Raw genomic sequence first — 72,089 nt, 5'->3', positions numbered from 1 at the left:
TATAAATTCAAAGTAGTGTTACCACATTACCCTGTGCTCATAGAACTACAGTTAACATCCTCATGACTAGGGTATCACCTAGGAGGGCATCAAAAACAACAGACTGCCATATTTGGCCAATAAACAATCCCCCATCAGGTGGACAGCACTACAGCAAGGTGTATGAAATTGCTCAACTATAGACAAAGCAGTGCAGGAGAAAAAAATCCTAAAGGCCGGTATTTGGTTTGGAATATCATTCCATGAATATCAGATCAGCTCCAACACTCTATAACTATACATAAGACCAATCTTTTCACTGAGTATTACCGCACACCTAGTAGATTTATTTGCACCAGCCTGGTTGTATCCAAATTGTAAACCGGGCTGTTGCCCACTGTTCAATTCTCATTTGCTTCAAATTTATGTTTGAGCTATACAATTGCCACTGGATACATGCATACATGCATTTAGGAGCTATGGTTATTCGGACCTACTGAGGTAAGGCAAGATATGGAAGATTCTGTGGAATATTCACAAACAATTGAATGGCTTCTTGCAAATTGTTGATTTTAAGTCTCCAGATAATGTCAGAGGAATAGATGGCCTTCGAAGATGGTACCTAGTCCAATAGCCTAGAATGTATCAATGAAGTCATGACATATTTTTCTAGCATTTTGGTTCAGGTGGTTTCTGGCAATGCAGTCTTTGCTCGGTGCAAGGTAGGAGCTGAGAGCAGGTCACTGGGCATCTGTATTTGATTCCACTCTGAGTAGGATATTTAACTGTAGGAAGTAAGGTTGAAGGATTTAAGATGGTTTCAAATGTCCCTATGTAGATGTATATAAGTGTCCATGGTATGTAAACTACTTGCAGTATGTCAGATTTTAGTGGAAATGAAGTGGAGGCAAAGGGTCAACAAGTATATAAGAACATCAGCCAAGACTATCTTTGCATTTAAATCTCTATTAAGTTTAGTGAATGCTGCTTTTTCAATCAAATCTTCCTCAGGAGTGGCATGCTGTCAGAATCTTTCTTGGAATCCTCAAAGATTGTTTCTTGAGAGGGGGTGTCACAGATTATTTCTTCTGCCGAATTTGCTAAAAGACTTAATAGAAGTTTCTTGAAAACAGGTGCTGGATATGGGTTCGATAACCCCGCTTCAGGTCTGTAGGCTGCGAGCATGGAGAAGCAAGAAAAATGTTAGAAAGTGCTGAATGCAATGGAGGAGGGAGGGAGGCAGAACAGGGACATGTTATGGCAAGCTTAGACACAAGATCAATTACAACCTTCAAACACCACACTTCTCAATCTTCCTGCCTTTGTTTTAACAGTGAATCCCACCCTAATTGGTACAATGTGTATAATGGGGGTGCTTTTTCACCTCTAAATTCTGAGTTACATTCCCGTTTTCCACTGTAAACCATCTGTAACGGATATGAAATATATGCAGACATTATTGAAGTTGACATATCGTGTGCTCTTGGTGTTTTTATTGTAGACTATGTAGAAATTAGGACTAGATATTATCATTAAACACGACATTCAGAAATATCAAAATGAAAAGTTTTACTTGCAGACAGTTCCAAATGTAATATCCTTCCTTAAATTATTTATCCTGCAGAATGTACAAATATATTCACTGTAAATACTTATGTTAGGCTTGTTGCCTTGATAGTGCTGACAAGTAGGCACAGTCCTTTCTGTTTGTATAAATTGTAAATGAATATTTGTTGACTATTCCCATGCTATACCTATTTTAGACGTTGTGGGGCCATTTCACAAACAGTCACAAAATGCTGTATTGATTATTTTTATGCAGGAAGGAGCCCGTTCCTGCACAAAAACAATCTCCCCAGGAAGTCCCGCATCCTTGCATCATGGTGCAAGTGTGCCTGCGCAACAATATGTTGCATTCCTGTTCTTCGGAAGTGCCGCAGAGTGGCGCAGCCAAAGGACTGGAGTTGCCGCGCTGCAGCAATTCCTTGTAGAACTGCCCCAGCATGTGTAAACGATATATTGTTTTTCACTGTATGTGCAATTATAGCAGTCTGTCTTTGGGTACACTGAATGAGTCCTCTCATGTTCATACTGCGCTGACAATTGGATCCAACAAGATTTTTTTTTACTGCTTTTGTTTTCATTTTGCTCCATATGATTTTGCTCACATTTTTCACCAGTATTTTCAATGATGTGATTATAATGTTAACATTACCTGAATTATGTGTAAAACATCGTAGATGCTTGAATACAGTTAAATGACTTGTGAAAATCTGTGTATCAAAGTGACACTTTACATGGGGATCCATTTATCATTCCCACTCCAGTTTAAGCAACAGTGGGAAAAGCCTCAGGAGTTCAGGTTTACTAATCCCACTACAATCAAAGCAACAGTACAGAAAGCAGTGGACACCAGAAGTGTATGATTTCTTTATCCCATTCAGTATAGGCAACATTAGGAGAAGCTTTGAACATCGGATAGTTTAGATTTTCTTATCCCAATCCAGACTTGGCAACAGTAGGGGAAGCATTGGACATCAGAGGGGGTACATTTACTCCAGTCTAAGCAAGAGTAGGTAAAGCATTGTAGGTAAAGCGTTGGGATTCAGAGTGGTTAGAGTTTCTAGTCCTACTCCAGTTTAAGCAACAGTAGTAAAATTGGTGGAAATCAGTGGTGTAAGATTTACCAATCCCATCTAGTGTAAGCAAGAGTAGGGACAGAGCTACACTCTAAGCAACAATAGGGAAAGTGTTGAATTTAGAAGGGGTTTGGAATGGTTAGATTTACTATTCCCACTCTCATCTAAACAACAGTAGGGAAAGCATTGGACTTCAGAGTGGCAAGATTTACTAATGCCACTTTAATCTAAGCAACAGTAGGGAACGCATTGGACTTTGTATAGGTTAGATTTACTATTCCAACTCCAGTTTAAGTAACAGTAGGGAAAGTGTTGGATATCGAAGGCGTTAGAGTAAATATTCCCTCCCCAATCTAAGCAAGAGTAGAGAATGCATTGTCTCTCAATGTAACACTGTATGCGGAAGTTACTGATACAGAACTAGATGTGTCTTTCAATGAAACACCAGCCAGTGAGGCTACAGATATGGACTGTGGGTTGTCTTTAAACATTACACTGCCATGTGAAGTCACAGATACAGAACAAGATATCTCTCTCAATGTGAAACTGTTTGTGTGAAGTTACAGATAAACAGTGTGTTGTGTCTGTCAATGTAGCATTGCCTGGTGAAGTCACAGATATGGAACAAGGTGCAGCTGTCAATGTTACACTTGCGGGTGACGTTATTGTTGCAGAATGGAGTGTTTCTGTCAATGAAGCACCATCCAGTGAAGCTACAGGTATAGACTGAGGCATGTCTGCCATTACTCTGCCTGGTGTCCCAGATATTGAACAAGGTGTCTATGTCAATGTGAAACAGTCCATGAGAGGTTAACGATATACAGTGCGCTGTATGTGTTAATGATTCATTGCCTGGTGATGGATATAAAGTATGTGTATCAATGTTGTAGTGGCAAGTGAATTTACTGGTACACGACTAGGTGTGTCTTTCATAGAAAATCTAGCCAGTGAAGCTACAGATATTGACTGAGATCTGAGGCTCAACATTAGACTGTCATAGATATGGAACAAGGCATCTCTGTCAATGTAAAACTGTCCAGTGATGTGTGTCTGTCGATGGTACTCTGTCTGGTGGAGTCACAGATATGGAGCAAGGTGTCTGCCAATGTAAAACTGTCCAGGAAATGCAAAAAGAAGTGTCCAGAATGCAAAAAAGGCAAGGAAAATCAATACTTAATCTAAGACTGCTCCGGTCACTCTGGGGATCCCACAAGGCTCATTTCTTTCACCCACTATCTTCAACCTATTCATGGAGCCATTAACAGAAATGCTACGGTCATCTAACATTCACTATCATCTTTATGCTGATGATATCCAACTGAATTTGAAAATCTCATCCCTCGCAGATATATGATCCCTTAATCAAAATACCCAAAATTGGTTGTCACTCAACTACCTCAAACTGAACACTCAAAAAAGGAATTCCTCCTAATCGCCCCACCCAATCAGATACACAGTACTAATGACTGGAAGAAGCAACTAACAGCATTCAATTGCACCCCACAAATCATCGAGTCAGCAAGAATGCTAGGAATAATCCTTGACAAAAACCTTTATATGAAGGCGCATATCAGTGCATCCCCTAAACTGACTTGAAAGCTCTTAACTGGCTGCCCTATGAAGCAATAATTCAATTTAAAATTGCATTCTTGATGCATAAAGCTCTGCACTTCAACACCCCGATACATTGCACCAATAAGCTTGTGCTCTCCAGAGGCTCTAGATCCCGTAGAACCTCCAGCACCTTACTGCTAAAGCCACGGTGTTTCATCAGGAAGAAACCCAACAGCAGAGCTTTCTTTGGCATCACCAACGGAATCTGGAACTATTTTCCTCCTGAAATAAGAATAACCCCCTCCCCTACCTCCTTTAATAAAAAAGTTAAACTTTTATTTATAATCATATTTATTGTATAGATCATCAGAATTCTGCTTCTTGAGCTTCGTGTTCTCTTATCCTCTATGTACATTTAATATGCTTAAGGATTTGCATGTTTTTACCTCATTTACTTCTAAAGTCCTCTGATACCCACAAGGGTCACAATTAAACTATATAAGACTTTTCAAATAAGTAAAATCAGTGAAGCTACAGATATACAGGGTGCTGTATCTATTAATTTAACACTGACTGCTGAAGTCACATATATAGCACAAGGTGTATCTGTGAATGTTATGCTGGCACATTAATTTACTGATTCAGAGAAGGATGTGACTGTTATAGACGTACAAGACGCAAACCTACAGGTATAGACTGAGGTGTGTCTGTCAATGTAACACTGTCTGGTGAAGTCACAGATGTAGAGCAAGTTGTGTCTGTCAATGTTACACTGGCAGTTGAAGGTACTGATACAGAACAAGGTGTGTCTGTCAATAAAACACTAGTGTGAGAAGCTACAGGTATAAACCAAGGTGTGCCTGCCAAAGTTACTCTGGCATGTGAACTCACAGATATTGAATGAGGTGTGTCTGTCGATGAAACACTAGCGAGTGAGGCTACAGGTATAGACTGAGCTGTGTCTGTCAAGGCTACACTGTCTCGTGAAATCACAGGTTTGGAACAAGATGTGTCTGTCAATTTAAAACTGTCTACTAAAGTTAGAGTTATAGAGTGACTGTATCTGTCAGCATAACATTGTCTGGTGAACGTCCAGATATGGAATAAGGTGTATCAGTCAACGTTACACTGGCAGTTAAAGTTACTGATACAGATTGAGCTGTGATGCAGAGGCCAGGGCAATATGTTGCATTCCTGTGCTCCGGAAGTGCCGCAGAGTGGCGCAGCCAAAGTACTGGAGTTGCCGCGCTGCAGCAATTCCTTGTAGAACTGCCCCAGCATGTGTAAACTATATATTGTTTTTCACTGTATGTGCAATTATAGCAGTCTGTCTTTGGGTACACTGAATGAGTCCTCTCATGTTCATATTGCGCTGGCAATTGGATCCAACAAGATTTTTTTTTACTGCTTTTGTTTTCATTTTGCTCCATATGATTTTGCTCACATTTTTCACCAGTATTTTCAATGATGTTATTATAATGTTAACATTACCTGAATTATGTGTAAAACATCGTAGATGCTTGAATACAGTTAAATGACTTGTGAAAATCTGTGTATCAAAGTGACACTTTACATGGGGATCCATTTATCATTCCCACTCCAGTTTAAGCAACAGTGGGAAAAGCCTCAGGAGTTCAGGTTTACTAATCCAACTACAATCTAAGCAACAGTACAGAAAGCAGTGGACACCAGAAGTGTATGATTTCTTTATCCCATTCAGTATAGGCAACAATAGGAGAAGCTTTGAACATCGGATAGTTTAGATTTTCTTATCCCAATCCAGACTTGGCAACAGTAGGGGAAGCATTGGACATCAGAGGGGGTACATTTACTCCAGTCTAAGCAAGAGTAGGTAAAGCATTGTAGGTAAAGCGTTGGGATTCAGAGTGGTTAGAGTTTCTAGTCCTACTCCAGTTTAAGCAACAGTAGTAAAATTGGTGGAAATCAGTGGTGTAAGATTTACCAATCCCATCTAGTCTAAGCAAGAGTAGGGAAAGAGCTAGACTCTAAGCAACAATAGGGAAAGTGTTGCACTTAGAAGGGGTTTGGAATGGTTAGATTTACTATTCCCACTCTCATCTAAACAACAGAAGGGAAAGCATTGGACTTCAGAGTGGCAAGATTTACTAATGCCACTTTAATCTAAGCAACAGTAGGGAACGCATTGGACTTTGTATAGGTTAGATTTACTATTCCAACTCCAGTCTAAGTAACAGTAGGGAAAGTGTTGGATATCGAAGGGGTTAGAGTAACTATTCCCACCCCAGTCTAAGCAACAGTAGAGAATGCATTGTCTCTCAATGTAACACTGTATGCGGAAGTTACTGATACAGAACTAGATGTGTCTTTCAATGAAACACCAGCCAGTGAGGCCACAGATATGGACTGTGGGTTGTCTTTAAACATTACACTGCCATGTGAAGTCACAGATACGGAACAAGATATCTCTCTCAATGTGAAACTGTTTGTGTGAAGTTACAGATAAACAGTGTGTTGTGTATGTCAATGTAGCATTGTCTGGTGAAGTCACAGATATGGAACAAGGTGCAGCTGTCAATGTTACACTGGCAGGGGACGTTATTGTTGCAGAATGGAGTGTTTCTGTCAATGAAGCACCATCCAGTGAAGCTACAGGTATAGACTGAGGCATGTCTGTCATTACTCTGTCTGGTGTCCCAGATATTGAACAAGGTGTCTATGTCTATGTGAAGCTGTCCATGAGAGGTTAAAGATATACAGTGCGCTGTATGTGTTAATGATTCATTGCCTGGTGATGGATATAAAGTGTGTGTATCAATGTTGCAGTGGCAAGTGAATTTACTGGTACACGACGAGGTGTGTCTGTCATAGAAAATCTAGCCAGTGAAGCTACAGATATTGACTGAGATCTGTTTCTCAACATTAGACTGTCATAGATATGGAACAAGGCATCTCTGTCAATGTAAAACTGTCCAGTGATGTGTGTCTGTCGATGGTACTCTGTCTGTTGGAGTCACAGATATGGAGCAAGGTGTCTGCCAATGTAAAACTGTCCAGGAAATGCAAAAAGAAGTGTCCAGAAGGCAAAAAGGCAAGGAAAATCAATACTTAATCTAAGACTGCTCCGGTCACTCTGGGGATCCCACAAGGCTCATCTCTTTCACCCACTATCTTCAACCTATTCATGGAGCCATTAACAGAAATGCTACGGTCATCTAGCATTCACTATCATCTTTATGCTGATGATATCCAACTGAACATGAAAATCTCATCCATCGAAGATATATGATCCCTCAATACTATTTTCAAAATACCCAAAATTGGTTGTCACTCAACTACCTCAAACTGAACACTCAAAAAACGGAATTCCTCCTAATCGCCCCACGCAATAAGATACACAGTACTAATGACTGGAAGAAGCAACTAACAGCATTCAATTGCACCCCACAAATCATCGAGTCAGCAAGAATGCTAGGAATAATCAACAGTCAACGTTACACTGGCAGTTAAATGTACTGATACAGATTGAGCTGTGATGCAGAGGCCAGGGCTCCTGACTCCGGAACAGGGTTGCTCGTGGTTTGATCCCCGGTGGAAAGTCAGCCCAGCACCATGTGACTCTGGGCAATAGCTTGCTTAATCTTCCCTTCCACCCCCAGCATCTTGACACCCTCTGGTAATTGCTGTGCTTTACAAATGCTGGATTTACATTTTTACTGTCATTCAAGCACTAGCTGGCGAAGCTAGCTGATGAAGCTTCGATTTAGACTGAGGTGTGATATTGTACTTTTTATGTAATGTATCAATCAGTTACAGACATCCTTTTACTGATAATTAAGTAGATGTTAACTCCTGTACAGCCACAATTTCTGGGCTTTCCTAAAACTCCTCAATTCAGAAGAGAGCCTTGATGTTCTTTCCAAAGTTTAGCTGCTGCTATTGAGAAAGGCCATTCTATCCCAGCTTACCCATTTAAAACATGAGATGGAGAGCTGCAGTAGTCTTTATATCATAATAGATGGGAAGAGGTGTAACTCTTCAATTTAGTTCTCAAATATATAGGGACTAGTCCATGTTTTCTGGGAGGAAGCCCGTGAAGTTGATTTAGAGCCAAGGTGGAAGAGGCAAAACAGGGTATACCAAAAGCCAATTTGGCAGCCACAATTTGGATCCTTTTTAACTTCTAAATAGACCTTACTGGGAGGCCTAATAAAAGAGAAATTCAATAGCCAATCCAACTGAAGATAGTGTCCTCAATAACCATTTGATGTGTCTATTTAGGCAGCAGTAGTAGTATTTTTTCAAAGACTTTAGCAAAAGTAAGCATGTAAGGGCAAGATGATTGATGTCACATCTATGAGAATGACCAGATAGGTTTTGTCTGCATAGTACATGCATCTGATATCAAAGTATCACACTAATTGCACCACTGGTCTTATCAACAGTAAAGCATGTAGGTTAAACTGTTGACCCTTAAGATACACCTTGTTTTATAACCCTGATATCTGACAAATACGGGGATAAATAGCTCAAGCTATTTCTTTCAAATAAGACTGCCACCACTGCACTGCCTTCCAGTTTATCCTAATTTTCTCCATTTTTATGATCAGAATGCCATGTGTCACTATATCGAATGCAGCATCCATGTCTAGCAACAGGACTGCTGTTTGGGTAGCTTTCTACGCTGATAGGCGCAAATCATCCAATACTGCCAATTATGCAGTCTCTGTGCTAAGAGGTGATCAATACCCTAACTGGATGGGATTAAGAACTTAATTTTGTTCAGAAAGGTCGAGAATATTTCATGGGTCAAGTGGTACCCCCCATAAAAAAACAGACAGAGAATCCCGCAGACCCTAACAATTTTTGGCTGTTATCCAACATTCCCCTATTAGCTAAAGTGATAGAAAAGTTTGTCCATCAACAACTGAGCCAACACATCTCTAACTTTAAACTGCTAGACGATTGCCATTCGGGGTCTAGACAAAATCATAGCTCTGAAACAGCAATAATCCACATAGTGTACAAGTCTTACCTGTACTGGATCAGGACAAAACCTGACCTATAATCCTTCTTGATTCATCATAAGCGTTCAACACAGTTAACCACAATATATTGCTAGAATGTTTGGAAAACAGGATGCGTTTTTCAAGGACCGTTTTAGAATGGTTTAAGTCCTTCTTGAGGAACAGAATACAAATATTTCTGATGAATCAAAACCTGTCAGCACCTTCCCACATTCAGATTGGAGTTCCACAAGGCTCGACCCTCTCCCCTTCACTATTCAACCTATCAGTGGAACCTCCAACAGATATACCCTGCCTCTCCAACATCTCTTTCCACATGTACGCTGATGTCACACATATTTACATTAAGATTTCCTGTTTCGTGGAGATCAGAACAATGAACGGGGCAATAAAGGTGATGATGCGGTGGTTTACAAGCAACCAGCATAAACTAAACAAGCAAAAAACAGAATTCCTCCTAACATCCCCCGTTAAAATTTTGTGCGTTATACAAGAATGGAGCAAGATGCTCAAAAAACTTAACTGCACCCTGAGTATGCAGGACTCAACCAAATTACTATCACGTATGCTAGATAAGAGCCTGAATAAGCAGTCCCACATAAACTCATTGGCTAGAAATGCGCTATTTAACTTGAGCTATTTTAGGAAAATGAAACCATTCATTGAAACACCAGACCTCAAAATGGCAGTCGAAGCATTAGTCATCTCAAGGATTGAATACAGATGCACAACACTTTCAGGTCTACCCAAGATCGCAACAGCTCCTCTAAAAAGCCTGCCTCAATGCAGGAACTAGGCTTATAACAGGTTCAAAAAAGTTTGACCACATCTCCCTCCTGAAGGCGCTGAATTGGCTACCATATGAACCCAGAACTCAACTCAAAATGCGTGTATCCCACACAAAGTGATACACTTCAATACCGAGGTATCTAGACCAGTAAATGGAGATTTCCGGTGGACCTTCCAGGAGCCCAAGAGATCTAGTGCTGAAGCCACCGATCTTAACGGCTAACGGCTAGGGCGCTCGATCTCTGACCTGGGGATCTAGGTTCGAGTCTCGGTAACGACGCCAAAACATCCTGTGATTCTGGGCAAATCACGTAATCATCCCGTGCCTAAAATGAATGTGTGTCCTCTTGTAACGTAACTGGTGATATGTAAAGCGCTCTGATACCTGATTCGGTTCGGGTCTAGTTCGCGCTATATAAAAGTCTGCAAAAAAATAAATAAATAAAAATAAACCTATGACAGAGCATTCTCTGGAGCGGCACTGAGAATCTGCAACTCGCTGCCTCCAAGCATCAGAAACATACCAAACTCCTCAAGGTTCAAGAAAGAAGCCATGATCTTTCTGATGTGCAAATTCCTACCTTAACCATAACCGAACAATCTCCTGAGATTCACCTCTTGCTTACCTACTCATGAGAATCTCTTGCGAAGGTCCCATTACACCTGTTAAGTATACTTTCTCATAATTCTGTGCGCAAATGTTCTAATGTACAATATGGTTCTTCTAGATTCACATATTGTGAATTTGCAAACGTGTTTGCTGCTATGAGAAGTTATTCTATGTTTTTCAATGTGTTGAATGCATACTTAAATGTACTAGAGAAATAAGCGTTTAAGTTTTTACTGTGAAACGCTGTGATACTCCATTGGGTCAAGTTCGCGTTATATAAAACGCTGAATAAATTAATAAATAAGCACACCTTCTCCAATATCTTTAATGGATAAGTCATAATTGAGATTGCCCTAAATTAGACAGGACCTCATGATGAGTGTTGGTTCTTTAAGAAAAGCAAAAATGTATGTATTTCTCCAGTCCGCTGGGACACAGCCCTTTGCAAGAGACCCATTACATATCTCCAGCAACAGAAGAACAAGGACATCTAGGATTTCCTTCCAAGGATCTTGAGCAAGATCTGTTGTGTAACAACCAGTGTTAAATTTACTTCATCCAACTCACAGCACTACAAGGAAATGTTTCTACTCTCTAAGTACCAAAGCTGATCCTGTCTGACTCTAAATAAAGAGTTTTGCTAATTTAACATTTTTCTAAATCATTCTACTTGGGAGCATCTCTGAATAACCATTAAAAATGTTAATGTAAAATTTTACATGTGAACAAGTTCCAAAATATTTATTTAATGGGGTGACTATTTAACAATATAATCATCCGTACATGATTTACCTCAAAGATACAAAAGGTAGTCCTGGGCTGTCCTCCGAGGGTCCGAATGGAAAAGCTCAGCCTTTTAAACAATTCAGGGGAGTCTCGTGAGACTTTACCAGGCACTAATGAGACCAGGAATCAGGGATAGCAAACAAGGAGTCAAACAAGCAATTATGTACTCTCTATTTTTATTTGTACCAAAATATGTGTTACAGTTTCGTGTTTGGTTTTCAAAGATGAACTTCAGATTACATGTTTATTATTTGACCTTGCTGTGTCAGGTCCTGCTAATACTTATCTTCTTAGTGAAATATGAAACAAAATGCTGTATACAAGAGTGTGAAACATTATTACTGTCTGACCTTCAATGCAGTGGTGTGGCATGTTACAGTCACACAATTTGTACACATTTCTTTAAAAGCATATTTTACATGTTTTTGTAAGAGTTTTATCCCCAACCGACAAGAAATATTATGCAGCTGGTGACATTACTTTCATAAGCATTTATGGGAAGAAGTAAGCTGAATTTAGTGACTGAAATAGGATAAGTCAAATGGCCCCACAACGAGATGTCATAAGCCAAACACTGGTCACACCAAGGTGGCATGAGGCAGTAAACATTTGTACTATATCAGGGCTTTCTCTGTGACGTAGTTCACTGTGCAGGAAGTAAACAGATACTTAGAGTTGTTGAATGAGGAGCCAAGCAGGTGGTAAGCTTGGCATCAAAGCATGCCCGGTGGTCAATATGGATCCTGCAACAACAATTGGGAATACTGTCTCATTGGAAACTTTCAGGTTATAGATGATAGAGCTAGAATAAGTGAAAGAATATCATTGACTTACATTCAATGTAGTAGTGTGGTATGTTACAGTGAGAAAGGGGCTGATTTATAGCCGACATACTGGTCCACTCACATGATTTAAATGATGTAAATGTAAATGTATGTCTTGTAAAGCACACTGCTGCCCTGAGGCGTCGTGGCGCTGTAGACCGCTGGTGAACCCGTCCTGGCTATCCCTGTGAGATGGTCCCGATTGGGTATCTCCAAGGTGAAACCAGCCATCCCCGGCGAAAGTGGGGGGCTGTTGTAGAGATGAGGCAAGCTAATGCCCAGAGTTGCCGAGTGTGATCCCTGGTTAGAGTAGGCACCGAGGCGAGAATTATCGAGTCCGCTGACCCTGGTCCACGACCCTGCCGTGTCGGGAATTGAACCCTGGAGCCCTGGTCCCAGGCCGTTCTCTGCTTCTGGGTCTGCCGCCTCTAACCAGTGAGCCACACCACTCCTCTAGATGCTGGCAGGTTTAGCTATGGTGTTGACTACTCCATCACCACCCTAGCCAAACCTCTCAGACAGCACGAAAGAGTAAGGGCCATCAGTGAAATGGCTAAATGTCCGCCCACCCAATCAGGATGGGCAGACATATAATCATTTTCTTTTTACTGTCTTTCACTCTCAGGCAAACCCTGGTGGCAAGAGATGGTAAAATGCTTATAATGCTCCCTCTGCCACGGGCGATGTCTCCCATAGTGAGGGGAGCATTACATTTTTTATTTTCAAATAGAAAATCCAATTTCAGAGTTTTCTTTTCGAAAATAAAAAAGGAGGACTGTTTGCTTTAGAGCTGCATCATGCTGATGCTGCCCTGCACCAAACAATGAAATGCATTGGCAGAAACTGCCATGATGGCAGGACTTGACAATGTAATATAAATGACGGTCTGCTTGATGGTCATTTATAAATTTGACGGGTGGTCCCTCAGCCAGCGTAAAAGAGTATTTTACCATAACGATGGGATTCCAGCAACATGTAAAGGAGGCCCAAAATGCTTTAATGTTTCTTAAATGCACATGTATGATTTTCATGAGGCTATTATTTCGAACCATCAAGAAATAATGTATTAAATGTGGCATAACCTTCATAAGCATTTATGGAAATTAATGCAACAAAATCAGTGATAAGAAATACATTTAAGAAGCAACCTGAATTTACTGATTGAAATAAGACAAGACAAAGTTCAGGCAAAGATATGAACTTCTGCCTACAGTATGTGCCGTTTGTGAGAGGAATTTGGTGTGCAAGAAGATGACATTTGCCAAGCACTGGTATCACCAAGGAGGCATGATGCATTAATTGGACGGACCACAGCTGCGTTCACTTCAACTACAAAAAAACTACAACACACAACCACCCACAACCAATTCCCCGGAGAAACTGGAATAAAATCACCACCGACCAGCTCTTCACATCGCTTCACCAAAACGTACCTGCAAAATCATCGGACCCTAACCAAGCAGCCACCAACCTCACACAATGGATCACCCATATCGCCGATGAATTAGCACCCTTGAAAAACCATCAAATCAAGCAAGGCAGCAAAAAAGCCCCCTGGTTTAACGATGACCTTAAGAAATCCAAGAAGATCTGTCACACCCTCGAGAAAGCCTGGCGAAAAAACCCAACCTCCGACAACCTGACCACCTTCAAGAACGCCACCCGCAAACACCACCAACTGATTCGATCCACCAAGAAATCAGCATTCAAGGATCGACTCGACAACAACGCCCACAACAGCAAAGAACTATTCAACATCGTCAAAGAGTTTACCAACCCCACCGCCGGCACCAACGACATCACTCCATCCGAAGACCTCTGCGACTCTCTAGCCTCGTTTTTCCACAACAAAATCGCTGACATACATAACAGCTTTGAAGACCAGCCCACCCCACCTACCTCCGAACTAAAACCCCCCTCCAACAACCTTTACGCCTGGAACCCAATCACCACCGAAGACACCATCCACCTGATGAACACCATTCACTCAGGATCGCCAACCGACCCATGTCCCCACCACATTTTCAACAAAGCAAACTCCATTATCGCACCCCATCTCCGAGACGTCATCAACTGCTCCCTCAACTCCGCCACCTTCCCGGAAAACTGAAAACACGCCGAACTCAGCGCCCTCTTGAAGAAACCTACAGCAGACCCCACCGAACTTAAGAACTACCGCCCCATTTCTCTCCTCACATTCCCTGCCAAAGTCATTGAGAAAGCGGTCAACAGCCAACTCGCCGCCTTCCTCGAATCCAACAAATCCCTCGACCCTTCACAGTCCGGCTTCCGAGCCAAACACGGCACCGAGACCGCCCTCATCACAGCAACAGACAACATTCGAACTCTTCTGGACAACGGAGAAACAGCTGCCCTCATCCTACTCGACCTCTCCGCAGCCTTCAACACAGTCTGTCATAACACCCTTATACAATGCCTCAGCAACGTCGGAATACAAGGAAAAGCATTGGACTGGATAATCTCGTTTCTCGCCGGAAGAACCCAGAGAGTCCGCTTCCCTCCTTTTAGATCAGAGGCCACCGAAGTCATCTGCGGAGTACCCCACCCTCTTCAACGTATACATGATTCCCCTCGCATCCATTGCGCGCCAACACAACCTCAACATTATCTCCTACGCAGACGACACTCAGCTGATCCTATCCCTCACCAAAGACCCAAACACCACCAAAACCAACCTACACAAAGGGATGAAAGAAGTAGCCGAGTGGATGAAAAACAGCCGTCTAAAACTCAACTCGGACAAAACGGAAGTCCTCATCTTAGGATCATCCCCCTCTGCCTGGGACGACTCATGGTGGCCAGCGGCCCTAGGAACCGCACCCATACCAAGGGACCACGCACGTAACCTGGGCTTCATCCTGGACTCCTCCCTCTCGATGACCAGATGCTTCAACATCCTACGTATGCTCAACAAAATCTTCCGTCGGATCCCCACCGAAACAAGAAAGACGGTCACCCATGCACTAGTCACAAGCCGACTAGACTACGGAAATACCCATTACGCCGGAACCACAGCCAAACTACAGAAAAAACTCCAACGCATCCAAAACGCTTCAGCCAGACTCATCCTAGACATCCCCCGACAAGCTCACATCTCCAGTCACCTGAAAGACCTCCACTGGCTCCCCTTCAACAAGAGAATAACGTTCCGCCTCCTCACCCACGCACACAAAGCCCTCTACGACCTAGGACCCGAATACCTCAACACGCACCTGTCCTTCTACACCCTCACCCGCCAACTTTGATCGTCCAATCAAGCCCTCGCCGAAATTCCACGCATACAAAGATCCACTATGGGAGGTAGATCCTTCTCCTACTTAGCGGCCAACACCTGGAATTCCCTCCCCACCCACCTCCGCCTCACACAGATCCACCTCTCCTTCAGAAAACAACTAAAAACTTGGAGATTTGATAAGTAATACTCCCCCCTCCCTCAAGCGCCTTGAGACCCTCTGGATGAGTAGTGCGCTATACAAATTTAAACTTGACTTGACTTGATTAATCATGCGTATTGTATTAGGGCTTCCTCTGTGGTTTGTGTGTATGTTCATACAGCACCGAAAATGAGCAGAGACATAGAGGTGTGCAATGAGGAGCAAGACAGGTGGCAAAGTTGGAATCATAGACTTTTCTGTGTACAACAAGGATCAAACTTTTACAGAAAAATCTTTTCTCTTCTGTCACACTCAATGCAATGCCAAATCTGGCTAGAATGTGGGCTTTGCAATTTTGTCATAGTAAAGAAATTTCTCTTTGTCAAATTAATGCTCAAAATAATATCATCAAATCAAAACTCATTAAGCTACTATGTTTGGAACGAGACTACAACTAGTCACCAGATGGAGGTTAATCAATAGTTGTAGCTCCTCAAGTATTCAATATCTCAGCTTGAGCTCCAGGATTGTTGGGAAGCACAGATGTTGCACAGTCTCTTCAAAAAGGTTGCTAACTCCCTGGCACAGAAAGTCTCTTAGCTTGAGGATGAAAATGACTGCAGCTCCCAGCCACATTTGTGGTTTGTGATAACGACTTACAAACTATTACTCCCTCAGCTATAACTCAGTCAAGCTTTTAAAAAAAGAGGCTATTGCTTTACAGATTTCGCTGTTTGTCCCCAAAATATTGTGATCGGCCTTGAGAGTGTTCTCAACAACTAGATAATGCCTGTTTAGTACTTATCATCATGGATCATCTGAGGATATTCTATGCACCTATCCAGGATTTAAAAAGGAGAGGGTTTATCTTCTAAAACTATTGCTTAACTCACTCTTCATTAGAACATGTAGACAGGCCGTGATTAAATGTATAGAATAGGTAAGTATTCTACTTACATGCCGGTACAACAAGTTTTTTTATGATGATTGAAAAGCAGGAAAAACTAGTTTGAAGATTTTAACTGTGAGCCCTGATACCTCATTTTATACCGCCATCTTGAAGACAATGTGATATTTCTCTTCTACTGGTTTATGAGCAAGTTATTGTTTTCAGTTTACTGGGTCATAACGATACGATTTTTCTAAATAAACTTGCATATGAATGAACTGCTTCATATTATTGTCTCTTTTCAGTGTGTTGGTGAAATGTGATTAAGCCGTGTATTTGCACTAGGGGTATTATAGGAACTATGCTTGACACTTATCAGGAGAAAGAGGTTTATACTGTCATTAACTGTCCTCCTTCCAGCTCAACTGCCCCCAACGTTCCACAATCTATAGCCCCACATAACAACAGTAACCCAGATAACCACACATTTTCCCCCCTAACACAGCTATATTTCACATGAATATTACATTCTTAATTATAATGTAGCATTTCGTACCCTCACAATATGGAAGGTAATATGGCGACACTCCAAAACATAAATAACAATATACTTAATTACGTGAGTTCAAATCTTTCTAGAAAAAAAATAATTAATAATTTTCAAGCTACAGGAATAACAAAACAGCATCCCACCACATAATCTTTGTGTTTGGCGGGAAGTACAGCTGTTCTACGTGAATGGATAGAAGTACCTGACTTCCCAGGCTGAACTACTGTCCCACCTGACAACATTGTAGGCTCCACCTGAACACATTTATTAGTTTCTAATACTTTATCCAGATATATTCCATTATCAGAAATGTCTTCCTTACCACCCAGGTACTTTTACATAAATCAATCCCTTATTTCATTACACTCACTCTATTTCCCTTAAAGGCAAACAAGATGAGCTAAGAAATTTTAAAAAATAAACTTTGAAGTTTCATTTTTTAAGTGTAGGGACCACTCCCTGCTCCTAAAAACAATTTTGTCACAAACATTCTCAAAGGGGAAGGGGTCCTCTGGGGATCCCATCCTATTTTTTAAAGGGTTTACCATCAACTGGCAGTAAATTGCAAATGTTTTGTGACCACATTTCGGTCGCAAAGCATTCATACATACCGTCCCAATTCGACATTAGGAATGGATGCCTACAACACGGCCCTTCCAAATACCGAATTTCATAACCCAAATTGCAAATCTGTTGCAGGATATCGAAATGCAATTTGGCATTTTACATTACAATAGACTTTTTTCCAATCTCAAATGGCCCAATTCTCAGAATTGGACCGTTTGCAAACACAAAATGCTGTGTAAAGCTAACCCTCACTAACTCAATTATTTTAGTGTGGGTAAATTTACAAGCAGATGTGGAAAGTGGTCTTGGAGTGAGTGTCTGCTAGTTTGTAAACATGAACAAATGTACTCTTTTTGAGTATTCCAAAACATGTCAATGGTGCTTTCCAACCTAGGAAAAGGTGAGGGGTTAATTTCCGTGAATACCAGGGTTCATTCCTTTAGAAAGTGGGATAGAGAAAACAAATTGAAATTGAAGAAGAAAATTTTTTTTGTTTGTAAAATGTAACCTTGCCAGGAGTGCACCTGGACATCTGTGGATGCTGAAGGCTACTATGCTTACTGGCAATCGTATATATGTACGAATGGGAAGTCCTATACCTGCTGTGCAGATTTACGGCTTTCTTACAAAACCAGACCCCATGTATCTTCTCTAATAGTGCTTTTCGGAATATGTGTGGTTTACAACTATATTATATTTATCAGAGCATTGCAAGATGAGCCATTTTGGGTGCATGTTTGTCCTGGAACTTAATAAACGAATGAAAAGTATTACCTTGTTGCCAATCTGAAGAGATCCATCAGAGTGCATGTGCAGGCAGGAAGATCAAACATTTTCAAAGCAAAGGGGAACCTTTAGATCTAGCGGCCACACAGCCCCGGCAGATGTGCCCCCACCGTATTGATTTTTCAACAAAGCTCTCCCATCAGCTGTCCTAGTGCGCATTTTGCAAAAATGTTGAATGTTTGCCACCCAAACTTTTTTGAAGGTTTGCTGGGATAATATCCATTTTTGCATCTTTTCAAGACAAATAGGTAAGCTGAGTTTTCTTTTTGAGAAGCAAAAGATCGATATTCCTGACACACTAGGAGTTTTCTCCAAGCATATGTGAGAACTTTGATGCTCTTTCCTTGGAAATGATTGTGAAGAGATGCTTGACTGATGTGCATGAAAAGCAGAATTGAAGCCTTGTGCTGAGCATGGTGGCCTTTCACTGCCATAGGCCCAGTAGTGCAGAAGCTGTTGGCCAATCACAAAGGAGTTTCTGGCAGTTAAGTTAGCTGTGGCTCTATAGTTAGAAATAAAGAAGTTCTCTTGCCTCTAAATAAGTAGACTCCAGTGACAGTCTGAATCCCATGGTCAAACCGTTACTGAATTGAATAGAGTGGTCCTGTTGCAAAGTATACAGAACGCTGAAGGATGATGAGCCATTGTTGAGGGTCTTCCCGTTGCCCCACTTAATCCTCAAGACGGGCGCGATTTTGGCTTCAGTGGTTGATCTACCTAGGAGTCCAAGTGAAGTCCTGCACAAGGCCAGTTGCCACTGGTCTTCTAGTTTTCATGAGCAGCACAACCTGAGGTTTTCTCTGGTTGCTGACAGTTTCCTTGCTGGGCTACCAAGCGGTGCACTGATGAATCTCCCTGGTCCAGCTGACTTGGTTGCAATTTATGAGAGTTAGAACTTGGTCTCCCCGGCTGCCCCTTGGCGTCCAGCAGTGATCAGGTTTCTTGGTGCCAAAATATCAAGGGCGGAGGCTCCTCAGTTCTTATGGTCTACTGGTTGTAACAGGGAGTCAGCCAATTGACTTGCGGAGTCACCTTCTCTGTTTAACACTCCTGAGCGACTTCTACACAAGTGGGGGACAGCAGGCAGGCAGCAGGTGCACTCTAGTCTTTGGCGTAGCCTTTTTATTATTAAGTCCAGGGAGAATAGGGGCAGTCCATCTTCAGTCCTCCCTCCAGTACAGAAGTGGTCTGAGGTCTGGAAGCCAGGGGTACCACTTTTATACTTGTTACAAGCCCACAGGGATATGGCAAATCACTAATCAATGGGCTACTAGGCACAGTCCCACCTGATGACTTCCTGCAAAGTGTTGCATCCAGCTATCCCAGGTTGACTTTTCTTCCCACTCCCAAAATATCAGAATCCTCTCTTGGTGTGTGGAACTACCTAGCCCAAAATAGAGGTGTGGCTACCTGTGGATCACACTCCCCTGAAAAAAATAGTTTGGCCACAGTTTCTCCTTCGCTGCTCAAAATGCCAGCTAGTCTGCTAAAACAAATGAGCACGCCTTTCAATGTGTGACTACCATTTGGCCTTCAAAGTGGCTTCCCTTTTGAAATGTGCCTTTTAGACTCGAACACACTCTGGCCATCCTTCCAGAAGGAGGTCAAACCACTTCCCTTAGCAGACACATTGTTGATGTTACTGAGAGACATTCTCACTTTTCCCCAGAAGGGACGCAGGCTGTCTGAAGGACAGAATGGAAAGGGGCGACCGCTAGGTCCCCCCGAACGTATGGATGGGGGCCCGAACCTCCCGGGAAGCCATTTTGGGCGGGGGTGGGCGTGGCCCGGCTGGTATGCCCAAAGCGGCGTAGCCGGAGCTCGCCTTCCCCCCGCCCGAGAGGGGTTGTCCTAGACACCTTGAAGGAAGACCACGCCCAGTAGGCGTATCGGTGACGGGTGCACGCCCTCCCGCAGAAGGATAAAGGAGCGGGAACCCCGAAGATCGTCCTCTTGTTCCTCGGATCGGAAGGCTGCACCCACTCGTTGCTCGTGAGCCCTCGACGGAACAAGCAGCAATTTTGATCGTGGTAATCTTGTTTTTTATCTTTCAGTTTCGACACTTGATTTCAGGACCTCGTGGATCGACCAAAGGCGGAGGACTCGAAACCATGCCTAGCAAGCAAGCAGGAAAGGGTTCCGAAACGGAGAAGATGTTACGCCTATTGTCGAACCGGATGGCCTGTATGGATCGAAAGCTCGGTCAAGTCCAATCGCTCGGTAGAGGTTTGGCGGAGGTAAAGAAGCAATTGGCGGCAATGAACGACCCAGGTCAGCCGAAAAAGGTAATAGGCCCGGCCTTGCCGGGAGTGGTTCCCGCGTTAAGAGGGAAGCGGGTCAAAGAGAGGGCAGTCTGGGGGGGGGGTCCCGGCACCGGAGGTGCCACCCATCGTCCCCCTAGTACCGGCTGGTATCCCAGTTCTGGAACCAGTGTTAGGCCAGCCTATCCCAGTGGTGATCACCTCGACAGAGGATGATGAAATGCCCCCAGAATTGGCCGCACAGTTGACGGCATGGTTTAAGACAAAGGTGGGGGGCACAGTGGCCCTGGGTGATCCGGCCGCAGAGGCCAGAGTGTTAATAAAGCAGTTGCGGCATTCGAGAGATGTCGCAAGGGCGAGTGTTCCTCTTGTTCCCCCACAGGTGGCGCCAGGAGTACCAGCAGCTGGTCAAGAGAAGGCGGCGGCAACAATAGCCGATCCGGGTAAGCTCGCATTGCCAATGGTGGGGGAGGGCTCGATACCCTCAAGGCGGGAAAAAGTTGCACAGCACGTTCCCTTGGCCACAAAGGAGTTAATATGGGGAGACAAGTATGTCAACATGTTTGCATTGTTAACAGACCATCGTGAGATGGAATATGCTAAAACCCAGAAAGATTTGTGGCACCCTAGTGTATGGCACGCCAAGATGGCCGAGGTCAGGGTGGAAGAGACAGTGACGAACTGGGTGAAGGCCTTCTCTATATTTACCGCAGTTTTGGTGGAACGTAAACCTGATGTTATGACTGAGTTGGTTTGCTATCAGAATCGCATTATGGATTTTTATTCAATGTATGAGGGGGAGGAATGGAAAGGCTATGACATGAAGTTCCGTAAAGCAAAAGAATTTGATTCTTCTCTGTCCTGGGATTGTTTGGACTCGGTGTCATGGCACAAGCAACTCCTGCCAGGGGCTACAGGTACGTCCTCGCCAGGCGGGAGCGGGTCCGGAGTTGTCCGCCAAAAGCCTGGGGTGCCCTTTTGAGCAGGCACAGGTGGGGGCTATCAGCCTAGAGTTGGCGGGAAGGGCGGACAAGGAGGGGTCTGTTGGGGCTTCAATCGAGGCAATTGTAACAGACCGCAGGGGACATGCAAGTTTAAGCATGTGTGTGCCGGGTGTGGGAATTCCTCGCACCCGGAAAGTACTTGTAGATCAAAGAATGTCGGGCGGGTGGAAAAGGAGGACCTAAGCAGGAGTAAGGTGGACCTTTGTGACCGTATGCCTACACCCGTTGATCTAATGGTTATGATTCCGTGGTTAAACAAATACCCTGATCATGTGTCCGCTGGGATGTTGAGGAAGGGATTCTTACATGGCTTCCACATCCCAGTGGGGGAAGTTCGGGGGAACTCCTTTTGTAGAAATCAGTTATCGGTACGGCACAACCCAGGCGTGGCAGAGAGGAAAATAGCTAAAGAAGTCAGTTTAGGACGAGTGGCTGGCCCCTTTCCCTGCCCGCCGGTGGCCGATTTCATATGTTCCCCGTTAGGGGTGGTCCCGAAGAAAGATCCGGGGGAGTTTAGACTCATACATAACCTTTCTGCTCCCAGGGGTTCCTCGGTGAACGAGGCCATAGACCCAGAGGTTTGTTCGGTACGATACGCATCGTTCGATGATGCCATGGCCATTTTGAACCACCTAGGCCCCGGGGCGCTGATGGCGAAATGTGATATCGAATCAGCATTCCGGTTGCTTCCGGTGCACCCGCAGGATCAGCGCCTGCTAGGTTTTGCATTTCAGGGAAAGTATTACATGGATAAATGCATGCCCATGGGTTGTTCCATTTCATGTGCATATTTTGAGATGTTTAGCTGTTTTATGGAATGGGCATTTACAGAGGCCACGGGGCATAGACATGTTATGCATTATTTGGATGATTTCCTGTTTTTGGGGGCAGCCGATGATATGAATTGCGCACAGGCGCTGTATGATTTCGGCATCCTCATGAAAGAATTCGGTGTCCCATTGGCACCAGGTAAGACGGTTGGACCATCTACTTCACTGGAGTTTCTGGGTATTGAGCTCGATTCTGTGGAGGGGTGTTTCCGACTGCCAGTAGACAAAGTGACGAGGTTCCAGGCTTCCTTCATGCAATGCCTGAGTGGGGAGAAAGTGACCCTGCACCAGTTACAACGAACAGTGGGTCAGCTTAATTTTGCCCTGAGGGTGATTCCTATGGCCCGCCCGTTTTCGCGCTCTATCGCGCAAGCTATGGGTGGTCTCAAAGAGGCTCACCACCGTACGAGACTGTCTGGAGAGGTTCGCCAGGATATGCGTATTTGGTTGGCATTTCTGGCGGACTTCAACGGTCGAGTCGTCTGGAGTTCCCCGCCAGAGTCTTCAGTGGAATTAGGTCTATGGACCGACTCGGCGGGGAGTGTGGGTTTTGGCGCCATCTTAGGTGATCGATGGTCGGCACAAACATGGCCAACATGGTGGCACTCTGACGGCATCACAGGTAACATTGGGTTCCTGGAGTTATTCCCCATTTGGGTGGCTCTGATGACATGGGCAGATGATTTCAGGGACCGCTCAGTGGTGTTTTGGTCCGACAATATGACTGTCGTAGATTGCATTAACCAACAGGCAGCACGCTGCAAAATGATTTTGAGATTGTTGAAAGAGATTGTGCTGCTGTGCATGAGGTTGAATGTACTGTTCAGGGCAAAACATGTGCCAGGTGTACTGAACCATGCGACTGATGCACTCTCTCGTTCACATATACAGGCATTCAGGGGTTATCTGCCCACAGCAGACTTAGAGGCAGCACCATTCCAGGAAGCAATGTGGCTGATCGGTGCCTCGGATTACAAGACCTCGTGGCAGCGAGTCTAGCCCCCAGGACGAGGAAAGCATACGAAGGAGCGTTTCGTTCCTATTGCACATATTTGGGTCCTGCAGGGAGTCAGAATTGGGGTCAGGAGGAATACTTCCTGGGGTACCTGGTTGCACTACACAGAGAGGGCCGATCAGCAGCAACGGCCGGTAGGCATAGGGCGGCCATTTCCTTCATGGCCCAGGTACACGGCATAAAAGATCCTACAGGTTCTTTTTTGGTGAAGAAAGCCCTTCGCGGCTGGCAGCGCCTTGAGGGTTGCAAAAGAGATACGAGGCACCCGATTGGCTTAGACAGACTGTCTCTGCTTTTAGCAAAGCTGGATGAGACGTGTTCCTCCCATTATGAAGCAGTTCTGTTCCGGGCAGCGTTCACATTGGCATTCCATGGGGCAATGAGGGAGAGCGAGCTTGTCGCAAGGAACAAGAGAGAGATGGAGGGAGGTTTGTGCAGGGATCACATCCAGATAAGGGGTGATTCGATGATAATCATAATAGCCAGGTCCAAGACCGACCAGGGGGCTATGGGAGATAGTGTGGTCGTACAGCGCAAGCATGGGTCCCCCGTCTGTCCATTGAAGTGTGTGGAAGACTATTTGGCGCTAAGAGTGGCCGCCTGGGGGGGGAGCTTGCTCCGACACAAGGATGGCACCCCACTGACGAGATTTCAGTTTCAGAGGGTGCTGGCACTGGCAATCACTGACGCGGGCATGGACCCGTGCGATTTTGGGACCCACTCCTTTAGGATAGGGGCTGCTACTGAGGCTACAGCCAGGGGTCAGAGTGCCGAGGAAGTGAAACAGTTGGGCCGTTGGTCCTCGAATTGCTTTAAGAGGTATGTGCGATTGCACATGTTGTAAGTGATCAATTGACATGCACTCACGTTTTGTATCTTTTGTTTACTTTGCAGTTTCACGGGCCTGCCATGCAGGGCGGAATTGGAGGTCGACCCTACATCAAGTGACCAGCGGTCAGAGATCACCGACTGGGGAGAGGATGGTATGGGTCGTGGGCCACTCATACGTGAGGCGCGCCGGTGACGTATTCAAAGAAGGTGACGCGATTCACGCACCTGGGGAATACGGGTTCAGAATTACTTTCCATGGGAAAGGTGGGCTTGTTTTTGACCAATTTGAGTCATTTTTCGAGGGACTTTTAGGGCGGCATAGGTCACCGCCATCTATAGTCATAGTACACCTGGGTGGCAATGATTTGGTGACTCTGGGTAGACGAGTGTTACTTGAACGTATCTTGTCAACTGTTAGCTGGTTGGCTAAAAGAGTCCCGGGGTGCACGATTGCCTGGTCCCACATGATTCCTAGAAGGAGGTGTCAGGGGGGCCTTTCTGTGTCAGCTCTGAACCATTCAGTCAAACGGGTTAATAATAAGAGTGGTAGATTGTTCCGTTCTGCACAGTTGCATGTTATTCCACATGGATGTATCTGGGGTGACACTGACCAGATGTATCTGAACGATGGGGTTCACCTGTCCAGGGAGGGGAATGATTTACTCATAGGAGACTTGGTTGCTTGGCTGAGAAAGTTGAAGAAGCATGACCTATAGGAGGAGTTTGGGGGGACCGGATGGTCGGTCAACCATCCGGTCTGTGGCGGTAAGGTCATGATCAGTGAGCAGGAATTTAAAGGTCCCTAGAGTGGGGCGCCACCCACAATGGATGGGAGCGCCCGGGGGAAGACGGCCATTGGCCCCTTCCATGGGGAGGCGACACCCACTAAGGATGGGGCGCCTAGGGGGAGATGGCCATGGGCCCCTCCCAGGTGGGGAGCCGGTTAAATGCCCCTCCTGACGAATTTCCCGGGGGCCGGATATCCGCGACGGCGGATAGAGAGTATGGGGTGGGGGGGAGAGTCCACGCTGTCCTTCCTACAGAGACCTCATACGGGAACTCGGACGATCCTTAAGATGGCGTCGAGTGGAAAGGGGGCCCCCACCACGATAAGGGAAGTTACAGTTGGCAATGAGGGTAGAGCCCTCTGCGCATGCGCCGCTCACACGGTGAGGGCGAGAGTTTGGAAGTAGGGATCTGACACCGGTTAAGACCTTGCCGTTGGCCGTTAATGCTAGGATGTACAATTTGAATTAGAGTGTATGCATTTTCAGGATGTTAGCCAAAGTACATGACTGCATCGAAATGTAATAAATGTCAAATTGTACATAATGCATAATGATGAAACTTTTAATTTAATGTTTTAAATTTTGTTTCATATTTTAATAAATACGGCCGGGAGGGTGACTCCCTCCCGTCTTCCAAAAAAGTCAACTATTGTCCGACTTCCCATCCTTGGGGATGTGTGTTGGGAGGGGGTGGCGGGCATCCCGGCCATATGGAAAGGGGCGACCGCTAGGTCCCCCCGAACGTATGGATGGGGGCCCGAACCTCCCGGGAAGCCATTTTGGGTGGGGGTGGGCGTGGCCCGGCTGGTATGCCCAAAGCGGCGTAGCCGGAGCGCGCCTTCCCCCCGCCCGAGAGGGGTTGTCCTAGACACCTTGAAGGAAGACCACGCCCAGTAGGCGTATCGGTGACGGGTACACGCCCTCCCGCAGAAGGATAAAGGAGCGGGAACCCCGAAGATCGTCCTCTTGTTCCTCGGATCGGAAGGCTGCACCCACTCGTTGCTCGTGAGCCCTCGACGGAACAAGCAGCAATTTTGACCCACCCACCAGCCCCTGATAGCAAATGTGTGGAGAAAATAAAGTTTTCTGAGTGATGAAAGTATAGGCCTTTCTTTTCCTTAGTAGAGTGAATAAAGGAATGTTGAAAGGGTAAATATGGTTTGCATTGGAGAAAGTTCTTCTTGCAGGAATGATCAGTAGAACAGTAAGATGAAGTGGAATTTTCTTTTTAGTAGGTAAAACAACTGTCGTATTTATTTGTCGGGCGGTAAGGTCATGATCGGTGAGCAGGAATTTAAAGGTCCCTAGAGTGGGGCGCCACCCACAATGGATGGGAGCGCCCGGGGGAAGACGGCCATTGGCCCCTTCCATGGGGAGGCGACACCCACTAAGGATGGGGCGCCTAGGGGGAGATGGCCATGGGCCCCTCCCAGGTGGGGAGGCGGTTAAATGCCCCTCCTGACGAATTTCCCGGTGGCCGGATATCCGCGATGGCGGATAGAGAGTATGGGGTGGGGGGGGAGAGTCCACGCTGTCCTTCCTACAGAGACCTCATACGGGAACTCGGACGATCCTTAAGATGGCGTCGAGTGGAAAGGGGGCCCCCACCACGATAAGGGAAGTTACAGTTGGCAATGAGGGTAGAGCCCTCTGCGCATGCGCCGCTCACACGGTGAGGGCGAGAGTTTGGAAGTAGGGATCTGACACCGGTTCAGACCTTGCCGTTGGCCGTTAATGCTAGGATGTACAATTTGAATTAGAGTGTATGCATTTTCAGGATGTTAGCCAAAGTACATGACTGCATCGAAATGTAATAAATGTCAAATTGAACATAATGCATAATGATGAAACTTTTAATTTAAGGTTTTAAATTTTGTTTCATATTTTAATAAATACGGCCGGGAGGGTGACTCCCTCCCGTCTTCCAAAAAAGTCAACTATTGTCCGACTTCCCATCCTTGGGGATGTGTGTTGGGAGGGGGTGGCGGGCATCCCGGCCATATGGAAAGGGGCGACCGCTAGGTCCCCCCGAACGTATGGATGGGGGCCCGAACCTCCCGGGAAGCCATTTTGGGCGGGGGTGGGCGTGGCCCGGCTGGTATGCCCAAAGCGGCGTAGCCGGAGCGCGCCTTCCCCCCGCCCGAGAGGGGTTGTCCTAGACACCTTGAAGGAAGACCACGCCCAGTAGGCGTATCGGTGACGGGTACACACCCTCCCGCAGAAGGATAAAGGAGCGGGAACCCCGAAGATCGTCCTCTTGTTCCTCGGATCGGAAGGCTGCACCCACTCGTTGCTCGTGAGCCCTCGACGGAACAAGCAGCAATTTTGACCCACCCACCAGCCCCTGATAGCAAATGTTTGGAGAAAATAAAGTTTTCTGAGTGATGAAAGTATAGGCCTTTCTTTTCCTTAGTAGAGTGAATAAAGGAATGTTGAAAGGGTAAATATGGTTTGCATTGGAGAAAGTTCTTCTTGCAGGAATGATCAGTAGAACAGTAAGATGAAGTGGAATTTTCTTTTTAGTAGGAAAAACAACTGTCGTATTTATTTGTCGGGCGGTAAGGTCATGATCGGTGAGCAGGAATTTAAAGGTCCCTAGAGTGGGGCACCACCCACAATGGATGGGAGCGCCCGGGGGAAGACGGCCATTGGCCCCTTCCATGGGGAGGCGACACCCACTAAGGATGGGGCGCCTAGAGGGAGATGGCCATGGGCCCCTCCCAGGTGGGGAGGCGGTTAAATGCCCCTCCTGACGAATTTCCCGGTGGCCGGATATCCGCGACGGTGGATAGAGAGTATGGGGTGGGGGGGAGAGTCCACGCTGTCCTTCCTACAGAGACCTCATACGGGAACTCGGACGATCCTTAAGATGGCGTCGAGTGGAAAGGGGGCCCCCACCACGATAAGGGAAGTTACAGTTGGCAATGAGGGTAGAGCCCTCTGCGCATGCGCCGCTCACACGGTGAGGGCGAGAGTTTGGAAGTAGGGATCTGACACCGGTTAAGACCTTGCCGTTGGCCGTTAATGCTAGGATGTACAATTTGAATTAGAGTGTATGCATTTTCAGGATGTTAGCCAAAGTACATGACTGCATCGAAATGTAATAAATGTCAAATTGCACATAATGCATAATGATGAAACTTTTAATTTAAGGTTTTAAATTTTGTTTCATATTTTAATAAATACGGCCGGGAGGGTGACTCCCTCCCGTCTTCCAAAAAAGTCAACTATTGTCCGACTTCCCATCCTTGGGGATGTGTGTTGGGAGGGGGTGGCGGGCATTCCGGCCATAGCTGCGTGTAGCCTACCACAGCTACTGGACAACTATGGGCAACAAAGTGGCAACCTTATAAAGTTGCCACTTGTAAAATAGTTACATTAATTTAACTTGAGCAATAATATTTGATGCTAAAATGTGCTTAATAACTTGAAGTACCATAGTAAGTAGTTCACTTTAAAAGTTAGCACTACTGAGTTGTTAGCATGTATCTCCACACACGCCAATGGGGCTACTAGCCTTTCGCCAGTAAAAGCAACAAGCATTTGCAATTCAATAGGTCCCGCATTAGGAAAGTTTGAGGAGAGTTTTGAAAATAGCAAAATTAATAGCTTTGTCATTTACAATGCCAATTCTTTTAACTTTCGCAATGTGACACCTATAGCATTTGTAATGCAATATGTGTTGTATTTACGTGACTTAGATGTATTGATATTACAAATAACAATTGCTTCTATTTAATTTTAATAATTAATACCTAAATAAAAGTGATTGTAATTTATAATGGCAATAGCTAAAACTTTTGTAAATAACTTTTGTGAAGATGATGTTCAGTGTATTTTATTGTGAAGAAAATCCAAGAACAGACATCCAAGCAGCGCTTGGATGCCTGGCTTCACCTTGGGGGTGCCCAGGAGTGGACATCTCACATGGAAAAGCCAGGAAGGGTTCCACAGCGGTATGAGTGCCGCGCCGGGACGCCCCGTCGCGTGGGCAGCCAAGCGCTTTACAAATACAACACATTTACATTTACATTTACATTTTGTGACATTTGTAATAAAGCTTGAAACATTGCGAGAACATATTTGAACCAGTTGTTGTTGAATGGTTGCACAGATTGATGCTGTGGTGGTGCTGAGTAATGTTGTGGTGGCGACGAGTGATGCTGTGGCGTTCAGTGATGCTGTGGTAGCGCATAGGGATGTTGTGGTGCCCCTGAGTGATGCTCTTGTGGTGCTGAGTGATGCTGTGGTGATGCGATAGATAGATAGATAGAGTGTAATTATGTGGCGTGTAAGTATGTGGCACTGAGAGGTATTTGAAGTGTATGTTGCTTTGAGTGCAACTTAATTATGTGTCGTGTAATTATGTGTCACTGAGTGGTATGAAATGAAATGAAATTGGGTTCATAAAGCGCATGGCTGCCCAAGAGCGTCCCAGCGCTGGTAAACTAATAACAGAACACAAAAGGGAAAAGAAATAAGGAGGCCTTGGGGAAAAGAAAAGTTTTAAGTGCTTTTCTAAATTTCAGGTAGGAGGGTTCCATCCGTAGGTCCCTGGGAAGTGCGTTCCACTTTTTTGCCGCATTCAACGAGAACCGACGGCCTCCGGTGCGGGCTTTCCTCACTCTGGGTGTGATGGCCAGGTTTTCTCCGTCGGACCGAAGGGCCCGAGCCGGTTTGTATGGGCGAATGAAACCTCTCAAGGCTGGTGGACCGTTACCTTGCAGTGATTTGTGGGCAATGCAGAGTGACTTAAAGGTAATTCGCTCCTGAATTGGGAGCCAATGAAGGGCTCTCAGCAATTGTTTGGCTGAGGCCCGTCTGGGGGCCCCCATAAGTAACCTGGCTGCAGCGTTCTGTACTGGCTGCAAGATATTAATCGAAGCCTGAGGCGCGGCCAGGAGGAGGGCGTTGCCATAATCCAGTCTGGACAAAATTAGGCCCTGGATTAGCAGTTTTCTCGATTGAAAAGGCAAAACGGGGAGGACCTTCCGTACAACCCGCAGCAATCCAAAGCACCCTCCTGCCACTTTCTGCGCGTGGGTCTTGAATGTTAATTGGGGTTCAAACCAGACCCCGAGGCTTTTAACTTTCTCCTTGGGCGGGAGTAATTCACCCATGCAGGGAGGCCAATGCTCGGAAGACAGGGATGTAAATTGGTGGCCCATGACCATGATCCCGGTCTTAGCTCCATTAAGTTTGAGTTTTGAGTCAGTCATCCAAGAAGAAATAGCGGTTAGGCATCTTGAGAGGTCGGATGGGCATCCCCCTTGTTGCGACAGTGAGACGATAAGTTGTGTGTCGTCTGCGTAGCTGATGGATTTGATCCCGAAGGGGGCTACTACCTCCTCTAGCGGGGCCATGTAAACATTGAACAATGTGGGGCTCAGGGAAGAGCCCTGAGGGACCCCACGCTGAAGGGGAGTGGATTTGGACATCGATCCATTTTCCCAAATCCTAAAGGATCGTTTATTGAGGAAAGATTCCAGCCATCTTAGGCTGACCCTGTGATGCCCAATTTGGCGAGACGTTGGACCAAGGTTGCATGGTCAACGGTATCGAATGCGGCGCTTAGATCCAGGAGGATCAAGGCCGCTGATCCCCCGAGTCTAAGATGCATCTTGCCTCTTCCGTAGCCACTATAAGGGCGGTGTCTGTGCTCTGGCCTGGGCGAAAGCCCGTTTGGGAATCGCTCAGTAGGCCATTACTCTCCAAGAACTCTGAGAGCTGCCTATTCACCACCTTCTCGGCCACTTTGCCCATTCCCGGTAGCAAGGAGATCGGGCGGAAATTGGCCAGATCAGAATCAGAAGAGTCTAGCCCCGGTTTCTTTAGGAGCGTTTTAATTTTGGCTTGTTTCCAGCTCGGGGGCACTGTGCCCGTGGTAAATGAGGTGTTTAGCAGCTCTGTGGCCGTTGATGAAATAGTGCTCAAAATTTGTTTGAGGATGTGCATAGGGGCTGGGTCAGAAGGAGAGCCACTTTTTATGTTGGCTAGCGTGTTGCAAAAGTATTCCCTGGTGATGCATCTGAATGCCTCGAGTTGGGGGCTAGTGGAAACGGGGAGGGGGGCTTCAATAAATAGTGTTGCGGGCGTTTGAGGAAGGCTATCGAGAATTTCTGTATTTTTCCGTCGAAGAACTCTGCTAGCTGGTCGCATCTTAATTCGGGGTCCTTATGTAAAGTTTTTGGGGCTGGGATTTTGAGCAGCTGCTTGACGATTTTAAACGTTTCCCTGGAGGAGTTGGCTGACATTGTAATTTACTCCTCAAAGAAGTCTGCCTTGGATTTCTGCCGTGCGGCTTTATAGAGTCTCATTTGGAGTGTATGTTGCGTTGAGCACAGTGTTAATATGTAGCATATACTTATGTGGCACTGAGTGTTATTTTGAGTGTATGTTGCATTGAGCGCAGTGTAATTATGAGGCATATATTTATGTGGCACTGAGTGGTATTGTGTGGAGTGTATGTTATATTCAGTAGAGTGTAATTATGTGGCGTGTAACTATGTGGCACTAAATGTTATTTGGAGTGTATGTTACGTTAAGCGCAGTGTAAATATATAGAATATACTTATGTGGCACTGAGTGGTATTTGGAGTGTATGTTGCATTAAGTGCAGTGTAATTATGTGGCATGTAATTATGTGGCACTGAGTGTTATTATGAGTGTATGTTGCGTTGAGCGCAGTGTAATTATGTAGCATATAAATATGTGGCACTGGGTGGTATTGTGTGGAGTGTATTTTGTATTCAGTAGAGTGTATTTGTGTGGCATGTAAATATGTGGCACTGAGGGGTATTGTTTGGAGGGTATGTTGCATTAAGTGCATTGTAATTATGTAGCATATAATTATGTGGCACTGAGTGGTATTGTGTGGAGTGTGTGTTGCATTCAGTAGAGTGTAATTATGTGGCATGTAATTATGTGACACTGAGTTGTTTTTGTAGTGTATGTTGCATTGAGTGCAGTGTAATTATGTGGGGTGTGACTATGTGGCACTGAGTGGTATTTGGAGTGCATTTTGCATTGAAGGCAGTGTAATTATGTGGCGTGTAACTATGTGGCACTGAGTGGTATTTGGAGTGTATGTTGCATTGAGTGCAGTTTAATTATGTGGCGTGTAATTATGTGGCACTGAGTGGTATTTGGAGTGTATGTTGCATTGAGTGCAGTGTTATTATGTGGCGTGCAACTATGTGGTACTGAGAGGTTTTTTGAGTGCATGTTGCATTGTGTGCAGTGTAATTATGTGGAGTGTAATTATGTGGCACTGTGTGGTATTTGGAGTGTATGTTGCATTGAGTTGAGTGTAATTATGTACCATATCATTTTGTGTTACTGAGTGGTATTTGGAGTGTATGTTGCGTTGAGAAAAGTGTAATTTTGTAGCATATAATTATGTGGCACTGAGTGGTATTATGAGGAGTGTATCTTGTATTCAGTAGAGTGTAATTGTGTGGCGTGTAATTATGTGGCACTGAGTGGTATTGTTTGCAGAATATTTTGCATGTTATTATGTAGCATATAATTATGTGGCTCTGAGTGGTATGGTGAGGAGTGTGTGTTGCATTCAGTAGAGTGTGATTATATGGTGTGTAATTATGTGGCACAGAGTGGTATTTGGAGTGTATGTTGCGTTGAGTGTAGTGTAATTATGTAGCATATAATTATGTGGCACTGAGTGGCATTGTGTGGAGTGTATGTTGTATTTAGTAGAATGTAATTGTGTGGCGTGTAATTATGTGGCACTGAGTGGTATTGCTTGTAGCGTATATTGCATTGAGTGCAGTGTAATTATGCAGCATATAAAAATGTGGCACTGAGTGGTATTGTGTGGAGTGCATGTTGTATTCAGTACAATGTAATTGTGTGGCGTGTAATTATGTGGCACTGAGTGGTATTGTTTGTAGCGTATGTTGCATTGAGTGCAGTGTAATTATGTAGCATATAATTATGGGGCGCTGAGTGGTATGTTGTGGAGTGTGTGTTGCTTTCAGTAGAGTGTAAATATATGGCGTGTAAATATCTTGCACATAGTGGTATTTGGAGTGTATGTTGCATAGAGTGCAGTGTAATAATGTGGCATGTAATTATGTGGCACTGAGTGACATTTGGAGTGAATGTTGCATGGAGTGCAGTGTAATTATGTGGCGTGTAATTATAAGGCACTGAGTGGTATTTGGATTGTATGGTGCTTTGAGTGCAGTGTAATTATGTGGAGTGTAATTATGTGACAATGAGTGGTATTTGGAGTGTATGTTGCATTGAGTGCAGTGTAATTATGTGGAGTGGAACTACGTGACACTGAGTGGTATTTGGAGTGTATGTTGCATTGAGTGCAGTGTAATTATGTGGCGTTTAACTATGTGACACTGAGTGGTTTTTGGAGTGTATGTTGCATTGAGTGCAGTGTAATTATGTCACGTGTAATTTTGTGGCACTGAGTTGTAATTAGAGTGTATGTTGTATTTAGTGCAGTGTAATTATGTGGCGTGTAATTACGTGGCACTGAATGGTATTTGGAGTGCATGTTGCGTGGAGCGCAGTGTAAATATGTTGCATATAATTATGTGGCACTGAGTGGTATTGACTGGAGTGTATGTTGCATTGAGTGCAGTGTAATTATGTATCATATGAATATGTGGCACTGAGTGGTATTGTGTGGAGTGTGTTGCATTCAGTAGAGTGCAATTATGTGGCGTGTAATTATGTGGCACTGAGTGGTATTTGGAGTGTATGTTGAATAGAGTGCAGTGTAATTATGTGGAGTGTAAATATGTGGCACTGAGTTGTATTTGGAGTGTATGTTGCGTTGAGCGCAGTGTAAAAATGAAGCATATACTTATTTGGCACTGAGTGGTATTATGTGGAGTGTATGTTGTATTCAGTAGAGTGTAATTATGTGGTGTGTAACTATGTGGCACTGAGTGGTATTTGGAGTGTATGCTTCATTGTAATTATGTAGCATATAATTATGTGGCATTGAGTGGTATTGTGTGGAGTGGGTGTTGCATTCAGTAGAGTGTAATTATGTGGTATGTAATTATGTGGTACCGAATGGTATTTGGAGTGTCTGTTGCGTTGAGTGCAGTGTAATTATGTAGCATATAATTATGTGGCACTGAGTGGCATTGTGTGGAGTGTATGTTGTAATCAGTACAATGTAAATGTGTGGCGTGTAATTATGTGGCACTGAGTGGTATTGTTTGTAGCATATGTTGCATTGAGTGCAATGTAATTATGTAGCATATCATTATTTGGCCCTGAGTGGTATTGTGTGGAGTGTGTTGCATTCAGAAGAGTGTAATTATGTGGCGTGTAATTATGTGGTACTGAGTGGTATTTGGAGTATATGTTGAATTGAGTGCAGTGTAATTATGTGGCGTGTAATTATGTGGCACTGACTGGTATTTGGAGGGTATGTCTCAAGGAGTGCAGTGTAATTTTGTGGCATGTTATTATGTGGCACTGAGTGGTATTTGGAGTGTATGTTGAATTGAGTGCAGTGTAATTATGTGGCACTGAGTTGTATTTGGAGTGTATGTTGTATTGAGTGCAGTGTAATTATCTGTTGTGTAACTATGTAGCACTGAGTGGTATTGTGAGTGTATGTGTTATAGATTGCAGTTTAATTATGTTGCACGTAATTATGTGGCAATGAGTGGTATTTGGAGTGTATGTTGCATTGAGTGCAATGTAATTATGTGGCATGTAATTTTGTGGCACTGAGTGGTATTTGGAGTGTATGTCGCATTTAGTGCAGTGTAATTATGTGGCGTGTAATTACGTGGCACTGAGTGGTATTTAGAGTGCATGTTGCGTGGAGCGCAGCGTAAATATGTTGCATATAATTATGTTGCACTGAGTGGTACTGTGTGGAGTGTATGTTATATTCAGTAGAGTGTAATTATGTGGCGTGTAACTATGTGGCACTGAGTGGTATTTGGAGTGTATGTTGCACTGAGTGCAGTGTAATTATGTAGTGTGTAATTATGGGGTACAGAGTGGTATTTGGAGTGTATGTTGAATTGAGTGCAGTGTAATTATATGTCGTGTAATTATGTGGCACTGAGTTGTATTTGGAGTGTATGTTGCATTGAGTGTGATGTAATTATGTGGCGTGTAACTATGTAGCACTGAGTGGTATTTGGAGTGTATGTTGCATGGAATGCAGTGTAATTATGTGGCATGTAATTATGTGGCAGTGAGTGGTATTTGGAGTGTTTGTTGAATTGAGTGCAGTGTAATAATGTGGCGTGTAATTATGTGGCACTGAGTTGTATTTGGAGTGTATGTTGCATTGAGTGCAGTGTAATTATGTGGCGTGCAACTATGTAGCACTGAGTGGTATTTGGAGTGTATGTTTTATTGAGTGCAATTTAATTATGTGGCATGTAATTATGTGGCACTGAGTGGTATTTGGGGTGTATATTGCATTGAGTGCAGTGTAATTATGTGGCGTGTAACTATATGGCATGTAATTATGTGGCAATGAGTGGTATTTGGAGTGTATATTGCATTGAGTGCAGTGTAATTATGTGGCGTGTAAATATGTTGCTCTGACTGGTATTTGGAGTGTAAGTTGCATTGAGTGCAGTGTAATTATGTGGTGTGTAACTATGTGGCACTGACTGGTATGTGGAGTACATGTTGAATTGAGTGCAGTGGAATTATGTGACGGGTAAATATGTGGCACTGAGTGGTTTTTTGGAGATGTATGTTACATTGAATGCATTGTAATTATGCGGCATGTAATTATGTGATACAGAGTGGTATTTGGAGTGTATGTTGCATTGAGTGCAGTTTAATTATATGGTGTGTAACTATTTGCCACTGAGAGGTATTGTTTGGAGTGTATGTTTCATTGTAATTATGTAGCATATAATTATGTGGCACTGAGTGCTATTGTGTGGAGTGTGTGTTGCATTCAGTAGAGTGTAATTATGTGGTGTGTAAATATGTGGCACCGAGTGGTATTTGGAGTGTCTGTTGTGTTGAGCGCAGTGTAATTATGTAGCATATAATTAAGTGGCACTGAGTGGCATTGTGTGGAGTGTATGTTGTATTCAGTACAATTAAGTATGGGCGGATCTAGCGGATCTCGCGTATGCGAACTTGCGGATTTACGGATTCGCAATCCGCGAAGATCCGCGAACTCTAGCGGATTTGCGGATTTTTCCGTTTTTTGTGTTGGCGCGTGTTGGCGCCGATTTTGGGACAAGTTCGCAATTGCGAACTTACTTTTCGGCTCGCAACGGCCGCGACTATGTTGTTTCTACGTCTGGTTTATCATCACAGGTTCACAACACCCTCTGTTTCACCACTGCCACCCTCTGGGACACCCATGCCACCCTCTGGTACATCCTCACTGGCACCTATTAGGTTTATTTATCACTATAGATTATGGTGGTTGAAAAAAGCAAGCACACCTGCCCTTCTTCAACTGCCATCAATTAATTTGTGTTTCATTAATGTGTCAGTAATTTTGAAAGTTCCAGTCTGGCTGGCACCTGCTTCCTTCCTTATCTGTAATTTGCTTTTTGTTGCAGTGAAATTTTTTTTTCACAGGACCTTTATGGTCTACTTGTAGCTATTCTATGAGCCTGCTGTTTGGGTCATAGCAGGGTCATAGAATAGTTGCAAACTCTGGAGGGGCCCATCAGGAAGCACTACCTTGAATGTTACTAATGTTAAGTTTGAACTTTTGCACCTGCTCATTGCTTTCAGTTTAGCTAAAATTGTTTTTTCTGCAATTTCGCGCTTTTTTTGGGGCGCGAATCCGTGCGAGATCGATTTCGGAAGCCGCGAATACGTGCGAATACAAAATTGTTTTTTTTGCGACGTGTATGTTCGCGTGATCTTGCGCGTGTTCGCGAGGCGCTTCTAGCTATACGTTTGCCAAGTTACCCTATCGGTCGTACACGGGCGCGGCCATCTTGTTGGCGTGACGTAATTCCGTTTCCGCCCGCTATGTGTAATCTCGCAAAGTGTGCTGCTCGCTAGTACAATTTCGCGCGTACTCGCAAGGAAAATCTCGCGCGAACTTACCCACGCGGTCGTGAACGGGCGCGGCCATCTTGTTTCTCATTCATTGCTATGGTTCTGGGCATGCTTTCTCTATCCTCTCTCAATCTCTGCCATCCTTTGCTTGTTTGAAGTTTTTTTGATCTAATTTTACTTATTATCTATCCCTCTATTTTTCTACCTCTATATTTTTGTGTTTTCTGCAGCTTTTAGTTACTTTTAAACTACTTTTTTAAACTCTTTTCTTTTCTTCTTCACTATTCTATTTCTTCTTTATCATTTAAGTTTATTTCTGCCCAGACCATGGTAAAGGGAGCCGGGAAGCACCCTGAGAAGGGGAAGGGTCCCGCACCCCGTGCCCGGCTCCCGTGCGGGCGTTTAAGGGGGGAGCAAGTGGTCCCGAGGGAGATCTTCAGCGCGGAGGAAGTGGCGGCACTGATCTTCCACGTCCAGCGCCGCCTCCCCAAGACGATCCTGGGAGGCGGCAAGATCGCGACCGGCTATGGCATCCGGGAGCGTCGCAAGCGGTGGGAGAAGGTGTGCCGGGCCATGTACAAGATCTCTGGGGTCCGGCGCACATATAACCAGGCCACCCACCGCTGGACCGATGTCATGGACCGGGAGCGGGACTTGCTGGACGCGCTCGGCGTAGAGGTCCCCGGGCTTGGTGAGTAGTAGTAGTAGTACATTTACTACTCTGTTTTATCCTGCTCTGTTATTTGCAAATCTTTGTTCTTTACCAAGAGCAATAATGCTGCCGATTACATTGAGGTAAATTATATTTCAAAATCTTCTATGCATTTCAGGTGCACTGCTCTCCTTCTCAGTAGCCTTGCTTGCTACTATGCTTCTTTGTTTTGTATGTTGTGTTCAGAAGCATTTCATTGGCCTGAGAAATTATGTATGAGTGTACTGTAAAGAAAAGAACTGCGTAATGCTAGACAGTAAGGGTCATATTTTCAATTACCGGCGCATCCCTGCAAAGTAGCAGGGATGCGGCAGTAATTGTGTGCCATGCCACCACCACCCATTGGCCCAAAACGTCACAGAAGCCTTACGCATCTGTGCCGTAAAGGCAGCGCATTGCTGGAGTTGCGTGCCAACGATGGCGCAGCTCCAGCAATGCTCTGGGGTACCCTATCTCCCCAATGCTGCATCAAGCCGTACGTCGGCTTCAAGCGCGCAGGGTTTGAGTCATGCATCATTGTCCTAAAAGTGACTGATTGACATCTTGTAGATTTCCCTCAGCCACTTTTAGGATTCGTTCCTGCGCAGGTACGCCCTCCCTTGCGCCGGAACGCCCCCTGATGGCGCAGGGCTTTACAACGTGATGCATCGCCCATATGCCCATATGTGGTTTTTTTTTAATATATACGCCGCACCAACACCATGGCGAGTCTTTTGTTCTGCCGCTGCGTCAGAAAAGGCACGCAACAATGGAGGAAAATGAGCCGCAACTTCCGCAAGGGACTTCTAAATCAGCCCCAACAGACTGAAGTCCAGTCCTTCCTTTAGACACATGGCTATAAGATGAAATAGTGGCGGTGGTGGCGGGTGGATTGATAGTTTGAGTATTCACTGATCTGCAAGCAGGATGGACTTTGTCTGTCACGTGTTGCGCACTGCTGCCTGCAGTGCCAGGCCTAGGCAAACCTCTTTAGTAGTCTGTTTATTGAGTTACATAGGAACTTTCTAAGTCAACGTTCCGCAAATCAGGCAATACGAATAACGTAGTATACCACATGAGATAGATCCCGTGGAATAGTTGTCTATCTATTTGCTATTTTTCCAAAATATGTTGTTATTGTTCTTTTGAAATGTTTGATTTGGTTGAAAAATCTCATCCATGTTTTCTGGTTTTTCTTTCTTTCATGTTGTACATCAGCTCCCCCCAAGGGCAAGAGGACACAGGAGGAGGGTGCTGAGGATGCAGGCCAGGATCGGGCAGGCGAGGGCTCCTTTGCTGGCCCCAGTAAGTTTACATTTTAATAAACAGTACCTATTTTTTCCTAGCGTTCCTCATTCGATTTTTTCTAAATCGTCTTTGATCTTCTTGTAGACTGGATATAAATTCTTATCCTGCCTCGAATATGACTCCCTGTGGTATTACTAGACTATTCTTATTAGTCTGTCTGTGTAGCCAACTAAGATTGGACATTTGGCAATTCCATTGGACTCCCATTATATTCAGCAATACCTCTATGCACTGTCTCCTTACTGACTAGATAGTGTGGCAGAGTCATTCAGCTCCCGAAGTCACCGATTATAGATCCCCAATGATCTCTAGATTATCGTACGCAGGACAAGAGAGTAGTACGGAGTCACAGCACAGTCAAGAAGTGTCAGAGGCACTCATGCTTGCAAAAATTCCAAAACCTTTAGCTCATCCACTCTAGTCTAGAGGAACAAAAACCACAGAGTCTATTTAAGTTTAAAAGCTTTATTAAAAGTAAACACATTTATTAAAATCTACTTTGTCATAAAACTATTTAACTGTAAACGGAAAAGTGGTTAGTGCTGACGATTAATTGGACACATTTCTTGTGGTCGAGCCGAACTCTCACCTGGTTTGAACTTGATCCTGGTCGTGTTCTTAGGACTCAGGAGTCAAGCTTCTGTCTGTTAGGAGAAAAAGTGGTGCGTGTTAAAAATCAAAAGCAAGCATTCATCAGTTGTGCATAAAAGTGCAGCAAGACAACAGCCTTCCCTGGAAAATGGGACATTTTTACTATGGAGTAGACAGTCACAAATTATTACATTGTATTCTGTTTTTTTAACATTTCTCCTAGACCAAATATTATATAGTAGTGAGTGGTGTATTCTAACATTCTTAAATGTACTTTGTAGGTGTAACATCTGGTGACGGGGCCAGCGCGGAGGTGGCTGTGTTGGACCAGGACTCGGAGGCCTCTGGGGAGGAGGCGGCGGTAGAAGAGCTGGCGGACGTTCCTGTGGGGGATCAAACGGTGGTGGCGGAAACAGGTAAGCTATATATTCCTTACTTATTGAGATTGAAGACTGCATAGTGTGCTTTCTGCACGGGTGTATTACAATTACAAATCAACCAGGTAGTAGCCTCCTCGAAATGTACTTCGACTTAGCTGTGAAGTTTTTGGTGAGAAGAATCCCAATAAGTTCTTAGACGAACGTGATGGATGGGATGAACGAAAAGCGAAAGAAGGGTGTAAGTAAGTGGGACGCGAACTTGTATGATGGCTGGCAAAGAAGAACGATATGTGTTTGCTTGGCCCCCGAGGTGGCTGGGAAGGAAAGAATATGGTATGGTGCATGGCTGGGTCAATGATGAAGCAAGGATGGGTGGAAGGACAGCAGCCTGGGTGGGTGAAACAGAAACTGTATGTGTGCGTATACTTTGACTGAATGGATGCCTGGAGCATGGTATTCTCTGACTCTTAGATAGCACATGTGTATCTAGAGAGAGTAGATGGTCGCCAGGTGAAGTAAGTGTTACCTTGAAGAGCATGTACCACCGCACCCGCACGTCCGTTCCAGTGCAGGGAAGGCAAGGAAAAGAAATTGTAAATGTGTCCAATACTACCATGAATAGTAGCAGTACTTTGTATTGCGTTTGCATTCACAGCATATATCTGGTTATTATGGTGGACACTCCGTACCTCTCTTAATAACTTTAGTTTACTTGTAGTACGTCATTCATGTGTGGGTGTATCACTGTTCACTCAATATTAAGCAAAGCACCTAAAGTCATCTCATCTGTCATTAAATACGTCCCATGTGAAGTGATAGATAATCAAATTAGTTAGCTTCTTCATTTTCCTTTTCTAGTACTCATTTGCACTGTAGGGTGAAAGGTAAATTAATTAAGCAGTAGCCCTTGTAACAGAGTATTCTCAGTGCCACCCGTAATAGAAAAGTAATAGCTTCACCACCTGCATGTACTGGACCGGTACAGTAACGCAAGTCTGTCTCACTCATCATGGTGTGCAACTTTTTTTCTCGGGTGCAAGTTCACTGTGCTGTGTCCATGTCATTCTGCCGGCTTGCATAAGATAACGTACCCATTTCCCTAAACAAGAGAGAAGAAGAAGAATAAGACTGGTGTACTGTCATAGTCGACTGTAATGGAAGTCCATAGTGGTCGTAGAATTAGTTCATTAAACTACCACTACTGTTAGAGCAAGGATGCAGAAGTGGGAGGTTACATAGATACTGTCCTCAATAGTTATGTACTGTGCTTTCAATTTGCTACTTGTACTCTGTGACCCAACTTTCGGCTCAATCACTTTGTGTTATTAATAAGGAGCATTGGTTACAGACTATGTCTTTCTTTCTTCATATAGTTGCTCCTTCCAAATCAACAACAAGGAGGGAGCAGGCTAGATTGGCCCGGCAACGGAGGCTGGAGGCCACAGTCGCCGAATATCGGCGGCTGGTGGCCCTGGAGGAGGAGGAGGACACGCAGTCGAGCGGGGCAACATCCTCGACTGTGACCACTGCATCCTCCTCCGTGACTAAGCCAGCGGGACCGAGCCGGGCTAAGAAAGACGACCGCCACCGCCAAGCAACCGAAATACCAGCTGCCCCCCACAGGAGCTGCAAGGAACGCCAACGCCGCCTACGAGTCCGCATGTCCAACCTGGAGCAGGAGGTCCTGAGGTATAAGAACTTGGTTAAGGGCCTCCGCTCCGAGCTTGCCACCCTCCGCAAGGAGTATGATGCCCATGCCGCATCATGCACCAGCACCAGCACCCTCCAGTAGTGGAGTGTCCCTTGCCCTTTTTTTATAGACTTTTGGGGGGTGGGATTTGGGAGTTGGGATCGTTTTGGGATGTTTCAGAGACAATCGTTGGGGTTAGGGTGGGTGAGGGAGATTATTTTGTTAGGGCTAAATAAATATATTTTTCAACTTTATCTGACCATACCTGTTTTTTACTGCTTTTCAGTCTGGTGGGTGGGGGGTGGGGGTGTAACAGTAACTTTGTTTTCCTGAACAGTCGTAGGACTTTAGTAGTACAACCGTCAATCTCTTGTCTACTCCGAAATAATACTCCATTATACTACCTCCCACCAAACGCTTATCTTACCTGTAATTTGTGTTAGAAATTAGGGCTAGGCCCAGGGCTGGCTCCAGGTGAAATGGGGATTAACGTTGTCAATCCTGGGCGGGTGACATTTCCTCATTGCGGTGGTACTAGTGGTGTGACACAGTGGCAGTTGCATGCCTATGGAAAAAAAGAAAACGAAACCTTGTTTGTCCTCCTTACTGTAGCATTACAACGGTTACGGTACGATCGAGAAAATAGCAGGTGACAGTACACTAGAACAGTGCCATAATGTAGCCTAACAAATGGTAAAGTATTTGCTTGCAAGTATAACTAGTACTTGCGTTGAATTTATTTGACATTGGCTACTACTACTAGAAGATATAGTACTGAAGCTGAGTAAGTCTAGAAGATATCCTCGTATTCCTTCACCAGCCTGTTGCTGCTATGACCTTATCCTCCCCAGCAAGTGTGTGGAATTATTGATGTCATTTTAGTCAGACATCAAGCAAAACAACACAGCCCGGGGGAAGAGGGTTAGGGTTTGTAAAATGGATGGGAATGGGGGTTTCTTTTTGGGTAGGTTTTGTTGAGAGAAGAAAAAAAAAGCAGAGCATGGACAAACAATAATTGAAGATACAGACAATCTTTGGTTACAAACTAAAGGTAAGCACATGCAGTCACACTCATAGAATAAAAGACAACAATGGATACTGTATCTGTATTGCGTATGTTGTTGGAGTTGTCCTGTTGAATTTGGTAAGTAATAAGCATGCAGCAAACAATTCCTCTTATTGGCGGCACTCCTCCATTCCAGCTGACGCTTCGTCCATCAATGTGGTGACCACTGACAGAAGACACCCTGTCCACTGCCTGCCTGGCGGATGTTGACTGAAACCCGGCCTGTAATTATTGAACGGAAAACAGGAAGTGCTATTACAATACCACTGATAAATAAATAAAAGGTATGTACGCTGTGTGGTGCAAAAAGTCACACTTTGATTTCCCTAATAGACAGTACAATATTTTAGAAATTGCGTGCTCTGTCTGAGTCACCTTTTTAAGGATCAATAAGTATGGCCAAAATATTATAGCGGATCTTTCCCCTCAAGGTAGGTGTACTACTGTGTTTTAGAACAAAATTTGACCTTGAAAAAAAGGCTGTTCCTTATGGATTTTGTCCAAAACACTTCTATCCGGTATTAGACCTTCCCAGGAATGCCCCAGGCAAGACCCGCCGGCGCCAACCCACCCGCAAAAAACCACCCGACAACACCCCCAAACAGCAAAAAAAATAAATCTCATACTTACAATATCTCTCGGCCTTCGGTCCAAATGCGGCGCTGTTCAGCTAGGTCATCATCATCATCAATCATCATAACTCCTGTTTTCCACCACGGATTTCCTGAAAAGCAAATGCAATCAAGATTAGACTGTCGCAGCAGTGCTTCGACAGAGACCCCGGCCGCAACCCACCCACGAACAGCAGGAAGCCCCCCAAAACGCTACATTGAGCAAGATGTCAGAAGAAATAGCAAAAAAAAGGCTGTTCCTTATGGATTTTGTCCAAAACACTTCTATCCTTTATTAGACCTTCCCAGGAATGCCCCAGGCAAGACCCGCCGGCGCCAACCCACCCGCAAAAAACCACCCGACAACACCCCCAAACAGCGAAAAAGCTAAATCTCATACTTACAATATCTCTCGGCCTTCGGTCCAAATGCGGCGCTGTTCAGCTAGGTCATCATCATCATCAATCATCATAACTCCTGTTTTCCACCACGGATTTCCTGAAAAGCAAATGCAATCAAGATTAGACTGTCGCAGCAGTGCTTCGACAGAGACCCCGGCCGCAACCCACCCACGAACAGCAGGAAGCCCCCCAAAACGCTACATTGAGCAAGATGTCAGAAGAAATAGCATAAAAAAGACTGTTCCTTATGGATTTTGTCCAAAACACTTCTATCCGGTATTAGACCTTCCCAGGAATGCCCCAGGCAAGACCCGCCAACCCACCCGCAAAAAAACAACCGACAACACCCCCAAACAGCGAAAAAGCTAAATCTCATACTTACAATATCTCTCGGCCTTCGGTCCAAATGCGGCACTGTTCAGCTAGGTCATCATCATCATCAATCATCATAACTCCTGTTTTCCACCACGGATTTCCTGAAAAGCAAATGCAATCAAGATTAGACTGTCGCTGCAGTGCTTCGACAGAGACCCCTGCCGCAACCCACCCACGAACAGCAGGAAGCCCCCCAAAACGCTACATTGAGCAAGATGTCAGAAGAAATAGCAAAAAAAAGGCTGTTCCTTATGGATTTTGTCCAAAACACTTCTATCCGGTATTAGACCTTCCCAGGAATGCCCCAGACAAGACCCGCCAAACCACCCGCAAAAAAACAACCGACAACACCCCCAAACAGCGAAAAAGCTAAATCTCATACTTACAATATCTCTCGGCCTTCGGTCCAAATGCGGCGCTGTTCAGCTAGGTCATCATCATCAATCATCATAACTCCTGTTTTCCACCACGGATTTCCTGAAAAGCAAATGCAATCAAGATTAGACTGTCGCAGCAGTGCTTCGACAGACACCAAAAATTACCCACAAACCCCCGGAACCCCGCCAAAGAGCACCTCAAAGGCAAGCAAGTCAGCAAAAACGGCAAGAAATTTCCACCTCATATTTGGTCCAAAACACTTTTGTCCATTATTAGAGCTTCACAGCAATGGGCCCAAATCCGTCAACTCACCCGCAAAGAAGTACAACACCCCCACAAGTGCTGAGTCTTTCTTCATTGGGCGTAATCCAGCACTCTGCTTGGAGGGAAGTCGCAGTCTGGAGGAGGAGGATAGAGGAGCATGTTCTTCGGAACTTGTGAACCTGAGGAATGTAGACTGCGGCACCTTCAAAGCAATAAGCAAACAAGTGAAGACAGTTCTGATGATGGTCTTGTTTTTGGTATTAGGTGATTAAAGTTTGAATTAAATTAACTGTGCAAAACAAAGAAAGAGAGACACAAAGCACACAGGAATAAAAGGGAATAAGGACGAAAAAGAAAGTTCTTGATTGATTGTCTCATTTTCAGTGCTCGGTGTCAGGGAATAAGAACAAGATTTCGTCATCATACTCTGCGAATTCAGGCTGGATGAGGTCAGTGCCACCGAACAGAGAAAAAATCCCCTCATCTACGTTGCCGTCCTCCTCGTCTTCATGCGGCGTGCTTTCTCGTACTTTGTAATCAGGTGGTATGAGGTCCTGATTCATCTTGATCATTGTCAGCCGCTCCACATTTTTGGGCGAGAGGCGGCTCCGTTTGGGAGTTACAATGCCACCAGCAGCACTGAAAACACGTTCAGAAGACACACTTGCGAGTGGGCAAGACAAATAGTTTATAGCCAGGTTGTAGAGCTGTGGCCACAATTGTTTTTTGCCATGCCAATACTGCAATGGCTCCTCATTAAGAAAGACCACTGTTGAGTCATTCATATAGTCCTGCACCATCGACTCAAGGTCATCAACGGTTCCTCCACTTTGCTTACTTTTTGCTGTGGCTGTGACATTTTTTCGAGAACCATACCCCATCAAACTTAGCCAATCCTCCTCCGCAGCCACTGTTAGTGTTGTCATTGTGTGTGGTGCAGATGATCCAGTTGCCGGTGTCTTTAACGGCTGAGAGGTCACTTGTGCCCCAGCCACAGGTGCAGAAGTGGATTCTTGTGACTGGGGATGGCCTGCTGATGCTGATGCTGATGTACTGGCTTCTCCTTCAATAACCTGCCGTTCTTTTTCAAACCTCTTGGCTGACCAGGCTAACCAATGTTTGTACTTTTGAACATCTGCATCATCAAAAGGAAAGAATGCTTCGTCTGCCAGCGCCTTTTTGTAGCGTGGATCCAGAATAGTAGCACAAATGTAATGCTGATCGGACTTGATCTTTTGAAGACGTTCATCACCACGTAGGCGCTCTAATAATTTCTCTGACAAAATGAAATGTTTTTTTTTTTCTTCATCTTCTTTTTCAAACTCAGAAGACACCGCCATCAGTTGGTGCTCCAGCATGCACAACAATGGGATAGCTTTTCCCAAATTACAGTCCTCCTGGCTGACTGCACGCGTGAAGAACTCAAAAGGACGAAGCATGTCTGTCAGGCTTTTAACTATGTCCCATTGCGCCGCAGTCATCCGCAGGTCCTCCTTCTGAGATTTACCCTCTGTGAAGAAATAGTGATCGAGTACCGTATACTGCTCATACAGACGCTCAAGCATGTAGAAGGTTGAGTTCCAACGTGTTGCCACCTCCTGGATGAGTGCTTTCACTGGCATTCTACGTTGAAGTAGCAGTCTCCGCAGATGCTTCCGGGCCTTAAAAGAATGGCTGAAATGGTTGGACATTTTGCGGCAGGTGGCCATTACCGCGAACGCTGCACTGTCTCTATCACTCAAGAATTTTTGAACTACCAGGTTGATACAGTGCGCCAAACATGGCACTCTGAAATAGCCACCCTCCGACATGGCCTTAACTACATTGGAGCCATTATCCGTGGAAACATAACCAATCTTGCGTTTTAGGGGGGATAGCATTGTCAAGACCTTTTTGTTAAACTCTTGCAAAAGGTTTTCTGCTGTGTGACTTTTCTCCAAGCCAAACATGGCTAGTGTTGCATGTTTCCGAGCAGCTTTGAAAACTTTGTCCGGGTCAACACCTGCGTTTAGCTTTGCTTTAACACCTGAAAAAGAGACCCAGTGTGCAGTGATGCACATGTAATCATGGCCTGGGCCACTGGTCCACATGTCTGTTGTCAGATGTATTGTGTGAACAGCACTCTTCTGCAAAGCTGCCCCAATCGCCTGCAGCACATCTTCATGTAGTGCTGGAACCGCAACTCTGGCAAAATAGAACCGGCTCGGAACTTTCCATTTAGGGCAGAGCGTTGCCACTAATTCAAGAAAACCTACCGCTTCTACAAAAGAAAAAGGTAGAAGGTCCACAGCTAGCATTTTAGCCAGCTTAGTGTTATACAGACGCGCCAGTGGGTGGTTGCGTTCATATGGCACGTCTGAAGTAAGCATTGTTCTAATGTTGCCCTGGACCAAGCATTTACGGGCTGATAATGACTTCGTTGACCCAATTTTGCTCGCTGGTGAACTTTTGTGCGTTGGTGTCTCACTCGCTCCAACACTCTTAGTGTGCCTCACATTGGGTGTGCTGCTGACAGGGGTACTGGGTGTAAGGGAAGTGTTTGACACGTCTTCTTCCTGCTCGTCATCATCAGATGAAACATCAACGTTTCCTTGAATTTGGCCTTTCTTGATCGCATCTAGGTGCGCAAACCATTTGACAGTGTGCTGTCTCCTAAGATGACCTCTCTGGCCTCCGGTACCATAGTTGGTACCTGGCTTACCACGACTAACTGCTTGCTTACAAATGGTACAAATGGCAAACTTTGGATTTTTTGGACAAACAGTAAAGAAGTCCCAAACTGGGGACTTGAAGTGTCTGTGGGACATGGAGGAGGCGGCGATACTGGTGGTGGTGGTCATGAAGCTAATGCCAGATGAAGTGGAGGATGTGGATTGCCCAACTTTTGTACGTTTTGCACTTTCACCGCCACTAATTAAGGTCGAGGTTGACGGAGGTCTCTTCTTGCCAGAAAGAAATATGGAAGCGGGACGAGTTGGTGTACTACTTAACTCCAATGATTGTGGTGTTTCCACTGCCTCCTCATCGACAACATCATCATCACGCTCAGCAGCTCTTCGGGCTAGGGTCAAAATGTCTGTTTGCTGCATGCCCGCTGGGGCTGCAGTGACCTTTATGATGACTGGGTCGTCGTTGGCAGAGTCTTCATCAGCAGCAGTATCCGCCACTTCTTGTTGAGACTCATCACACTCCATAACTCTGAGACTTTGGACGAGCTTCCTTTTACGCTTAACTACCTTTGTTTGTTCCCAAGTTTGATCCGTATCATCAGAAGGAGGTGTGCTTGAAGAGGATGTAGACACCACCCTTGATCTCTTCCTTGCTAGGGGTGTGGAAGACAATGAAGGATCATCAGGAGGAGTGGCTTCCTCAAATGATACCTCGCCTTGATTGTCGATTTCCTGATGTGCCCCAACTTCGGGAGGAACAACTATTGTGGGCACTTGTTGTGACCCTCCATGCACCTCTGCTTGCGCATCTCCTTGCGCTGCCTCTCCTTCCACATGTACTTGGGCTTGTACTTGCACATGTGATTGTTGTTGCGGCTGTGGTTGTTCAACACTCGTCAGATGAGCTACAACAACCTGTGTTGATTGAGGGACATTGCTGCTGCTTTCTTGCGATGAGCCAACATCACTGGTCGATGGTGATTGAAGAAGTATACTGGCTGCCTCTGCAGCACTCAAGGGCTTGGACTTAAGTTGGCGTGGTGGTGGTGGTGGCACTGAGCCCAATGGAGCGGGGGTGCTGCTGCCAGCTTGGTCCCCAGCAGATCCCGCTGCAGCTGCTGCAGGCATACTTTTTTTTTTACTCCCAAAAAAAGGGGCGGGCGGCACACCAGTGTCCTTGGTAACTTGCTTCTTCTGCTCCTTACTGGCACCTTTCTTGCTAGAGGAGCTACGGGTTACTTTTTTTGGGGCCATCTTCTTCAGAGCAGGTCAGCAGGCAGCAGTTGCACGAGTTGCAGAGGGTTCTGTGTCCAGACGTGACGTTGCGTGACGTTATGCTGCACACACCGCTGCAGGACTTCTTCCTGGCACTGGTGGTTCTATTGAGTCTTCTTGTGCACCTAAAAGCAATGGAAGACAGAGGAACATCAGTTCAGTTATACACCCCAAAAAATCGACAAAACACAGAAAAATGAGCACAATCCCATGCCATCCATGATGTTTACATTGAAGACACCCCACAGAAAGACTAGGGACATGCAAGTATGCAACACTCACTACCCCTGGGCATAAGGGATGAAAAGTAGGCAAAATAAGTGCAGGCCTCAGACACTGCCTCTCCTCAAAATGGCCCCCTTACACCCCAAGCACATGTTGCCTGTACCAGCCAGCACTCAAGATGGCCACCACCACCACCCACATGGCCAGTCCACATCAACAGTACACCCCCAAAAAACAGAAAACAGCCAGAAATCACCACAATCCAATGCCATCCATGATGTTTACATCAAAGAGAGTGAGACCACACCACAGGCACACTCAGTCCATGCACCAGCACCACCCCTGGGCAAGGAAAAGGCCACACCAGCAGCCCCCCAAAAACGACAAAAAACAATAAAATCTGCACAATCCCAGCCCATCCATGGCCTCAATGGTGTTTAAATTCAAGAAGACACCCCACAGAAAGACTAGGCCCATGCAACACTCACCACCCCTGGGCAAAGGGCCACACCAGCAGGCCCAAAAAAACGACAAAAAACAATAAAATCTGCACAATCCCAGCCCATCCATGGCCTCAATGGTGTTTAAATTCAAGAAGACACCCCTCAGAAACACTAGGCCCATGCAACACTCACTACCCCTGGGCATAAGGGATGAAAAGTAGGCAAAATAAGTGCAGGCCTCAGACACTGCCTCTCCTCAAAATGGCCCCCTTACACCCCAAGCACATGTTGCCTGTACCAGCCAGCACTCAAGATGGCCACCACCACCACCCACATGGCCAGTCCACATCAACAGTACACCCCCAAAAAACAGAAAAACAGCCAGAAATCACCACAATCCAATGCCATCCATGATGTTTACATCAAAGAGAGTGAGACCACACCACAGGCACACTCAGTCCATGCACCACCACCACCCCTGGGCAAGCAAAAGGCCACACCAGCAGCCCCCCAAAAACGACAAAAAACAATAAAATCTGCACAATCCCAGCCCATCCATGGCCTCAATGGTGTTTAAATTCAAGAAGACACCCCACAGAAAGACTAGGCCCATGCAACACTCACCACCCCTGGGCAAAGGGCCACACCAGCAGGCCCAAAAAAACGACAAAAAACAATAAAATCTGCACAATCCCAGCCCATCCATGGCCTCAATGGTGTTTAAATTCAAGAAGACACCCCTCAGAAACACTAGGCCCATGCAACACTCACTACCCCTGGGCATAAGGGATGAAAAGTAGGCAAAATAAGTGCAGGCCTCAGACACTGCCTCTCCTCAAAATGGCCCCCTTACACCCCAAGCACATGTTGCCTGTACCAGCCAGCACTCAAGATGGCCACCACCACCACCCACATGGCCAGTCCACATCAACAGTACACCCCCAAAAAACAGAAAAACAGCCAGAAATCACCACAATCCAATGCCATCCATGATGTTTACATCAAAGAGAGTGAGACCACACCACAGGCACACTCAGTCCATGCACCACCACCACCCCTGGGCAAGCAAAAGGCCACACCAGCAGCCCCCCAAAAACGACAAAAAACAATAAAATCTGCACAATCCCAGCCCATCCATGGCCTCAATGGTGTTTAAATTCAAGAAGACACCCCTCAGAAACACTAGGCCCATGCAACACTCACTACCCCTGGGCATAAGGGATGAAAAGTAGGCAAAATAAGTGCAGGCCTCAGACACTGCCTCTCCTCAAAATGGCCCCCTTACACCCCAAGCACATGTTGCCTGTACCAGCCAGCACTCAAGATGGCCACCACCACCACCCACATGGCCAGTCCACATCAACAGTACACCCCCAAAAAACAGAAAAACAGCCAGAAATCACCACAATCCAATGCCATCCATGATGTTTACATCAAAGAGAGTGAGACCACACCACAGGCACACTCAGTCCATGCACCACCACCACCCCTGGGCAAGCAAAAGGCCACACCAGCAGCCCCCCAAAAACGACAAAAAACAATAAAATCTGCACAATCCCAGCCCATCCATGGCCTCAATGGTGTTTAAATTCAAGAAGACACCCCACAGAAAGACTAGGCCCATGCAACACTCACCACCCCTGGGCAAAGGGCCACACCAGCAGGCCCAAAAAAACGACAAAAAACAATAAAATCTGCACAATCCCAGCCCATCCATGGCCTCAATGGTGTTTAAATTCAAGAAGACACCCCTCAGAAACACTAGGCCCATGCAACACTCACTACCCCTGGGCATAAGGGATGAAAAGTAGGCAAAATAAGTGCAGGCCTCAGACATTGCCTCTCCTCAAAATGGCCCACTTACACCCCAAGCACATGTTGCCTGTACCAGCCAGCACTCAAGATGGCCACCACCACCACCCACATGGCCAGTCCACATCAACAGTACACCCCCAAAAAACAGAAAAACAGCCAGAAATCACCACAATCCATTGCCATCCATGATGTTTACATCAAAGAGAGTGAGACCACACCACAGGCACACTCAGTCCATGCACCAGCACCACCCCTGGGCAAGGAAAAGGCCACACCAGCAGCCCCCCAAAAACGACAAAAAACAATAAAATCTGCACAATCCCAGCCCATCCATGGCCTCAATGGTGTTTAAATTCAAGAAGACACCCCAGAGAAAGACTAGGCCCATGCAACACTCACCACCCCTGGGCAAAGGGCCACACCAGCAGGCCCAAAAAAACGACAAAAAACAATAAAATCTGCACAATCCCAGCCCATCCATGGCCTCAATGGTGTTTAAATTCAAGAAGACACCCCTCAGAAACACTAGGCCCATGCAACACTCACTACCCCTGGGCATAAGGGATGAAAAGTAGGCAAAATAAGTGCAGGCCTCAGACACTGCCTCTCCTCAAAATGGCCCCCTTACACCCCAAGCACATGTTGCCTGTACCAGCCAGCACTCAAGATGGCCACCACCACCACCCACATGGCCAGTCCACATCAACAGTACACCCCCAAAAAACAGAAAAACAGCCAGAAATCACCACAATCCAATGCCATCCATGATGTTTACATCAAAGAGAGTGAGACCACACCACAGGCACACTCAGTCCATGCACCACCACCACCCCTGGGCAAGCAAAAGGCCACACCAGCAGCCCCCCAAAAACGACAAAAAACAATAAAATCTGCACAATCCCAGCCCATCCATGGCCTCAATGGTGTTTAAATTCAAGAAGACACCCCACAGAAAGACTAGGCCCATGCAACACTCACCACCCCTGGGCAAAGGGCCACACCAGCAGGCCCAAAAAAACGACAAAAAACAATAAAATCTGCACAATCCCAGCCCATCCATGGCCTCAATGGTGTTTAAATTCAACAAAACAGTTGTATCATGCACCCATAACCAACCCTGGTCCTACTGGATACTGTGGCTACCCACAATATAATTTATTTAATTTTCTGAAAAAGTTCCAAAATTGTACTTGCAGCAACTGTAATGCCCCAAACAAACTTACTTGTGAACGTTGATTTCTAATCCAAAAGTGATCCAAAGACAGTCAAAAAGGCCTCAAATCCAAATATCCAGCAGCACCCACAAAAAGTAATCCTTCCAGCTCCAGATCCAAATGAAAGTGACCAGGAGATGGACAAAGCACTGGGAGGAGCCTGCTGGACAGGAACAGGAAGTTGGAGACTGTGGGGCACTTCCTTCCTCCCCCCCCCAAAATGGACTCCTTGCAAAAAAAAAGGCCATGCAAATGTCAACCTGAGGAGTGATTCTGATAAAAATCATAATTTTCTGAAGGTTTATCCTGTTTGCTGGTGATTTTCTTGTGCGAAATTGCAAAATCTCTATTTCGCAAGTGCGAGATTGTTCCTTTCCGCCGCAACTACGTGTTCGCAATTGCGAACTCTCGCGAGGTGTGCTGTGCAAGGTGGCAAGCCGCGAGTACGTATTCGCGGGCGACAAACTCCCGCGGGAACACGCAGCAAGATCTAAAATGGCGCGTCACTCGCAAAGAAAAACAACTCGGCAAACGCTAAAATGACGGAAAGTGAAGGCCGTGCACCACGCCGCGCGCCGCAACCAAGCAAAAAATCCGCCGCGAGCGGATTCACGGATTTTCGACAAATTCGCGAGCGTTCGCGGATTGCGAATTTGCCGAAAATCCGAAAAATCCGCGAGCGGAGCGGATTTTACGCCCATGCTTAAGTACAATGTAATTGTGTGGCTTGTATTTATGTGGCACTGAGTCATATTGATTTTAGCGCATGTTGCATTGAGTGCAGTGTAATTATGTAGCATATAATTATGTGGCACTGAGTGGTATTGTGTGGAGTGTGTGTTGCATTCAGTAGAGTGTAACTATGTCGCGTCTAATTATGTGGCAATGAGTGGTATTTGTGGTGTATGTTGCATTGAGCGCAGTGTAATTATGTGGGGTGTAATCATGTGGTACTGAGTGCTATTTGGAGTGTATGTTGCATTGAGCGCAGTGTAATTATGTGGCGTGTTATTATGTGGCACTGAGTGGTATTTGGAATGTATGTTGCATTGAGTGCAGTGTAATAATGTGGTGTGGAACTATGTGGCACTGAGTGGTATTTGGAGTGCATGTTGCGTGGAGCGCAGTATAAATACGTTGCATATAATTATGTGGCACTGAGTGGTATTTTCTGCAGTGTATGTTGTATTCAGTAGAGTAATTATGTGGCGTGTAATTATGTGGCACTGAGTGGTATTGTTTGGGTTGTATGTTGCATTGAGTGCAGTGTGATTATGTAGCATATAATTACGTGGCACTGAGTGGTATTGTGTGGAGTGTGTTGCATTCAGTAGAGTGTAATTATGTGCCGTGTCATTATATGGTACTGAGTGGTATTTGGAGTGTATGTTGAATAGAGTGCAGTGTAATTATGTGGCATGTAATTATGTGGCACTGAGTTGTATTTGGAGTGTATGTTGCATTGAGTGCGGTGTAATTATGTGGCGTGTAACTATGTAGCACTGAGAGGTATTTGGAGTGTATGTTGCATGGAGTGCAGTAAAATTATGTGGCATGTAATTAGGTGGCACTGAGTGGTATTTGGAGTGTATGTCGAATTGAGTGCAGTGTAATTATGTGGCGTGTAATTATGTGACACTGAGTTGTATTTGGAGTTTATGTTGCATTGATTACAGTGTAAATATATGGCATGTAACTATGTGACACTGAGTGGTATTTCGAGTGCATGTTGCGTGGAGCGCAGTGTAAAGAAGTGGCATATAATTATGTGGCACTAAGTGGTATTGTATGGAGTGTATGTTGTATTCAGAAGAGTAATTATGTGGGGTGTAATTATGTGGCATTGAGTGGTATTCTTTGGAGTGTATGTTGCATTGAGTGCAGTGTAATTATGCAGCATATAATTATGTGGCACTGAGTGGTATTGTGTGAAGTGTGGTGCTTTCAGTAGAGTGTAATTATGTGGCGTGTAATTATGTGGTACTGAGTGGTATTTGGAGTGTATGTTGAATTGAGTGCAGTGTAATTATGTGGCGTTTAACTATGTAGCACTGAGTGGTATTTGGAGTGTATGTTAAATTGAGTGCAGTGTGCTCATGTGGCGTGTAACTATGTGGCGTATAATTATGTGGCACTGAGTGGTATTTGGAGTGCATTTTGCATTGAGTGTAGTGCAATTATGTGACGGATAATTATGTGGCAATGAGTGATATTTGGAGTGTATGTTGCATTGAGTGCAGTATAATTAAGTGAGGGTGATAGATAGATAGATAGATAGATAGATAGATAGATAGATAGATAGATAGATAGATAGATAGATAGATAGATAGACATATAGACAGATAGATAGATAGATAGATAGATAGATAGATAGATAGATAGATAGATAGATAGATAGATAGATAGATAGATAGATAGATAGATAGATAGATAGATAGATAGATAGATAGATAGATAGATAGATAGATAGATAGATAGATAGATGGTAGTGTGTGTGGTTGTGTGTGTGGTTGTGGTTGTGTGTGTGTAGTTTTGTGTGTGGGGTTGCGTGTGTGGCATTGTGTGTGTGGTGGTGTGTGTGGTTGTGTGTGTTGTGTTTTGGTTGTGTGTGTGGTTGTGTGTTGTGTTTGGGGTTGTGTGTGTGGTTGTGGGGATGTGTCTGTGTGTGTGGTTGTGTGTGTGCTTGTGGTTGTGTGCGTGTGGTTGTGTGTGTGTGGTTGTGTGTGGTTGTGTGTGTGGGTGTGTGTGTGTGTGTGGGTGGTTGTGTGTGTGTGTAGTTGTGTGTGTGTGGGAGTTGTGTGTTTGTGGATTTGTGGGTGTGTGGTTTTGTATGTGTGTGGGGTTGTATGGGTGTAGGGTTGTGTGTGTTGGTTGTGTGTGTGTGGGGGGTTGTGTGTGTGTGAGGGGTTTTGTGTATGGGGTGTTGTGTGTGTGGGGGGTTGTATGTGTGTGGGGTTGTGTGTGGGTGGGTTGTGTGTGTGGGGTTGTGTGTGGTGGGGGTTATGTGCTGGGGTTTTGTGTGTGGGGGGTTGTGCGTGTGGGGGGTTGTGTGTGTGGGGTTGTGTGTATCTAGGGTTGTGCGTATGGGGGTTTTGTGTGTGGGGTTATGTGTGTGTGGCTGTGTGTTGTGTTTGGGGTTGTGTGTGTGGTTGTGGGGATGTGTGTGGTTGTGTGTGTGCTTGTGATTGTGTGTGGTTGTGTGTGTGTGGTTGTTTGTGTGGTTGTGTGTGTGGGTGTGTGTGTGGGTGGTTGTGTGTGTGTGTAGTTGTGTGTGTGTGGGCTTGTGGGTGTATGGGTTTGTATGTGTGTGGGGTTGTATGGGTGTGGGGTTGTGTGTGTTGGTTGTGTGTGTGGGGGGTTTGTGTGTGTGTGAGGGGTTTTGTGTATGGGGTGTTGTGTGTGTGTGGGGTCATATGTGTGTGGGGTTGTGTGTGGGTGGGTTGTGTGTGTGGGGTTGTGTGTGTGGGGGGTTGTGTGCTGGGGGTTGTATATGTGGGGGGTTGTTTGTGTGGGGCTGTGTGTGTGGGGTTGTATGTGCGGGGGGCTGTGTGTCAGGCTGTGTGTGTGGGTGTCTGTGTGGGGGGTGTGGGTGTGTGGGTGGTGTGTATGTGTGTGGTGTGTGTGGGGTGTAGGAGTGTGTGTGTGGGCGTGTCTGTGTGTGGGGTGTGTCTGTGTGTGGGTGTGTGTGTGTGGTGTTGTGTGTGTGGAGTTGTGTGTGTGGGGTTGTCTGTGTGGGGTTGTGGATGGGTTGTATGTGTGTGGGGTTGTGTGTGTGCATGAGGTTGTGTGTGTGCATGGGGTTGTGTGCGTGGGGTTGTGTGTGTGGGGTTGTGTGTGTGGGGTTGTGTATGTGGGGTGCTGTGCGTGTGGGTGGTTGTGTGTGTAGGGGGTTGTGTGTGTGGGGGAGTTATGTGTATGTGCAGGTTTGTGTGTGTGTGGGGTGTGTGGGGGTGGGGGTGTGTGTTGGGTGTGTGTGGGGTGTGTTTGTGTGTGGGATGGGTATGGGGGGTGTGTGGGTGTGTCTGTGTGTAGGTGTATGTGGGGGGTTGTGTAAGAAGAAAAAGAAAGAATTTTATTGAGAATGACCTTCAATTAAAGTGAACTGATATTAAGGAAGGTGGATTTGGTGAGCATATAATAAGATGGGTGAGATATAGAACTAGTATCAACAAGTGGCAACCTTGATAAAATTGAGAATTTCTCAAACGTTGTCATAATAAAACTTTTCAAAGATTATTACATAACTCTTGTAAACTGGGCGAAGATTGTATTCCAATGTAAGAAAGGGTAGGGGCATACAATAGTAAAAACTTTGGATTTGTTGGGGGTAATTAGATATAGGGGTGCTATAAATGTTAACTCTTTGCGTGCTTCTGTCGGCCGTTGGCCGACTGGAGCACTACCTCGTCCATTTTGCGGTAGTGCCGCACTGCCGTGAAATCGCGGCCGCGACAAAGGGATAAATAAAACAGATATCAAGCACTTTCTTGTATTCATATAGGGCTTGATGATAAAAGGATGAGCCCTAAGTTGCATAGTGCAGTGCCATTCAATCTCCAGTTGTTTGCAGCATGGTTTTGTGTCCATTAATTAAAATGGACGACCACAACGCAGCAGGATGGAGACGTTTGCAAAGAAATTACTTAAGTGTATGGATGACGGAATGACAAATGCAGTGGTAATCGATTCATTGTAAGTTTTAGTATGGATTTTAGGGTCTGCTTAAAGAGTAGGTTGGTTTTATTAGGAGATTCGCCCATGCTGTCAGCTAAAAACAAGCTAATAGAGGGTTAAGCACAGGCTAATTTAGTGACTATTGGCGGTTCACGATGACAGTGATTGTGACTGTTGCTTGAGAATGGCTCCCACCCCCATCAACCAACAACCCAATTTCTCACATTGATAAACTGTAGAACCTGATTTACTGACATCATGGCTATTGGTAAGAGCAAAGTGACTGTGTCTGTTCAGATTATTGGCAATGATTGCCTTTTAGCATTAGCAATATTTCATACAGATGTTGAAGAGTTGATTTAGGGTGTGATCAAATGGAATCAGAAAGGAATACTTGCCAAGTGCTTCTCTTCAAATAAAAGCCCTAAATGAAGCCTGCTGTTTATGTAGGATGCCAGTTTCGGGGTTAAAGGGCAGCAGTGTAGTGTTAAAGAGACATTAGAGCAGTAAATTGCTGCTGTCTAAGTGGGAGAGGACTATGGCCTGGAATTTTTCCAAAGCTGGTTTCCACTAGAACGTTTTCATGTTCTTCAATAGGGTCAGGATTCACCTTACTGTGAATCCTGTTTTTTTTCCAAAAAGTCACCAATAAGGGTGCCTATGAATGAGCATGGCCATAACAATGACGCTGTAAGCAGTTGCAAATTTAGGCCTCGCACCTTCTTGTCAACAGACTGCAGGAAGCCAACCAACCGTGACCGCATGTCGGGAAATATGTTCGTCAATTGAAGGGGTGTGTGCAAGCACTAACAGCAAGTCTCCACAATAGCGTGAGTGCGACTCGACGAAGCCATGATCCGGGGTGGGGGCGCCCCCACCGCAGAAAGAAGGCAGTGGGGGTGAAAGCTCGCATCGTTGGGGAAAAGAGGGATGGCTTTTAGGGGGTGGGGGGGTCGTCAGGATCCCGGTGAGGGGGGAGAGCTGGGATCGGCTGGGAAGTGCTGCAGCTCTATATGAACAAGCAATAACTGGATTTACTGATCACATAAATGCGAAAAAAGAGACATGCTGCTCAAGAGAGGGGTTGCAGTCACCTTGATAAGGATTTTATTTGGCATTATATTACATGTGTGATATATAGTAGGAAAAATTCAATAAGAAATGTCGGTAATCCTGCCTGACGGAGTTTGCCTCCGGCATCTATACAGGCGCAGTTCCCGCTAGGTATACTTGTGCCATCGACTGTATAAAGTGTGTATTGCTCAAGCATGAATAGTCATACCGACCACATGAGTTAATTGATTAAAAAAATTGGAACAGAGTCGCAAAAATGTTCAGTGGGGGCAGAAAGTGTAATCTTTGAAGCCAAACGTGGTTTTGCACATATTTATATTGTGGCATATTGAGTTTGATAGTAATTCAACTTAATGCAGTGTATTATCTTGGTAACATATCTTCTTTTTACATTTTCTCAGAGCTCTTCTCACCTCGTTGTTTCTCAATCTATAAATAAACGGATTTAACATTGGAATGACAATAGTAAACATCACAGCAAACAGCTTGTCTTTTTCCAGTGACACCTCGGATGTTGTTTTCATATAGGCACCAAACTCACTTCCATAGAACATGATGACAGCAGTCAGGTGAGCGGAACAGGTGGAAAATGACTTTTGCCTCCCACTGGTGGAAGACATCTTCATTATATTTGTAATAATTAACACATATGAAATAATTGTTAAAATAAATGGACACAGTCCCATCACTGCTCCTTCTGCAAAAGTTACAATATTAATGACAAATGTGTCTGTGCAAGAGAGTTTCAGAAGAGCAGTAAAATCACAAAAGAAGTGATTGATTTCATGGGATCCACAAAAGGATAGATTTGATATTAAAACAGCAAGTGGGATGATGTCCAGAAAGCCAAGCATCCAAGAGGCAACAGCCAGTAACACCACTGCTCTCTTGCTCATTATAACTGTATAGCGAAGGGGGTGGCATATGGCAACATACCTGTCCAGAGCCATGACCGAAAGCAAGAAAAACTCTGTGCTTATGAAGGAAGAGCAAACATAGAATTGAAGAATGCAGGCAAAGAAATTAATTGATTTATTGCCTGTTAAACAAATCTCCAACATTTTCGGAATGGTGCCAGATGAGAAACACATATCTAGGAAGGACAAGTTCATGAGAAAATAGTACATGGGCTTCTGAAGATAATAATCAGTGCATATTATTGTGATTATGACAAGGTTTCCGAGCAGGGTTGTTAAATACATATGAAGAAACACAATGAAAATTAGAACTTGAAGCTGAGAGTTTTGTGATAACCCCAGGATGGAAAATTCAGTGTAGAAAGATTGATTCAACTTTTCCATATTTACAGAAAAAGGAAGAACGGCTGACAAAGGTTATGCACAAGTGCCTATGAGGTATGATATATGTGTCAATGTTCTGTGCACAAAACGTCCAGTGTGTGCCGTACCAGCACTCCACTGCAAGGCAGATCCAAAAGTCATATACAAAGGGACGGTGCACCAGAGAAGAGAGTCCACAGCATCCAATTCGTTATAAGTGATTCTTTTATTGAATTTCCAATTAAAAAACAAACTCCTCAGCCAACGCGGTTCGTTCTCTAGGAACTTCGTCAGGGCTGAAACAATCCAAAATACATAATCAAAATTCAGTAACAAAGACAAAAAATATACAAGCACCTAATGTGAAAATTATACTAAACACAAGAATTAAAAACAAATGAAAAACGCCCAGCTCAAAACACCATTGTGTACTCATACAATTTAAAACATTTAGGGGAAAAATTAATTAGACCGTCATAAACATTACAATACATACATAAAATCTTCATAAAATCAGATAGTGACAGTATCTAAACTTTCTTCGATACCACAGACTTGTTGCCACATCTTTGCCCTGACGCCTACCTGTTTTTGCCAGCATTGATACCACTCTACTGCCCTCGGTTGAGCGCCCTCCCGCCTCCCGCTGCCCGACTCCCCTGTCACTCAGGAGTCCCGGTGGGCGAGTGGAGCGTGGGACGAGGGGGATTAGAAACCACACTCCCCAGCATCCCAAGCGGCGCACGCCGCGTCACCACCGCGCCAGGAGGCGCTGAAATAGCGCGTCACCCCGGTCGAGGGGGAGAACTTTCTTCGATACCACAGACTTGTTGCCACATCTTTGCCCTGACGCCTACCTGTTTTTGCCAGCATTGATACCACTCTACTGCCCTCGGTTGAGCGCCCTCCCGCCTCCCGCTGCCCGACTCCCCTGTCACTCAGGAGTCCCGGTGGCCGAGTGGAGCGTGGGACGAGGGGGATTAGAAACCACACTCCCCAGCATCCCGAGCGGCGCACGCCGCGTCACCACCGCGCCAGGAGGCGCTGAAATAGCGCGTCACCCCGGTCGAGGGGGAGAACTTTCTTCGATACCACAGACTTGTTGCCACATCTTTGCCCTGACGCCTACCTGTTTTTGCCAGCATTGATACCACTCTACTGCCCTCGGTTGAGCGCCCTCCCGCCTCCCGCTGCCCGACTCCCCTGTCACTCAGGAGTCCCGGTGGCCGAGTGGAGCGTGGGACGAGGGGGATTAGAAACCACACTCCCCAGCATCCCGAGCGGCGCACGCCGCGTCACCACAGCGCCAGGAGGCGCTGAAATAGCGCGTCACCCCGGTCGAGGGGGAGAACTTTCTTCGATACCACAGACTTGTTGCCACATCTTTGCCCTGACGCCTACCTGTTTTTGCCAGCATTGATACCACTCTACTGCCCTCGGTTGAGCGCCCTCCCGCCTCCCGCTGCCCGACTCCCCTGTCACTCAGGAGTCCCGGTGGCCGATTGGAGCGTGGGACGAGGGGGATTAGAAACCACACTCCCCAGCATCCCGAGCGGCGCACGCCGTGTCACCACCGCGCCAGGAGGCGCTGAAATAGCGCGTCACCCCGGTCGAGGGGGAGAACTTTCTTCGATACCACAGACTTGTTGCCACATCTTTGCCCTGACGCCTACCTGTTTTTGCCAGCATTGATACCATTCTACTGCCCTCGGTTGAGCGCCCTCCCGCCTCCCGCTGCCCGACTCCCCTGTCACTCAGGAGGCCCGGTGGCCGAGTGGAGCGTGGGACGAGGGGGATTAGAAACCACACTCCCCAGCATCCCGAGCGGCGCACGCCGCGTCACCACCGCGCCAGGAGGCGCTGAAATAGCGCGTCACCCCCGTCTCGCGGGACGCCGGGCGAAGCCCGGGCCAAGGGCGGGCCCGTTCTAGCCCGTTACAGACCGGGTAAGACTGGACTGGGCCACCCTATTAACATCTTGGTTTTTGAGCCCCCACCAAATTGCTTCTTTTTATTTTTCGTTGCCCATTTTGGACTTCCATTACCATTCTTGTTGTGTAACTGTTTATATTGAATTTATTAACATGTCTCCCAGAATAACCAGAAATAGCAAAGCTGCGCATGTTGCTCAGATTGTAGGTCCTATAGACCAATTCATTGCTAAAGCTAACGATGCCATCAACCAGGGTGTCCTTTTGTTAGAAAGAAGGGTTTCGCAAGATCTAGCTGCAGCAAGACGCTCCTCACTGGGCCTATTGGCCACTGCCTTAACACCGCAACGCCCCTTTTTGCCTGACATACAACATAAGACCCCGTCAGTCCCAGGGATAGTGGATTTATCTGTATCTATTGATCTGTCCGCAACACAAATATCCCAATTTTCCGCACCCCATCCCTCCCGATCAATTGAGAGAACTCCCATCCTCTTCTCCAATACGGGGGAGAACCCTCTACCCCCTACCATGAGGGGGCAGCGGGAAGGTGCTATTCCAAAAACGAGAAAGGGACAAAAAGATACTAAAAACCCTTCTCCAATTAAAACCGATTCCCAACAGGATTCCCCGCTACGATTCAATGACGATTCCCCCACATTAGCTCAGCCCCTATTTCCACCGGAAACTTCACAGCAGCCTAACATCCCAACAACGTCAGAAATAATTAATGTGTCATCTGAATATCCCATCACTGCTCCTGTAGGAATTATAGGTAACGGGCGGGACTCCCCGGTACAAGATCCTAATACCATAGCCTCCATAGAGGCCTTAATTAAACTTCATCTTAATCCCATTAAATCGTCGTTATGTAAGATCGAAAAGCTATTAGCAACATTAACATCTGAATTACATACTAAAAACAACACGACCTCTATGCCCGCTGTTTCTGTGTCTCATCAACCCAACCCCAAACCGACAAAACCTGGGCCCTCTCTTCCCCAACTAACCCTACAAGTTCCCAAAGTGGTGACTACCACAGCGGAGGTTCATCACACACCTGCCCATCACATACCTGCCCATCCAATTAGCTCTAATCCACAGCAAGTACCATCAAATTTAGCTGTAAAAAAACCTGTTATGCCCTCTCAGCCCGGTCCTCCTGTCCAAATGGCCAACCTTCCCAGTCTACCAACGACACGCCCTTTAGCTAAAACTCCAGCTACTAAGAACGCGGCTTACAACAAAAGACGCAATGAACCCCGCTCGGTTCACCTCCCCCCAGAGGCTACCCCATATATAGTTATCATGACCGGGGTCCCAGCGTTGCATGTCAACTCTGAGGAACCTGGATGGTCCTTAAAAAATAAGGTACTCCACTGGTTGTCGATGAACCGACCACTCCCCCCGTTTGCCAATAACGGCGTTGTCTCGGTTCGTAGAGTTCCCTGGATTGGGAAGGAGCAAAAAACCATCTCAGGTGACTGTATTATAATTACCTTTGAAGACCCCCAAACCGTACAACATATTTGCCCATGGGGTGACCAAATATCTTCAGATGGAATCGGAACTAAAAGGCTAGCTTTCTTCTACCCCCCTGCCCACTCTCTTCCATTGTCCTCGGAGTGGAACTGGACCCAGGTAGGGACCCGGAATAGAAATCCGGACCGGATCAACTGGCAGGGACAGGGAGGCAGAAACACCATGCCTTCGTCGGACTGGAGGGGTGTCCCTACATACAACAGGTACGACTGTTTAGAGATGGTGGACTGACCAACAACAGTCAGCGACTTGCCCGGCGGGAATTCCTTCACTGCTGTCCCATCTCCCCCTACGCAGGCAGGTTCTCCTGCCCCCCTGACTTTGCCGATTAAAATTATGCCCCTTCCATTATCGGCTACGTTAACCGCCCCAGTGGGTGCTTACATTTCCCATCGCGCTGGTTGCCAGGATCACTCTAATAATCCGCGCGATAACCGCCAAGAGAGTCCGTCCTTATCTCATAATATTATCTATAGCTCAGTACAACAAAACCCACATCAAAACGGAAGTCCAGCATTTACTAATGGTCCACCATCGACCTTCTTACTGCCTATATTATTCTGGAACGTAGCTGGTCTGCGATCCAGGATGCTATCGGCATCTTGGCTGGCTTTTGTTACTTCCCATGAGATAATGTGCTTCCAAGAGACATGGATTACCGACCCACTGCACATACAAGGGTATTTAACGTTCCACTCTTCCGCTAGCCCTTCTTCACACGGCAGACCAAAGGGGGGTCTAGTGGTATATATATCTAACAAGCTTGAAGTAAAGAAAGTTTCCCTTCAGCGTACTTCACTGTATTACCAAATTCTTTTGATTATTTTTAAAAATGGTATATCATATAGTCTTATCAACTTTTATAACAATCTTCCTCCTGTAGAGTGTATAAAAATTGTTTCTGAAATCTCATTTTTTATAGACGAACAACGTGCAACGCACGCATCAACTACATGTAATGTAATCTGGGGAGGGGATTTTAATGTACAATTGTGTTCTCATTACAAGAATTCTGATTGTGGCCTCCTAGATGAAAATGATTGTCCAATGACACATTTTACTCACTCTTCTGTAGGAGATTCTTTTAATGCTACTCTAATGTCGTTGGAACTGATATATGCCAATGAACTTACTGACCCTCCTGTGGAATTTAATCCCACCTTTCATGGTAGGGGCTGTTTTAGTACTATAGACTTTATACTCTGTTCATACGCACTAAAGGGCACAGTCTCCCAGTTTAGTACAGGATCAGAAGTTTCGGGTGATCATTTCCCCATTACGATTGTGCTAACGCTACCTATGTGCGCACCCCACCCCATAAAGAAAAGCCTACTGACCCAAAAGACATTGTCCATGGCTAAAACTAATGGGTATACAGTGAAATGGACAAGGATAGATCCAGCAGAAACATCAAGCTCAGTGATCTCCAAAGCACTACCTTGGATAAATACATGTTTGAATGAGGCATCTTCCCCAGCTCAAATTATTTCCAGTTTTGGGGAAATACTGAAAGTCATCCAAAAGGCACTTTCACGAACTCGTAAATCAGGCTGTCACACGGAGCCAGGCTGGTTTAACACGGCTTGCCGGAAAGCCCTAAATGCCCTAAAAAAAGAGCTCCATAACCCAATCAGAGACCAAATTAAAATAGCTAAATTAAGATCGGACTACAAGCAGGCCCAACTAAGCTGCAAGAGAGACCATAAAAACGACCTATGGGCCCAACTACATGAGAGTTGTAATAGCAACGACAGCTCTCTATTCTGGAAAATAGTAAAATCTCCCTTCCTATGCGAGGGTAGTTCGCATCAGCACTTGGACGTAGCCGTGTCTGCGGATGAGTGGGTGACGCACTTTTCTAAAATCTTTAGTGACCCCCCCCTCGGAACATGCTGCACTTCCCAATCCAGTGCTTGAGTCCTACGATAAAGGGGTCTATCCAATTGACCTCAACTTCTCCCTCGGAGAGGTTATAAGTGCATTATCCTCCTCAAAATGTGGAAAGGCCCCCGGTCCAGATGGCGCACCATTAGATATATTTCTTTTAAATATCGATTTATGGTCCCCAATAATTACTCAGTTAATTGCTGCAGTATTAAAAAACGGCCTTTTGGACTCTTGGTCCTCCTCCATACTGCTCCCAATTTTTAAAAAAGGTGAGAGAAACTCTCCTGCCTGTTACAGGCCCATTTCCCTCCTGGATTCGTTGGGTAAAGTCGCGGGTCGTCTAATTCTGGATCGCTTACAGGATTGGGCGGCAGAAAAGAACATCATAACGGACTTACAGTACGGATTCCGGGAGGGACTGGGCACTGTCCAACAGGCTCTAAACCTAACACTCCTAATGGGGAAGTATGTTGGAGTAAAAGGGGGTAACTTATTTATGGTCTACGTCGACCTTAGCGCGGCGTTTGATTGTGTAATCCATGCCAAGCTGTGGTCCATTCTGGATGAGTTGGGCGTTGACCCACCCCTTATCAAGTTTTTGCGTGAGCTTTATACTGGAGCTTCGGCTTGCGTAAGATTTGGTACGGGTGGAGAGTTACTACCCTCCTTTCCAGTAAATCGCGGAGTAAGACAGGGCTGCGTCCTTGCTCCCTTTCTGTTCAATTTATACACCAACGGCTTGGAAGTAGCCATGTTAGAGGGGAGCCAAGATCTACCTTCCATCAACAGACGCCCAATTCCAGCACTCCTTTACGCTGATGACTCCGTAATTTTCGCTAGGACCTTAGTGCAACTTCAGAAGCAGCTGGATAAATATTGCAATTATATGCTTTCACTTGGGTTAAAGGTCAATAAGTCCAAGACCTTTGTCATGCAATCAGGACCCAAGGTTAAAAGCTCCAAACATCTTTGCATAGAGCAATCAAAACTGGAACGCGTCAGGGAATACCCCTACCTGGGCATTCTAGTAGACGATAAGCTGACATGGAAAAGGGCGATGGCAACCAGGAGATTGCTTTATCAACGAGCAACTTCTGCCCTCGTCTCTTTCTCCAGAAAAATGGGTAAACCATCTCCCCCAGCACTGCTCAAAATCCATCAAGCCAAATGCTTGAGCATACTACATATGGAGCCGGGGTATGGGGCTACGTAAACACGGATGAACTACAAAAAATTCAAAATGGCTTTTTAAAATACCTTTTGGCCCTCCCAAGGAGCGCCCCTACTTATGGCTGCCATATAGAGCTTGGGATTGACTACTTAACAGACTACATTAAGTGTCAACCAATGCTCCTATGGCATCGCATATGGACAAAGCCACAGTGTCATCTCACCCGTGCACTTATTTTAGAATGTCTGGAGATGGCATCCTGGAAAAACATCCCATGGCTGACCTATGTGGTCAACTTCTTGAAAGATCTTGATCTCAAACAGTATATCATCGAGCCTTCAGCTATTACTGAGATGAGCAGAAAAACTTTGAAGCATCACTGCCTTACTCATCTAAGGGAACTTCGCTTGTCTGATGAAATATCTAAACAATCCAATGTACATATCCTGATGGCTCAGGTGTCTCTAGGAATACAGCCATACCTATCGTATCACGTATCAAATTAAAAAAAATACCTATTAACTAGGCTACGTTTTAATTTGTTTTTCCGCCTGGTTACTTTTCCTAGAACCTTAAATTGGTCTCACGAGTTGGATAAATGCCCATGTGACAAGGTCTCCCCCCAATCAACTATGCATGTAGTACTGTTTTGTCAATACTATGCAGTAACCCGCAAGCGCTGGGTTTTACCATTGCTGCGTCAAATGGGGTTGAGGACCTGTCGCCCGGCGTTTTTAGCCTTGCAACAACTCGAATCTCAGTATGCGGCAAAGAATTTAGCCCTCTTCTTGAAATCATGTATAACCATCCGCAAAACTTTGGAAATGAATCTCACTTGAATGTATGGACATCTGTACTAACTTTGTATATGAACTAAACCTGTATTTTTTCTTCTTTTTATATATTTTAATTGTATTAACAATAATTGTGATTTTAAGATGAAATGTTCAAATATGATGTACTTTTTATGATTAACAATGGTTAACCGAATAAAAGATTTTGACCTGACCTGACAGTATCTAAATAGTAGAAACACATATATTAATAAAATCACATAATGAAAGATACGTGTTGTCAAAAGTGCATTGTGAATAATACATCCTTTACAACAGTCAAAGGCACAACATGAATATTGTATGTAACTAGACATATTCAATAATACATCAACAGTGATGTCTCAAAGTACTGAAAATACTGACAGATTGCACCACAGTAAACCTCTTTGGGTTTACAGTATCTACAGTACCATGAAGTGTCTTGTAGCTCCATTGTACATAATGACTAAAAATTCAACGAACCATATCCTATCCATACAACTGCAACAACAGAAGACAAAAGAGAGGCTCATCTTACGTATAGTATAAGAGGGAAAATTCCCTGTAAGTTAGACCAATATGTGGGAACTGAAGTATTAATTGGCAGGCCACTGAATAAGAGGCAAGTATTTTTCTTAGGCGATATTTGATATGTACTGCAAGTGAGTCTGTAAGTAAATGATAAGGTCATATTATAGGGGGTTAAGGAGGAATCAGTTCATCAGATCAATTATAGCAAAGACGATTGCAAACCTTAGCCAGATATAAGTCCCAGAGTAATGGAAAATATTCCTATCAGTATTGGAAGACAGGCGTTCAGTTCTCCAACAAGCACTAGATAAGTATATTCAAATCAGATATCCGTGTACACAATATATGGCATGTAGATAAATCTCGCAGGTTAAAGACCATTAATGGAGAATATATATACATATGTCTTGTGCTCTCACCTGATATTTATGACCGACAAAGAATGTGTCTCCCGTCGTATGATAACTTGGGGAATAGTTCTAATGGCGGTCACTCGCTCTAAATCAAACAACAGAGGAAATGGCTATTCAAATTCGATACACCATTATGCTGGTAAAGACAACGTTACTACAAAGTGCATGGTTCCAGAATCTCAAACCGGAACATTGCTGCCAATATTGAAAAAAGAATAAATATAATACCCATTATCGATATTACAATTACATAGATGGCATATCGTCCGATTAGCATTTATAACGGCGGGACCAACAACATCGTGTACTGGGGGAGGTATATCGATGACGTTATTTGTCTTTGGTCCGGTTCCATTAGTCAATTGGAACAATATGTAAATTTTCTTAATGACAACAGCTTTAAAATCAAATTCACTATGATGCACCATAAAGAAAAGATCAGTTTGCTTGATATCCAATTTTACATCAAGGATGGTAAAATCAACAGCACACTGTACAGAAAGGAAACAGCGTGCAATTCGGTTTTGCATGCCGAAAGTGCAGTCAGTTAAAAATAGCATCCCTTATGGAGAGATGGTCAGAGTTAGACGAGCCTGCAGCGAGGAGGAGAATTTTGATTTAAACATCAGAGATACCATCAACAGATTTACCAAAAGAGGATACAAGAAGGAAACACTTGACAGATCTGAACACAGAATTAAAAGTCTAAATAGAGATAACTGACTGACTGTTGTAAAGGATGTATTATTCACAATGCACTTTTGACACACGTATCTTTCATTATGTGATTTTATTAATATATGTGTTTCTACTATTTAGATACTGTCACTATGTGATTTTATGAAGATTTTATGTATGTATTGTAATGTTTATGACGATCTAATTAATTTTTCCCCTAAATGTTTTAAATTGTATGAGTACACAATGGTGTTTTGAGCTGGGCGTTTTTCATTTGTTTTTACTTCTTGTGTTTTTTCTGTTTAGTATAATTTTCACATTAGGTGCTTGTATATTTTTTGTCTTTGTTACTGAATTTTGATTATGTATTTTGGATTGTTTCAGCCCTGACAAAGTTCCTAGAGAACGAAACGCGTTGGCTGAGGAGTTTGTTTTTTAATTGGAAATTCAATAAAAGAATCACTTATAACGAACTGGAAACTTTTCCATATTTGTAATGCTTCTTGGCTGTTGGTCAATGATTACAATGATATTCTGGAGAAAAAGTACACACTTTTTAAAACAGTTATAACATTGAAATATTCTTTTGTTTGCTACTATTAAAGAAAATGGGCAATGATTAGTAGTATTTGATTAAGTCTTTTATGGCACACAGAAAATTGACCTATCTGTTTTGTCCGCCAATCCTTAACAACAGCATATGGCTCCCCTAAACTTACTAAATATATGAATATATATTTATGGTTTTCAAATTCGATGGACAGTTTTCATGACAATCTGAAAGTAATAAAAACCCATTCATTTAAACATAATTATATAATAAAATAATTCCAAATAATATCACTGGTACATCATTGTAGTCTGTTGCTGTGACTAGCATGCTGAAACTGTTAAAACTATCTCAAAAATGGCCCACTGAGATCCACCAAATAAATGGAAAATATGACAATACTATACTTCATTTACAGTTGGTGGTAGGCTACTCACTTTAGGGAAATGCCCCTAATCACCAACTCTTAACATTTTCTTTATTTTTCATCTTCATAAAAAAGTTTGTCTGGCACCTATTCCGCATTTATGACAGGGTCAAAAAAGTAGCCCAATTTCTCCTGGTTATTACAATGCATGTCATTCTGTTCATACATTTAAATAAAATATTTATAATTCTTTAAATATTAAATATGGCCCACAAACATTTTTTTCACATCATGTTCTTTATTTCCAAAGTTAATAGCATGAGGAACCTCTTCTCAATTTTGTAGTCTAGCAGAAGCTATCACAGTTCCTTCTTATTACACTTGACATCTATTCTGTGTCAATGCGTTTCAACTATTGATAATATCGGCTTGGTTTCTTCAGGATAACAAAGACCTAATCTACAAAAGCACATGACAACAATCTTTATGTTTTATATAATTTATTTTGGAATTATGATACTATAAATGTAACCCTGTTCCTCAATACATCTGTGATTAATGCTAATAGAATGTGGAATTTTAATCTGGAATCCTAAATGCATGTAAAGCCACAAGAAAAATACATAAATCTACCAACCCCTTACCAATATATGGCACCCCGCTCTACTCATCTAAACAAAAATGATGAACTTGTAAATCACCATAATTTGTTTCGTGGATTGAGGAGTTGCTTCTTGTAATGCTCCCAACTGGGAAATTGCACATATATTTTACAATTATGATCCTAATTGCAGCTGTCAACTCCCTCAGTATGATAGTAGACCCTAGAATTGGCAGAGGACAAGTACACCACACATAGACAGCAAGAAGTACAGAGGGACCAGGGTCTCATCGATGACCTCATCCAATCCGAAACACTCCCTCTAAAAGAAGATCCCTTACCATCACCACTAAGGCACTCTGTAGCAATATTTAGGTAAAAATACTAACCTGCACTTATATTAACTGCACAATAGCATCTAAAAGCATAATGGGGAGGAGAGAAGACGTGGAGTTAGAATAGTAAGTCTATGCTTCCCATAGTATGCTTACCCTGATCATATGTTGGAAATTAAGATTGTAAAATTGGCCAATATTTTGTTCCCTGATAATATGTTGGAAGTTAACATTGTGAAGTTGGCCAATATTTTGTTTTCTTGATATTTTGAAAACATTAAAACAACTAACAAAAGCAGAGATCCCTTCAAGTCCATCAAATATGTCAGTCAACTCCCAGACACTCAATTATGACTATCAGTCATCACACAAGACTCCATCAATCATTTACTCCACAATAAGAGCAAGAGGCACAAATAAAGCCATCAACGAAAACATGAAACAGAAATCTGGATTACCTCCCCATCTACATTGTTCTAACTTAAATAGATTTCCTTCAATGTCCTCACATGCTGATCCCACCAACATCGTCAACTCACTCAATGCTAACAATTATGTAGTCATTGATTGTTAAATCTCTTTGAGAAGATGCCCTCACACCGCTCCTTAACATTCTCATCTCAGCCCTTAGTTGGTCTTCAAACATGGTCACATCACAGAGGCTGACACTGTTCAAGTAATTGATGACACCTTCCATCTCAACACTAGAGCCATTGCTTTTTCTCCCGATCCTGCTCAACCTCTCTGCATCCTTCAATGCAGTCAGCCATCTGGCACTGATTCACACCATGGAAATGTTGCATGGACTTCTCTAAAACAGTCAAACTGTGGTTCCCCTCATACCTGGCCAACCACCAGCAGCGCTTAGAGGTAAGGGCTCCGGTTCTCAAACTGCACTTTGTAGTACGTTTTGTAGTTCTACAAAACATACTACAAAATGCAATTCCCAAACTACATGCAGAGTTTTATGACTCCGTTCCTCCTATACTTACGTGTGCAGAGTACTCTGCCCATACGGTGGAGTCTTTGGGTGCAGAGACCTCAGCACACATAAGTATAGGGTCGGAAAACACGCAAATAGTTTGTGAATATCCAAAAATAGTAAACGTACTAATATGTGTAGGTTTAATATTGAGAATCAGTCCAAGGTTTCAGGTTTACCTCTTGAAGAAAGTGAAAACCCTCTTTCAACAGGTTAATTTCAGAATAACAGTGAGAGCCCGGTCTTGCTCACCACAATGTAGTCAACGCTCTGCTCAATGGCTTCTCAGACACCACTTTGGCACCTCTATATGGCATCCTAAATGCTGCAGTACATATATTTAATGTTAATGGTATCCTGGCGCTGCACAGTGATCGGACATTAAACAAGTATCTTTACCAGTAATCTGATACACTAAAAAGCCACGTTTTCAAGAACAATCTGAATTTAAGAAGGAGGTGGTGGATCGAATTGGTAATGGAAGTATATTCCAAATTGTTGTGGTTCCTGGCAGAAACTTCTACCGCCCCAAATATTTTAATTGAAATTTGGTACCACCATAAAGCTTGAGTTAAATGACCTAAGTGTTCAGTGAGGTATCTACATTTCTGGCCTAGATATTGTGGTCCTTGTTTATACAAGGCTTTGTAAGCAAAACAGAAAGCTTTGAATTGGATCCTCTCCTTTACTGGAAACCAGTGCCACTGTTTTTGGCTTTCCTAACTGAGACATGTTTAGGGGTACGAGTTAATACTCTGG

General features: G+C 44.7%; 1 protein-coding gene across 1 annotated transcript; it reads right to left on the bottom strand.

Moving 5' to 3' along the window:
• Positions 1–58,597: 58,597 nt before the first annotated feature.
• On the bottom strand, positions 58,598–59,548 carry LOC144769942 (olfactory receptor 1f45-like). Its single transcript, XM_078654136.1, has one exon. It carries the CDS (start codon positions 59,546–59,548, stop codon positions 58,598–58,600), a length of 951 nt encoding a protein of 316 aa, XP_078510262.1.
• Between the last annotated feature and the right edge of the window lie 12,541 nt (positions 59,549–72,089).

The sequence above is a fragment of the Lissotriton helveticus genome, chromosome 7 (assembly GCF_964261635.1).
Source record: "Lissotriton helveticus chromosome 7, aLisHel1.1, whole genome shotgun sequence".
NCBI lineage: Eukaryota > Metazoa > Chordata > Amphibia > Caudata > Salamandridae > Lissotriton > Lissotriton helveticus.
This window is presented reverse-complemented; position numbering and strand designations above follow the sequence as displayed.

Excerpts from the sequence above, each read along its gene's own strand:
- LOC144769942 (XM_078654136.1), bottom strand. The coding sequence starts at position 59,548 with ATGGAAAAGTTGAATCAATCTTTCTACACTGAATTTTCCATCCTGGGG.